Source organism: Cyanistes caeruleus, chromosome 6, assembly GCF_971803275.1.
Source record: "Cyanistes caeruleus chromosome 6, bCyaCae1.hap1.1, whole genome shotgun sequence".
In the NCBI taxonomy this organism is placed as follows: Eukaryota; Metazoa; Chordata; class Aves; order Passeriformes; family Paridae; genus Cyanistes; species Cyanistes caeruleus.
The window spans coordinates 54,697,848-54,769,936 of record NC_141706.1 but is presented as its reverse complement, the minus strand read 5'-3'; the positions used below and the strand labels follow the sequence as shown (position 1 = coordinate 54,769,936).

At 40.7% G+C, this 72,089-nt stretch overlaps 1 protein-coding gene across 2 annotated transcripts; it reads right to left on the bottom strand.

Annotated features, from left to right (window-relative positions):
- Positions 1-26,692: 26,692 nt before the first annotated feature.
- C6H14orf132 (chromosome 6 C14orf132 homolog) lies at positions 26,693-67,310 on the bottom strand. Of its 2 annotated transcripts, none has more exons than XM_086892862.1 (2): positions 67,109-67,310; positions 26,693-34,676 (listed from the first exon to the last, which is right to left on the bottom strand). In XM_086892862.1, the coding sequence occupies exons 1-2, from the start codon at positions 67,136-67,138 to the stop codon at positions 34,452-34,454; spliced, it is 255 nt and encodes an 84-aa protein (XP_086748988.1). In that variant the 5' UTR covers positions 67,139-67,310; the 3' UTR covers positions 26,693-34,451. The 2 variants fall into 2 exon arrangements, with proteins under 2 accessions (XP_086748988.1, XP_086748989.1); XM_086892863.1 differs by having other exon boundaries at positions 67,112-67,310.
- Between the last annotated feature and the right edge of the window lie 4,779 nt (positions 67,311-72,089).

The window sequence follows — 72,089 nt, the reverse complement described above, 5'->3', positions numbered from 1 at the left end:
AAAACAAATGGCCCAAATAGAACTGGGCTTTAGCTGACATAATAAAAGTTACTGATGGTCCTATACTAATTTCTTGTCATAATCAGCTTTATTATGAGGAAGACCATATCTGTCTGGCTGTTGTGTCCAATGAGCTTGTTTTAGGAAAACTTTTATATGATGGAACTACTAGTGTCTGAGCAAAACATCTCAGGAGGAATTTAGATTCCTGTATTCACTTTGTTTCTCTTTTCCTTCCCTCCACATATTTATTTATGGAACAGTTAAATCTGGGTAACACATGAAGTGTTGTGGAAGGACTGGAGATGCTTTGCTGTTCTGAAAGAAAATTTAATTTCTTCAGGCACAGAGTCCCTCCTGAGAGCCCTGAAATTACACTGAATGACTTTAACATCTTATTCTCCTCTGCTTTATGTCTTAGTTTGGGGTTTTTTTTTTGTATCCAGTTTTCTTCAAGCAGAATGTGATAAATAAAAAGGAATTGCTGTCCTGTTAACAGGAGTGTGATCATTAGTGCAGAATTAAATGGAAATATACCTACATTTCTCCATTAATTTTATCTGCTTTCATTAATGGTAGGGCAGGTCTGCTTATTATTTTTCTAATTCATGGGGTTTTATTTTTAGCATCCTTCTCTTCCTGTCTTTGAGGCCCAGGTCAGACAGATAAAATCAGATTTTTTTTTTTCCTTATTTAATAAACCTTTCCTGTAAAACAGTAAGTCTTGAGTGATTGTACCAAACAATTGGGAGAGACTGGAAACGGAGGGTGTAACAAAGCAGGCTCTGGTGTGTGCAGCACAGTCACCAGATGCAGAGATGTTCTCTTTATCCCAGCACTTGGAAAGCTGCATCTGGAATGTTGGTTTGATTATTACAAAGACATTCACAAACTTAAGAGAGCTTAATGGAAGGCCAGTGATATGGTTAGGGGAATGGAGCACAAGATGACGATGATAAATTAAAAAAGTAAACTGGACAAATGCTGAGCAATGTGATAGAGTAGGATGATCCCTAGACATGAGTTTGAAGATGATTTATTATACAATTCTATGATTGATGCAATCCAGATAAACAGGATATTTTTTATATACTCTGTTGTTCAAAATATTTACAATAAATGGTGAGGTAAAAGAAATAGGATTAAGGTTTTAATCACTTTAAGGAAACTGGGAGACACTAGCTAAAATGACCTCCAAGCTAAAAAATCAGTGGCTTTGGCTTGATGCCATGTAAAGAGAGAAGACAGAAGCTCTTAGAGAAGAGCAGCTGTGCTAAGAACCTACTTTTGGGATATTTCATGGAGGGGGGTTTGATGGGTGGAGATGAGTGAGTGTCCTGGTCTGTAGAAAAGGAGCCTTGGAAATTACAAAGAAATTAATTGAAATCTTAAAATATTTGGATAATGTATTATGTCTTCTGATGCTGAAATACAGATGTATTACCCAATCATTTGGCTGTTCACCATTTTAATTGTATGTACACCTATGTACATACACATGTAAATCCATGCACAAATATACCTCACATATATATATAAATACATCTGTGGGTGTATATAACTAGTATTTCTGGTCATACTGCTAATGATTTAATGTGATGCAGTTTTAAATATGCTTTTTTTAGGCATGTATTTTACTTTATTCTTCAGTTTGGTTTGCATTTATGCAAACTAGGCCTTGAAGAAACTGTTGTGATGAGCTAACAGGCCATATTAAATTATCATCAGACATCTTTTTAACTAGCAGAGTAACTAAATGAAGAAAGCAATATCTAGCAGTGATGACAATTTCCATAACTCTCAGCATAAATCTGGGAATGCTAACGCTCCCATTAGTCTGGTTTAATAAATCATTGATTGGATGCAGTTGAAGTTTGCATTCCAATGTCTATTTCACAAGTCTTATCTGCTGAGATGAAGCAACCACTGGAACAATCTGTTCCCTCACATTCTGGAAATGGTCCAGTTCATCTTCAAATTCCAGTGCCCAGTTATGATCTAAACAAATACCTTCATTTTCCCTAGAAAAGCCTGATCTATGCCTTGTTCATCTTATTGTCAGGATTTTCTTGTCAAATAATGGATCTTGGCAAAGTTAAGGCTTATTACACATTCTAGACATTCTGTTCCTTTCTTTTTGCCCTTGTTCTGGCAAAAGAATTGGGATATTTCTAAACACTGGAAATCCCTTCATGTCTCAGTTTCATTATGACGTCTAAAAATCAGTGAGTAAGGCTGGTCTTGGGGCAGCATCAGCAAATGTTTCACCCACGAGCTATCTGCAAGTTCAGAGGGGCACTTTTTTTATTTCTTCCTCACCAGACCTTTCTTATACTGAAAACTGTGTAGCCATTGGAAGGCATCAAATAGGAGTAAAAACCCCCAAGCCAAGCCAAAACCTAACAAAAAAACCCCTCACAACTGGATTTCCAAAATTTCAAGCCATATCCAGGTAGTAGCTTGGGTGCAAGTCAGTGAAGTCATCATGACTTGCTGCATGTTCCTTGCCTCTGAGCAGGCTGGGTTCAGGCCCAGGGGATGGCACTGGGGCACAGGCACCAGAAATCTGTGCTGGTTTTCAGCCCCTGCCCCAACAGGTGTGTGCACAGACTGCCAGACCTCCAGAGAGCACACAGACATGTTCTTAACAGGGATTTATGAGATGAAATTGAGAGTATTCCTAGCACAGAGGAGCTTGGGGGGAGAGTCCACTGCATACCAGGGTGAGACCCCCAGTATCTATAAAGTTTCACCAAATGGCTATACAAAAAGTATAAATTTGTGGTTTGGATGGAAATCTAGATGTGGGATTTCTTCAGGCTGTTTAATAGGGCTTGATGATCTGTTTGGAGATGTGTTCCCAAGGGAATGAAAAATTGGAAGACAAAAAATTCTCTTCAGCCATACAGATCTTAGAATTCTGGGAGGTGTTGTGTTCAGTGTTTGGACAAGGCACTTTTATTCAAATATATTTAAATGTTTGGGCATGATGCTCCCACAGGGAGCAATGCTGATGAGACTGGAGGATTTAGAAGACTTGGAGAGCCAGGAAAGAGAAGCTGTGACAAAGTGAAGGCAGTGCACAGAAAGTAGCCAGTGTCCACTTGTCAGAGCTTTTCTTAATCACATAAACCTTGTTCCTAACATCTGGGAAGTTAGGAAGTTAGCAGCTCAGTTAGCAGCTGCCTAACCTGGAGTCCTTTCACTGCAGTCAAGATAATGTTTAGCAACATGATCCTCAGGACAGAAACAGAATGTGTGAGAATTTTTAACCTCTAAGTTGCACATGGCTGGGTGCTGGTAAAGGACAGCTCTAGGCTCTGTGCTCCTCTCACTGGTGACTTGTGCAACCTCAGGGCAGGAGCTACTTTTGCTGCTTGTGACTATGCAAGGTTTGGATTATTGAGTGGTCTTCTCTGTGCCAGGTTTCCAGTTGATAAGAGGGTCAGCTGTGGACAGCATCAAATTATCTAAACTTCTGAGAAAAGAATGTGTGTTTCATAGCAGTAAACCAGACACATCTCCAGATGTTAATGTCTGTCTTTGGTGGTCATCCAGCCTCCTGGGATATTGGAGCTTGAAACGAGACAAACTGAATTCTTCAGGCCAGAAAGTCCCAAAGAGGTGACAAATGAGTTACAAGAAAAAACACTTTGTTTCCCGTTGAAGGTGTGATGGAGAAGCTCTGGCACTGGGTGTGCTCTGCAGGTACCTGTTGAATACAGGGCAATTGACTCCCAGGGCTCAACTTCCCAAGAAATGGGCACCAGGCAATGTGCTGAGGTTGCTGAAAAGAAAATCAGAATCCCTGTAGACTGTCATATCTTGTTCATAACTTCTTTTCTATATGCATTGAAAAATGAAAAAAATGGTTTGTAAATTTGCTGAAGATCTGGAGGTGGGAAGAGTTTTTCCCTGCTGGTGGTTGCATAGCAAGATCTTAGCTGCAGACATTGAAAACAGTTCCTGGTGTGTGAAAGCAAAAAAGGGCTGAGGACTGCTGCTCAGTGTTGAAGTCAATGAATTTTCAGCCTGTTGGCTATTCCCTGTCTGCATCTGTCATTCCTGATGAGTGCTCTTTCCTGTAGAGAGCTTGTCTGCCTTTCCCTGATTTTATTTCTCCCACTGTCCTTGTATTAAAATGGAACAGGTTTCTGTGCTGCAAGGGGAAAACAGTGATTGCAGCAAGTGAGGAATAGGCAGCAGCCATGGCCAAATGCTTCATCTTGACTTAATGTGAATATCCAAACAAAAATATTCTCAGTAAAAAGCAAGGAAAAAAGCTTCACAGCAACAAAGAGCAGAATCTAGAAGCTGTGACATTGGATGAGGTGGTAATTCTTTTATTATCTTGGTGGGCTTTGAGGGAGTGTTTTTGAAATATGCATAAAAGAAATTAATAGAGTGTACAAATAATAACAGATTATATATAAGATTTTAATTTGTATGCAGTCTCTCACCTTCTGCTCCAGGGAGCTCTGCAAACAAATTTTCATTTAACCTCTTCATTTATGTGTGAGGTGGTTAAGTATTGTCTCTGTCTCACACATGAATAAATTATGATGCTTCAGGGTCCTCTTTCCTTGCAAACTCTGGCACCCTTGGATGCCAACAGCCCAGGTGGCTGTGATTCTAAGGCTGGGAAGGGAATACAGCTTCTCTGAATTGCAGAGAAGCCAGAAAGAAGAGGGTAATTGAGGAAAGTTGAAAGAGATCCAAGAGTGATGTTGCAGCTGTATTTTGGTAGTTTTATTTAATCCTCCTAGGTTTTACTGTTTTGTTTTGTTTTGTTTTGTTTTGTTTTGTTTTGTTTTGTTTTGTTTTGTTTTGTTTTGTTTTAAAGCAGACATTTACACTTTCAGTATGGAACCTGAATTCCCCCTCTTCTCGCAGTGTTGTTTTTTCAGCAAGACTAGAAATCATGTCCCAGTTCTAGAACTTTCAGCGATTTGGCTACACTTCTCTTGTAACACCATTCTTCAGCTCCACAGCTGAAGGACGTGTGTAACAGGCATTGGTGACCAGGTCCTGCCATTGCATGAATAATTCTCCCCAGATTATTTGTCTCAGAGCCCCAGACCCCAGAACTATCTCAGCAGGGTAAGCAGAGCTGAATGTCACCACACCAAAGACTATGGTCAGGACAGAGAGGGTGGCAGCTAGCCATTTTTATAGGAGCATCTGGGTCTACCAACAGTATCCTTCCTCTTATGCTTCTGGATCTTTGAGTTGCTGAAGGCAACACCGAGCACCATCCAGCCTTTTTGCAATTCAGCTGGAGGCAAATGCACATCAGCAGCATTGCTGCTACACTGCCTGAGGTAACTGCTTACTTTGCCTGTGTCCAGAGCTGGCCTGGATCTGATCAGAGGTGAATAAGAAATGATGATGCAGACCAGTTTCTCCTTTAATAGCATGTGCTGTGAGGGTGTTTCCTCTTAGGGATAAGGCTGCAAAGTGTGGCTGTGTATTTGTGAGTTCAGATGAGGGCTGTCTGTGTCCCTATGAGGGATGTATAAACGTTTAATTTTCCTTCTTTTTGTTGTACTTGAGTTTTTCCATAGCAGAAGTGATGCTGAAAAGGAGGTGAGGACTGAGCTAGCAGTACAACAGACTTACAGTGTGACTGCTAGCCTAGGAGAAACATCAGAAATATCAGCAGCACCAGAATAAAATATAGAGCAACTGGCAAATTCAATTTCCACAATATGTTAGGTTCTTCAGTCCTTTCCATACTGGGTACTGATTCTCCATTGCAAGAACTCAAGGTAGAGAGCAAATTGATAAGGCTTTAGTGTTGTTGCTTGATTATTATTTGCAGACTCTGGCTTGGCACTTCATAGATAAAGATGATAAAGGAACAAACCACATTGCAGTTAATTTGGCTTCAACTTACCATTTACAGTAAAGAATATATCCAGCTTCTTTCTCTGCTTTTGCATGCATCTGATGGATGGATGTACTGTGCATGCATGGAACTGATGAGGCTTTTCCCTCTCATTATGGTAACACTTTTGGCAGAGGCTGACAATCCTCTTGCCTAATTTACTTTTCATCTGTTTTTTAAAGTTCATTTATTTGAGTTTTTTGGTTTTAAATTGGGGTTTCCCATTAGAAGGTCTGGCATAGTGCCATAAAATTCCCACACCTGACTGCTATTCTGCCACTCAGCACTGTGGTTTCCCAGAGGTCAGTGGACACCATTAACCCTGAAGACTTACAGATCAGTAAAATCAAACATGTTTCATGCCAACCTTTTACTCTGCCTAATTTTCTGGTGCTTCCTCATTATTGGAAAAAAATTGGAATGGAATGGGAAAAATTCTTCATAGTTTTACCATATGGTAACTTTCAGAAAGATGGGAATGACTTGAAATGGAAATGCAAAATTGGGAGTAAGCGTAAATGGGATGGAAGAGATACTGAATGTTTCTTTCTTAAAAATATTTTTTTTTATTCACAAATTTTGGTTAAATTTTCATGGAAAATCCCACTGCAGTTTGTCAACTGCTCTTAGCAGAAGAGAAGGGACCACGTGGGAAACCACATGAAGGATTCACTGATGATTCCACTGAGCTGGTGGTTTGTTGTAAGAGGTTTGTCTGCACTGTTGTATCTTGCTTGGAAAATAACTCATTTAGGGCTAAAGTCAATTGAAATTAATCACCAGATAAGGAAAGGGGGAATGATGCCATATGCCAGTAACAAACTGATCCATGCTGATGAAATTCAAAGGTTAAGCACATGTTTTTAACAGATGACCGTAGCAAATCATCACTGAAAGTGCATCTAGAATGCTCTGACAAATGGCTTAATGTTATCTGGTATATTTTCCATACTTGCTAGTACCTTTTAAAAGCTGTACATAAAAAATTGTCTCAGTATTAATGGGGAAATAAATTAAGGAAACTAAATTATAGCTATGAATTTTGCTATGAAGTTGTGCTCTGCTTTCCCTCAAGATAATCAAATAAAATCAGTGATACTCCATCTTATGGTGCACATCTCAAAATCCCCATTGGCCACAGCAGAAAGTTTTGTTGCTGGGCTTTTTGCTGTTCTTTATGGGGGTAACAATGAACTTGATTAAACTCCTAAGTTTCCATGCAAACACCTGCACCTCCAGCACAGCTGCACAGGCATTGCAACCTGAAGACTTTCAGTAGTGTATCATAAGAGTCACAAAATATATTAAAAGATTTTGTAGCTAAGAAGGATGAGGGTAAATCTGACAGCAAAATTCCCATTACTGTCTGTTGTGCTGTTATGGAAGTGTTCTGACCTCAGAGGAAATAACATTTGTTTCTAAAGCAGAAACAAACTCAGCCTGTTTTCTGTGTGCTTTACAATGCCTGAAGCCCACAGCAGTGTGAGTGATAAGCAGTGTGAGCAGCTGCAATCACCAGTCACTTCAGCAAAGAAATCTCTACTAGTCTGATAACAGATTTTTATTCTAATCTCTTGCCAAATAAGCATCAACTCTAAGTACTCAAGGGGTTTTTACTGAATGTCAGCTGAGTAAAGGAAAGATGACACCTTGGGAACTTCAGTCCTCAACAGCTGGTGACGTGATACTTCTAGAGGGACAAGAAGACTAAGAGGTAATGAAGAAGAAGGGCTGATGTGAAGATGAAGTTGGCCTTGGCAGGATTGTTTGTCAGCATTTTCCTGCACAACCCACTGGGGAAGGAAAGGGATGAAAAGGAGGATAGTAATAGAGACTCAGTCATAGCCAGAATTACTAACCAGCTTACCTGTGTCTCTTGCTGTGCTGCTTGTTGCTAAGTGCAAGAATCGAGGTGAAAAACTCACACATAAAACTTGTAATGCAAAGAGGCTGCTTCCATTTCTTTTCCTGCCAGTCTTGATTTTCTTCTCTGTACTCCACTCCTTTTCTTACCTGTTGACATCCCATGTCCTCTAGCTCTGTTCCTATCTCCTAGCCCTCATCCTATCTACTGTGACACCTCTTCTGTTGGAACTTCATCCCTCCCCTAGCTTCCACTCTTCTACCTTTTGGTTCTTCTGCTATACCTGTCCTCTCATACACTGTTTCCTCTGAAAGCATCTGTCCTATTTGACAGTTTAAATAGCTTGAAGGGGTCTGCAGCTGGAGAGAAAGAGAAGAATGTCTTCCAGCAAGAGCAAACAGAAGGAAAATTAGGAGTGTTTAATACCTGACATTTCAAAAAATGAAGCCTAATTCCAGTCACAAGGCATGTCCAGTTCCCTGCCTTCTTCTGACAGTATGTAACTACTGGCTATAAAAGCTGCAGTAATGAAGATATTCAGGAGAGTATAAAGTGGGTGAGAGCCTGGCCCTGTGCTGATTGGGATCTCACCCTCTGCACTCTGGGGCATCGCTGCTCTGGTGGCTGGAGAGGTGAGGAAAGGAGAACGTACAGCTCAGACAAGCTGAGTACTCAAACAAGCCCCCTGTACCTTTGTTCATGTGCATGCTGTCCTAAGATGTTTTAGGAGCAGGAAAATCAGCCAAGCACTGGTACAGGACTGAGTACTAATCCTGGACTTGCAGTTCCCTGGTTTGCCCCAGGCTGCAACCAGATTTTGTGTCTGAGATAAGGAAAGTGCTGAGGCCTTCAGACCCACTGGTATACTATGACTTGAGGGTATTTTCCATTAAGGTTTTGTGAGTTGGCTTTTAAGTCACTGTTGCTTTTTCAGTGAATAATGGAAGCCTATATCCTTCCCCATACCTTAATGCTATGCAGAAAATTCAACTCATGCAAGAACCATAACTTCTAATAGCAGATCAGTTTGGTGGGGAAGGCTCATGAAAGATAGATATTGAGAAAATACACAGTTCTAAATCAAGCTTATTTTTCAGAATGTCATTAGAGTGAGGGCTAACAACCTCATGAAAAGATTTTTCTGTAGCACGCTGTGAATATTAAATATTTATGGCTAATAGATGTGAAAGGTGTGTGCAGGGAAAAACACCAAGAGAGAGTATGTGTGTTGATGTGGAGGAGAAAAATAGGACTTTGTTTGTTGTTCATCTCTCAAATAATTTTAACTTGACAATACCTGCAAAGTACAAAGGAGAACTCTCTCTTATGAAGGAGAGTGCTGGGAATGGTGACAAGGGAAGAGCTGTCCACAGCTCTACCTGCCCAGTGACATGAAGCAGGTAAGTGATGACTCTGTGATGGGGTGGGAGTTGTCCTGCCTTCTCAGGACCCAAAGGGCACTGAGACTGAATGGCCTTCTACCTTATTTTGTGTGTGTCCTTTATGCCTCAATGATCCTAACACGACATTTAGTTCCCATTTAAGGAGGGAAAGAAAAATTAAAGAAAAATATTTTAGTCCTAAAAGTTTAAAATTCCAAATGGGGTTCGCCTCCTACTTATTCTGTTTGTATTTTCTCACAGAACCTGAAGAACAGGGAACTATTGGCAGTTCTGGTCACACATAAAAGTTCTGATTTCTGACAGAACTGGGGATAACTGGTGTCTACCTCTTTATGAAATATGACCTGGATTTTAGGATTCCACTTTTGGATTGCTAAGGAGAGCACTTCCATGTGAAATTTCAGTCCTGGAAAAGTGGCTTCCAGCTGTTTTGCTAACAGCAGTTCTCCTTGCTGTGTTCAGAGTGGTGTTTGCTGTCTTTTCTCCACTAAGTGGGGGATAGCGAGAGACAAAAACCTCTGTGTGATTTGTGAAGAAGCTAATGATTACTGGTGGTCTTGAAAATTTTTCTGTTTATCATAAATAAATGTCAGGCTGCATTTTCATGTGCATGTCTTACTCGTTCTGTTTTCAAGTTAAATGAAAGAGTTTTTATGTTGTAATTTTTGTTGCAAAATGGGAATGGTTAAAGGAATAGGTTCTAAATGAATTGCATGAGAAGTATTTTTATAACTCTGGTTATTCACTGTGCTTTCTGTTAAACTAAACCCTATAGAATACCTACCCACTGACTGGCTCATTATTTCTACCAGTTCAATAATAGTTTGCAAACATGCAGTCTTTATGACCAAGATTTTTCAGGCAACATTTTATCATGTGAACAAGAAGAATGTTTCTAAAATGATTTATTGTCAGATTTAAATTTGATTGCTAAAGGTTATTTTATTTCATGCCTTTCACTTGGCAGTTGGTCTGCAGGGCATAGTTACTCATATCAACAAAAATTAAATCAGAAATATTCTTTACCCATCTGGGTGCATTTTCAGTGCTTGTAGCTTCAATAGATTCTAGACCCACAGACTGTACTTGTTGCTGCATTGTGTTTTCCATCAGTTCAGCAAAATTCTTTAATAATAAAATTTCTATATTCCAAGGCTTGAATTTGTGATACCTGGTTTAACCTAAGATAATGTAGTCCAAATCTTGGCACCAGCCATGGAGAATTGCTCATACTATCTTGTTTAAATGTGCCCTCAGATTTTGGTGAGATTATTTCAGTCTTGTGACTTCCTTTACAAGCATTAATCCAAGTACATACTATGGGCAAGTATTTTTAAGCAAATATAGTATAACCATAGGGAATAGTTTGGTTATCTGGAGGGTTGCCATGTACTAAAAGGAATGTGCAGGACTTGCAAATGTCTTTCAGTTTTCTGACGTTTGACTCTGACAATGTACATCATCTGCTGTTGGTTGCAAATTGTGTCTGGAGCTTTCCTCAATGCTCTCCATATTCCTTGAGTGTATTCCATATAGTAAAACATCAGTATGTTCCTTCTGCATCTTCTATATGGCAAACCAGTGCAAAAGCAGAGAGTGAAGTATAATGAATTGATACAGAAATTTTGGCTCTCTCTATAGTGTTACCTTTTTGTTGTTGTTGTAGATTATCAGTGAAATACTTTGTGATGGGTGTGGTATTTTATTACATCCTGGGTACTTGGTAAAATATGTGATTTTTACTCATTTCAGTTGCTTTTCTATTGAAAGTGATGTCTCCTTCTGATATAACTTTTGCTCGGGCTGTGTCACTGGGGGCTGAGCATTAGGGTGCAATACCTGAGCTCTGCTCTTTGCTGTGGATGCAGCTGTATCCATTTTGCAGGTCTTGGTCACTATTTTTAAAAGAAAGTATGTGCTTTCTTTAAAAGGGTAGAGTGATGTCTTGCTGTGACTGTATCTGGGGTAGCATTCAAGGGCTTCTCTGCTTTGTTCTCACAAGGTGAGCCACTTAAACTGTGCAACAGTTTGCTTCAAAAGCAATGTTAAAAATAATCTGCCATAGCACTCCCTTGTATGCTTGTCATGGGAAGGGTAGGTACTGACATTCCCTCTAAAGATCACTTGAATAAATCTTCTCTTCCTTTCCACCCTCATAAGCAATAAGAAGAATGTGTTTCTGCTGTAAAATTTAATATAATACCAATTTGCATGTATCAAAGTGGAAGAGTGACAGAGAATTCCATTGAAATAATTTATCATGCTACAAACAAATAACAGCAAAGAAATCATTAATTTTTTAATATTTCCATCAGAAACATGGAAAAGAAATTTAAAGTTGGGAATAGTTGATATGCTAGAGCTGAGCCTGAGGACAAGGATATTCTTTCTTCATAGTTGAGCTAATTCTTCTATTTTCAATCTATCCTTTATCTTAAAATAGTAATTTTCAGAAATTTCAATATGAGATAAATGTGATGCACTATTATCTAAGGCTGTTACAACTCTCTTTGAAAGAAGTTGTTCCCTATCTGCTACTAATATTAAAATCTGATGCATTTAGTGTGGACACATGTTGCTTTTTGTCAACATGGAGTGCAAAGCAAAGGACTTTGAAACGCAAACTTCAGACTCCTTTGAGAACTGCTTGTACAGCTTGCCACACTGAGGTCAGCTCCAGTGTAGAACTAGCCAAGGCAATGATTCTCTCTCCTTTGGGATTTGACCAATATGCATTTAATCATCTGAATGGGAAAATGTAACGAATAGACAATAAATGATCTTAAAACTAAAAACTTAAAGCAAAGCTTTATTTATCACACTTCCTATAAAGCCATTTCTGCTCCACTAAATAGCACTTTGTGTGGCTCTGGTCTGTGTCGGTGTCACAGCTGCACTCAGCAGCACTATAAATCATACATTACACTTCAGATCTGGAAGTTCAGCAAAGTTCAAATGATTTTTAACTGAGGGATTTGCACCACTGGTTTGAGTTCATGAACTTTTTTGTGTTGCTTACTCATTTCTTTATTTGAAGGAAAATCTGATTAGGAACAAACTGTATTTTGCTTCCCTAGTGTCTTTGCGTTTGTTTGCCCGGTAGGCTGAGATGTGCTTTTACTTTGTGTTAAGTACAAAAGTAGTGGCTATGTATATGCCATACACGTATTTGCTACCTTCCTTTGAAGAGCCACAGCTTTTGATGGCAGGGATGAAGGCTCCTGACTGCAGGCCCCTTCATGTTTCCTGTAAGTTCAGAGCATTGCCTCAGTGTTGTGCTTGCTGAGATGCTCAGCCTTCTCTATCTCCCACCCTGACAAAATGAGAAATCCAGGGAAATGGTGCTACCAGCTTCACACCACTTTGCACCAAGCCCTGCCCAGGAGAGAAAAAAATATCTACAAAATACTGAAAAGTCTCTGTTTTTTCCTTCCATTGCCCTTTCCAAGTGTTACCTTCTTCCTGGTTTGTTTTACTGATCCATACTCCCACACTTAGGGTTTCCATCCAAGCAGAATACTTTTCCCCAGGGCTGCTGTAACAAAATAAAAATCTATTTGAAGCTTAATCTTGTTTTATTTCAGATATGGCTGATCATAAGGGCAGATTTGATATTCTGCAATCGAAACTTTCTAACTCCTCCATCATGCTGATGAAAACTGGAGATGGTTCTTGGCCAACTCCTGCACACATGAGTTTTTCAGAATCCTCCCATGCAAGCTGCTCTGCATCTGTGAGAAAGGGATGGAGCTGGTTTAACTCAAGCACTGGGGAGCAGCCAGAGCAGGGGGTGCACACAGGAGCAGGAAAAGTGGTGTGCAGCTTCAAATCAAAGATCAGTCTAGGCCTTTATTCTGTCCACAGCACTGGCTGATGGTCTGAACTTACATAATAAAATAAAAATAGTCAAGGTGTGGAAAATTCTTCCAAACTTAAGCAGTTTTAGGATTTCTTGAACTGATCTCTGTATCTCTATAACCTTAATAAATACCTCTAAATAAATCTGTCCCCATGAATGTATCTGCTAAAGGCAGCAGTGGAAAATAACTATACCCAAGTCATATAAATATTTTTTACTTCAATCTATTTCTAAGAGTTGTTTTGGGGCTGTTTTTTACTTTTTATTTATAATTCTCGTAAACAATACTTAGAGCAGACACTAAAAAAAATTTTTTTTGCTAAGTGCTTTGTGGACAAATCTAAAAAAATTCCAAATTTAAAAAAATCCAAACTTTATCCTTTATTATTTATTATGTGGACACAATTGTGGACTTTTTGTGCTGAGCATTTTGACATGGAGAGATGCCTGCCCGGGCTGGAAAGTGACCTGAAATCGTGGTTCTCAGGGTCTTAGTTTGAAATCCCTGCTCAGGTCACTTGTCCTGTACTACATTATGGTGCATTTTGGAAAGCAAAAGACCATTTTTGCACTGTGCATAGTCAGACTGGGAAGAAAAGCCTGTAGCAGAGGAGAACAGGAGAGATAAGAACCATAGCCCACACAGGGTTGCCAAGGACATTCAGAGGGACAGAGCTTCAGGACAGCTGTAATGGAAAGCATTCCTGAGTAATTAGAAGCTTCAAACATGTTTTAAATTATAAAATGCTTATGTGAAAGTGAGTAGAAAGCAAGAAGCTGCTAGAGGAGAGTCTATCTAAACATCCGTGTCTAAATTTTCCATTTCAAATGAGAACAAGAAGCCGTGTCCGTGTTTGTCTGGATCCAAGGCGGTTTTTTCTCCCCTGTAGTTTGCAGAAGAGTTACCATATAACTGGCTCTAAAGTAAGGACTTGTGATGAAGCCTCATGTTGTCGATGCCAGAGCAGACTCCTAACTAGATCATGTCCAAATGGGCCACCAAATCACCATCTGAAGCTTCTCCTTTTGCCTGAATTGCTGTAGACCAGAGAGTGTAAAGCTGTGTAAGCAGAGATGGCTCTGACACCGCACAGGCAGGTGTGTGCTCCCACTGGGTGTTGATGCTCCAGTAGAGGTTGGCCCAGGAAGGGGGGCAGTTTCCATCCCATCTCTTCAGGAAGCAATGTGACTTCTGTCTGGTCCTCTCCAATGGACAGTGGGTGGGAAAGCACATAACTCCACTGTGATCTTTCAGGTTTCTGTGACAATAATAATCAGATTTTATAAATGTTGTGCTGCTACACCAGATTGATGGATATTATAGATAAATTTCCAAAGGGTGTTTCTGGAATGATGTGGCCTGTGTCTGATATCATCCCTGCACTGTGCAGCACACATGTGACTGGAGTGTCTGGATGTATCATGGCAGCCCCTTTTAGAGAGACTGCTGGGATGAATTAGCTTCCAGTACTCTTTGTGACAGTCTTTTAGTCTTTATAAACTGTGCTAAGATTAGTTTCTGACATATAAAAATACCCAGAAGCCTGGCTATTCTCACTAAAACTGGACAAAGAGCACTGCCCAGGAATTTCTCCCAGGAAATGAGAGTAACCAGCCCACTGTCCTCCTCTTGCTTAGCAAACTACATTTAATTTTTCATACACTCTAGCCAAGAAAAATATTTCACAGGGCAGCTTCTCTATACAAGTTAGTAGAGATAGGTGTGCCTCACAAAAACCACTCTAATATGTGGCAGGTTTTCAGCCTAATACAGTGGTTCATGCTCTGATTTCTGCTTCTATTTACAAAGTTCTAAATAAGACTCAGAAGTATCATATTTTTTGTCTTTGCAGCAATTCCTGGCACATGCATTTATATGTACACAAGTATTCATACAGGTTTCTAATTAGAAAAGGCCCTTGCATGCTTTCACCAAGTGCTCCAAGTGCTCAGGTTTTTACAACTGCTTAGCTCACTGGATGCAAAGACCTTTCAAATATTTAGATGAAAATACTTCTGGTGGATTGCTGAGAGTTTTGAACACATTCTTGGTAATGCCCAGACATGATCCAAACTCTTTTTAGTATCATACATACAAACATACATACATAGTGTTAAATGCCATGGGTGTGTTTTTCTGCTATATTTACCTCACTGAATTAAGAGAGACAGGGTCCTGTCTCTTGAGAGCCACTGTCATTTCATACCTCTTTAGAATGTGCTGGCGGTGCTGGTAACATTTTGTTTAAAACCTCTCTGAATTCAAAACTACTGATGAGAATCACCACAACTCCCTGTTTCTGGGGGTTCATACTGGGATCAGTAAACAGGATAGGGTTCATTAATTACTCTGGAAAAGCAGCAGGGGAAGAAATCCAGATGGACTAGCCAGCCTTCACTACATCCAAGTGAGTATAAACAACATTCAGAGATGAGAGAGACAAATGCAATGCCGTTGTTTATGGTCAGATTAAAAGCGTGGGATAGATTCCAAGAACTGCTGAAAACACCCTTTGGCAGGAAGGGTGTTTCATTGCATGGTGAACCAAGGGATGCACATTAGTGAGAAGGGTATGTGCTTCCCCTCGCCTTGCCCAGGGCCTGAGGAACCTTGAGGTGTTTATAGCAACTACAAGGAAGTGTACAGAACTTGTTTCCCCCAAAGTGGCTCGGGATTTAAATGAGTTCTAACATTTCACCAGCTCATATTTTGATGTATTATTTTATCAGCTCATATTTTTAAGTATTCTAAATGGTTTTTATCACTAAATTGAACAGTCAAGTTTTTTTTTTTTTATCCTGATGCAGTCCAGACCTCTCTGTGCTGCCAGGAAATAGGGGTACTTGGTTAAGATGCAGCACAGGGAGCAGAGGAAGCAACTGACCCCACCCCTGCTTTCCCCAAGTTCTGGCATGGCCCCACAGCCCTTCCTCTGGGGAAGGAGATTTTTTAACAGGAGAGGGTTGTTTGTCACTCTCCCTGGCAGCATAGGGGTGTGACTTAAAGCAGGTGAGGTGATTTGTGTGAGTGTGACAGGACAGACACAGGAGTGTGACCATTTGCCAGTGATAATATGCAGTAGCAGGTTGGACACAGAAGCCAAGCAGCAGGGAGATGATGGCCTCCTCCTCACCCCCACAGAGAGGTGAGGTGAAGGTCATCCTTTGCGTGTGAAATAAAAGCACTGCAAACCCTAACTTCCTGTCCACAGTATTTGAAGTAAGCGAATAGCACTGCAAGTGACGTTCTTTTTCATAAATTCATCTAAGCATAGTTTGTAAAGGAAGAACCAAACAGCTGGAAGTTATTTTTTTCATTTTCATGATGTATTTAATGTTGTTGAGCATCAGTGGTGTCCGAAACTTGCACAAAACAGGCACAAATGTGTACTGTTGGTGACCACCCAAATGATAGTCACTGGTTATTTTAGCTCACACACCAGAAGGGATGACCATCCCTTTTCTCAGTGTAATTCAGTAAATCTGCTCTTGGTTGTGAGAGGTGGTGGTGGCTGTGTGTCTGGGCAGTGCTGCCCCACTTACCCCTCCAGTGAGCTCCAGCTGAGAATTTCCCAGCTAGAGGACACCTTTAGGATGATAGGCAGTTTTGGTACCCAGTTCCTTTACTTCCTCCTCATCCAGGTTTAGCATGGAGGGTAAGACCAGGTTATGCTGCAGTGTGTGGCCTGTTGAGAGCTATTTACTGTCCCCATATGTAATGTAGTACTTGGCTAACTGGTACTCTGGCCAAACCTCTTCTTTTGACTGGAAATTCATTAAGGAGCTCAATAATTGCCCGACAAAGCTAAATGGCTTTTATTAGCGTCAGATTTTGCGTTGGTAGCAATGAAGAAGCCTCCGTATACACTAGAATTTTGTAGCCAGATTTTATGTCTGGGATCAGAGTTTTAGGGATCCATATGTGTCTAAATCCTGTTCCTAAGAAAATATTTTCATCTCAACCTTCATAGATACTTGTTTCTACATAGAAAAGCCTAGAAACTTCTTCAAAATATGTGGACATGTAAGTGGTTTTTTGGGCAGCTCCATCCATATAATTAGGCACACTCAAAATTCCTTGGGCTGAGTACTTTCCCAGAACAGCCATTTCATCTATGCTAACAAAAGGTTCTTTTCATTTGGAGAGCCCCCCATTCAGCATGGTCAAAATTTCACTGTGTAAGCATGGAGAACTTAAGCAGAGACTTTCTGGGAAATTGGTGACAAAACAAATCAAAGCCTTTTAACAAAATTATAGAATTATTTGAAATAAGCTAAAAATAAGCATTTAAAATGAAAGTGACAGGTGTTCCCTGTTCTTTGATAGCTGTGACTTCCACCATCACCACAGTGTTCTCTTGGAGCTATTCATTACATCACTATGCCGGCTTTGAAAAACTGTTTGCCAGATCTCTTGTTTAAAATGTGATCATTTCTTCCTCCCAGGCAGAGACATGGCTTGGGAAGCAATGCACAAACAGGGGGATTCAATGTCTGGTTCAGATATGAGGAGTAAACAGGACAGCCAGCAAGGCCAGGACCTCCCAGCACCCAGACTGTTGCCTCTCTGGCAGACCAAACTTCCTCTGTCTGCTTTCAGCACAGACTTAAAGAACAATTGTCATTATTGCTCCCTTCCCTCATATTGCTACACTTTTAATTACTGCATTGCTATTGTATGATTCTCCAGTTTCCTCCCTTCTATTGAATTCTATTTTCTGTTACAAAGCTGGGACAAGACTGAGTGCTTATTTTCAGAAATCCAGCCCCAGAGGAAACAATTCTGGTTCTCCTATTTTTGGCCATCTGTCTTGCTGATAATCTGTTGTGTTACAGACAAACCTTATTTTTAGTTAATTCCGAGCTGCAGCATGTGGCTTTGTTGCCCAGCACTGTTTTGCCTGTTTCATGATAATTTACCAAGATGTTTCCGCACAGTCATGTTCCTTACAGTAAACATCTCTCTGAAGAAGCCTGTCTCCCATTTCACTTCTGTTACACTTGAGAATAAGCAAAAAGCCTCAGATTTTTCATTGAGGGTGGAAATTGCAGTCTTGCTGAGTCTCAAATGATATATTTTTTTATTTCTTTTTTTATGCCAAACATATTTAATCACAGGATCATAGAAGTGTTTGGGTTTGAAAGGGACCCTAAAGAACATTTATTTCCAACATTCCTGCCATGAGCAGGGGCATCACCTACTAGATCAGGTTGCTCAAAGCTTCATCCAATTTGGCCTTGAACTTCCAGAGACTTGGCATCCAAGCTTTTTTGAGCAACCTGTGTCAGTGCCTCACCACCCTCACAGGAAAAAATTTTTTCCTAATACCTAATCTAAACCTACACTCTTTCAGTTTAGAGCCATTACCTCTCATCCCCTATCTTCAAAGAAATCCCTTTCCTGCTTTATTGTAGGTCCTCTTTAGGGAGTGGAAGGTGCTGTAAGATGTCTCTGGAGCCTTCTCCAGGCTGAGCAACCCCCAACTCTCTTTATCTGTCTTCACAGGAGAGGAAATTAAAAGAATGAAGATGAAAAAAAACAACCCTGAACCCATAAACAAGAGATCCCAAAGCATACAGTCTTACTCTTTTCAAAATATTAGAGTATTTCTGCTGGAAGGGACCCCTAAACCTTAAAGCTTTGCTGTGGATGCTGTAGACTTAAGGAAAGGCAAATAAACAAAAAAATCCCAAATGTCTCAAAGTGGCTCTCAACATCTACAAGGATCACTATAAGATTTAAGATAGGAGTTTTGACTTGTTAAGATTTTGAGGTTTCCTTAATAGTGACTACCAAACCATAGAATGAAACCTCTCAGATAGAATGGGACCAAAATTAAAATCAAGCGTCATGTAAGAAGGTGACAAAACTCCCCTTGCAAACAGCACCCCCCATCACCCCCCAAAAAAACACTCCAAAACAAAGCAAAACACAACAAATATGGTGGCAACACAGAAGATGCACAGAATATATTTTTAAAAGAAAAATTAAAAAACAAGGAAACAGTTTGATCAGATACAATGTCCACTAAGATGCCATTTCTTTTGATGTGAAACACCAGAAAGAGGAAACCTTTTATTGTTATTTCTTGCCCTAGTGAGACAGGGCAACTCATGGAAAAGTGTGAAAGCAGTGTCAAATAGTGGTGACAGGAAAAACAACATCAGCAAATTTCTTTTAAGGCACACTGGTCTTGGGGGTGGGTTGTTTTAAAAATACAGAGAGAATGAAGGACAATAGGCATTATTTGTGAGCCAAACAGCAGTTCTCGTATCCTTATGCAGAGAATTTTCCTCCCATTGCCTTCAGGGATGCAGTTTTCCATACCAAAGGAGGAAAAGTACTAGCAGGATGTGAGAAACAGATTCACTCTTCTAATATGTCGATTCAAAAGGGGAAAGCTGAGTCACTGTTCTGCAAATAGAAACATTGACAGGTATCATAGCAAAGCAAAAAAGGAGAATTTTCAAATTCCCCCAGGGTTTTGAGCTTGCCAAAGAATGATAACTTGGGAGACTTCTTTTCCTCTCAGTCATGCACATAGAAATTTTTTGGGTGGTATGTGAGATAAAGTGTCTGACTTTGAGCTTACTGTTAATGGCCCTAATTAAGAAGGACCCTGCTGGAGCCAGCATTGTACTGGGTACAATAATTTGAAATGTGTGTGGAGAAAATGAGTAAGATTATCTTTTGGGCATCTGCTGAAAATATTGCTCATATTTCTCCAATCAGTAAATTATTATGTTATTTTGAATAATGGAAACAAAATTCTCATGCCCTTGCTTTCAATGATTCTCAGCAAACTACATAGGAAGCCACTGAAAATAACTTCTGTGTTTCTAAACTGCACAAGAGAGGAAAGCTTCAAGGCTGTGTTACAGACATTCAACAATGTATCAGAGGAATCCTTAAAAGGATTCCTAAGCCAGAGGACACTTTGATTATTTTACTTGATCTTGTATATAAATAGACCACAAATTTCCAAACAGTTCTGAACCTTTTCAGTGAGTGACATTTGTTGAGAAGGAATAGTTTTTCAAAGCAACACTGTTGAAAAAATGAATCTAGGAGAAGAAATGCACTATATTTTTGTTTCAATATCTATTTCAAGTTTGTGATTCATCTCTACATAACTAACATGACTGTATCCTCTGTGACAGGATAAAGCAAGCAGTAAGGGGGGTGTCTAGTGCCTTCTGTGAATTCCTCATGTAGTGGTGAACAGATGGGATATAAATCATGTTGTTTTCATAGCCCATAAAGAAAAAGACTCATCAGTCACTGCAACTGTGATGTGATGTAAGGATTAGTTCATAGTAGATAATGTAGCATTCCATGAGAGAGCTCTAATGCTGTCTCACAGCTAAAATATTACATTTCACACTATTCATTACAGCTGTAACAGAAGGGAAATACTTTGGTTATGATAATCTTAAGGCTGCTGGTGTCTCAAACAAGATAGGAAAAATATCACTTCAGATTTAGGTTGTGCAGTCTTAGATGGTTTTCATTAGGAATAATATTTCAATCTCATGTCTCAGCTTTACTGCTGTCCAGGGACACCCATGTACTTTTCCAGGGTTGGATCATCTAAGAGGACAGGAGAGAAAAAAGAAGAAAAGTATATAACATTATAGAATGAAAATAATTATTATCAATTGTTATGTGTTGAGGTAATTTTGTAGGTTGAGGGAAAAAAGGAACATGGATAGCCTCAGATCTGGAAAATTAAGCAATAGAGGCTTAGAGACTGTTCTTTCTTGGAAGAAGATAAGGATTTTGCCTCTGATTTCATAGCAAAGAAGGAGAATCATTCATAACTTATATCAGTACCTCATCATAGCCAAGCTAACTTAAGGAATTGGTGATACAGACACCAATGTGAAAAGTTTACATGGAATGGAATTTAGCAAATGAAAATCCAGAAGTCAGAAGAATTACTTCAGTTCTCATTAGAACAAGACTTTTTTAACAATTTCCTTTCAGAAATCTCTTTCAGTTTCTTTAAATTCCACTTATAGAAACAATGATACCATCTTCTGACAGCCTCACAGATTGCATTAAGCCAATGAAATTAAACAAAACCTATGGAACAGTGATAGAAATCAAACCAGTTGTGAAGTTGTACTGATTTTAATGAATTTCAATTATAAATCTATCAATAGATAAGACTTAGGCTTCCAAGTGGCTTAAAAAGAGTTCCATGATAAAGCTAAATTTCTAAATTCTGTCATCAGTGTTTCCATCTTAAAAAATCAAAACCAAGTGACCAAAAAGATCCCTAAGGCTTTGAGTTCTCCAAAACTTTCAAATCTCTCCTGGAAGCTGTCTAACCTGGGAAATCTCCAAGTATCTGTGGGTTCTTGAAGTTTACTTTTGGACACCACCAAGGGAAAGCTCATCTGATGATCACAAGTGGGAACCTTGTGTTCCATGACCCACAGATTTCACCTGTGAGATTCAGCACACCACTAGAACTAGTTAACTATGAAAGATTAAGATATTGTATTATCTCTCCTTCCTTGTCCCCCCAGCAATGTCCAGCATTCATTGGTCAGAGCAATTACCTGAATGTGGAGGAGAAGAGCTCAGATTCCCTTTCTGCACATGGGGAGGCAAACTCATGTCTCTGAGCTCAAGGCTGCACTCACTGAGCTGTAGATTACTCTTTGCCATACTCCCATTTTAGTGCTCAAGCACTAAATAGAGAATATTTGGACAAGAGAACAAATACAAGTGTTTTAGCAGTTAGGAAACTCAGCTGGGAGTAGACAAGTCTTAAACTGTTTCTCCAATTGCATATTTTAAGAGAGGTAAGACAAAAAGCACCAATATGCAGTTTTGCAGACATAGTTTATTAATGCAGCCACTGTGATCATTTCAAATTTCCTAAAAAATGCTGTGCAGATTTCCAGCTGACAAATAGACATCTGAAGTTATTTAAAGGTTTTCATATCTTTTCCTAGCCAGTTATTTTCTATGGTGGTAAGTGGAATGGATGCTAAATTTTAAATACGTCCCCTGAGATGAAACAAGGATGGAAAACAGAAGTAGGCAGAGAAAGTGAGATCTATTTTGCACAAAAAAATTATTGCCTTCAAATATCCCCAGCCAAGTGATTGCACTTTTCAAGTTGGTGAGGAGAGGAGAAATCTCAAAATGACACTGTAGTAACCAGTAAGATCAGCTAAGGTATGAAGAACTCTTCAGCTGACTTGGCCTCAAGTTTCAAGACCTGCTTCAGAAATTATTATCATTTTTCATTTAACCTGAGCTGTTAACCATATGGGTTGTGTCGTTAGTTGAACATTGATCCCAATGTTCAACAAATTTCCAAACAGTTCTGAACCTTTTCCTTTTCTATGCTACCAAAACTTTCAGCTGCAAAAGCTTCAAGGTGAACAAGTAATTATCAGTCTTTAGGTGCATCACTTTTTACTGTGGAGACTTGAGATATCAATTCTGGCAATTTTCAAACTTAGGTGAGCCAAACACAACAGGATAAGCTAGCATGATTCTAGGTATGCTAAATAAAGTGGGAGAAATGTGTGCAATGACATGATACTTAACCGGTTATGAAAATACAATCTTATTTTACAATTTTTGTTATCATGGAAAATCTGCAACATTAAGTGGGAGATGCATGATGAATGGGAAGTGAAGACCCTTGGAAAGAGAAGTCCATTGAAGGTGTCCAGAGGATGAATAAAATCATGCCCAAATTTCTCTTGCCATTGAAGTGTCAGTCACAGGATTGCTCCTGGACTTGTCAGAGTTGCCCTTCCAGCAGGCTACAGAAAGTACCATCTATCCTTCAAGGAGATAGTCAGAATAAAGCCTTGAGGCAAAATTTACCTTTCTGTGATCATAAACTGTCTGGAGTTTTTTAGTGGTTTTCTGTTTAGGTTTTTATTTCCTGTTTGTATTTCTTTTGCTTTGTTTTGTGTTTTAATTTTTTTTGTTTGTTTTTTTTCCCCCTTAAATTTTGTTATTGTGTTATTATTTTGTCTCTGTGAAGTGCATGGAATAGGCAATTGACACCTGCAGTGCAGCAAAAAAACTCCTGATGTTTGGATTTTTCATTTCCAGTTGTGGAATAGCCCTGTGTTCTAGTTCTGATTATCTGATGTGATAGCAACATTTTCTGTGGCTTGTATTATAGCATAGAGGAAATAGTCAAGTGGTTGACAGACACTATCCTCATTTCTATGCCAAATTTTCTCTGTTGTTGTTGTTTTGATGGGGATATTTGGTGCTGCTTTATTTTAATATAAAACATTGCTTCACCTCTTGATGTAACAGATATTCTTTTCCCGTGATCCTTTCCTGTTAAAATGGATGTGTTACAATGGATGTCTCTTACTGTGCAGGCTTGAAGGAGGCACTTCCTACTTCCCTGGAGTGAGTCAGAGGGTTTATCTGTACAGGGAAGATGTAACCAGCTTCCCAGGTGAGCTGTGTGAGGCTGCCCAGTGTGTGTCCTGGCGAGCCCTTGCACAGCCCCAGGCAGGAGCTGGCACAGAGCCCTCATTCCCAGCCCTGCCCACAAACCAGGGGAAGCACAGCAGGTCCTCGCCAGAGCAGCCCTGCTGTGGTTTCTGCCAGCACTTGTGACAATTTCCCGCGCTGATCAGATAATCAGTCAGTTTGGAAGCAGAACTTTTTAGATCCCTAAGTAATTTGCTCATGGTACATCAGGTTTCTGAGACAGCTCTTCCCCACTTAGCAAGAATTAAAGCACAGGAAGTACAGAAGCTCTGAACGAAGCAGAGTTCTGCTGTCGAGCTGTAAAGTATGGATGGTTCTCATCTAACTTAAATCAGCCTCACTGCAGAAAACATTCTTAACTGGGCACTTGGACACACATTAAAACACACCCCATGAGCTGTTTTTATCACAGAACAGATAATAGATTATAAAAAAATATATACAATTAATTTGACACAGTATGCTCTTCACATACTGATAAATTTAAAAATTGCTTCAGTGGCAAGGTTTGAAAATTCATTGAATATATACATTGAAAATTTTATCATGTGAATGTCCAAAGCTGTTTGCAGTTATGCTGTCCCATTGTACCACACTAAAAATGTTCTGATTCTTGTAATTTCAGAGGTCTCAACACACAGATAAAATCAAAGCTAAACAGAATTATTCTAAAGTAGGACAAAATACTAAGTTTTATGGTTTTTTTGTTTTGTTTTTTCACATTTAGAATGTATTTTTTTCCAAAATTGACTGAAGAACAGAAATTCTAGGTTGTGATTTGAAGAAGGAAAAATCAAAGTTTCATCTAGAATATCCTACAATCAGAAGCAAGGCAACTGGGACAACAACTTGAAGAATTAAATCTTACATATCCTTGAACTACAAAAGAAACAGCAAGGTAAGGAAAATTCTTACAAGGTTCAAAGTCTAAGTCTGATTTTAGGAAAGTCCAGTCAAGATGTATTTCAAAAGACAGGACCTACCTGAAACAAAATCAAGTCAGTAAATAGCAAGCAGAAATTATTGGGGAAGATTGCACAGAGGGTAGAAATGCATTTAGCTAAGAGGAGCTGGTGTGGTCACAAAAATTATTTCAAAAAACACAGAAGTATGAGACTTTCAAAGGAATTAATGGGTGTTTAGATTTACCAGAAGGTGAAAGAAATAAGTATTTAGTAAGTATTTTATTTCCATCAGCTGTTATTGCAGAGGACTTTGAAGTATATTTACTCAGTCTTTTCAAGTAATAAATATTGATAAAGATCAAGAGTTTGGGTATTAGCATAAGAGAAGAAATGAAAAAGTAGAGAGACTAAAACAAAAAATTAAAAGCCCCAAGTACTTGGAAGAAGAGCTGAGCTCCCAAGAAAATAAAATTCTGTTTAAAATTGCTGCAGTGAAGGCCCAGGGAATCATAAATCACTTTACCTATCCTTTAAGGAGTCACTAGGGAAATTGAAAGAGAAGTAAATCTTTTTTTCTGTACCAAACTAACATCTGTAGGCATAAAATCTCTGTAACTCAAAACAGAAATGACAAAAATATCTTCATAAAAGGAGTGTCTTTCTTGCCTTTAAAGGGCAAGGATTGTCTGAATATGTCAGGGAAATATGGGAGTCAGTTGATCTCATGTATTCAGAATCATAAGGTCTGTCTTTACAAAATGTAATACAAATTTTTTGGCTGATTTGCTTAGCTCATAATAGCACCTTTACAAGAAATAACAAAAGGCAGGCTCCTGTTTGAGTCCAAAGGACAGGACAGTCCTTTGTTAAGGACAGGAGGCATTGAAATAGATAGCACCTTGTTTATAGAAGAACTTCACCTACACCCATGTAAGATATGTGCCTGCTGCAGTTAAAGCAGTGAAGTCATTTGGCGATATTTGAATTAATCATTTTTATCCTAAAGAAAACTGCAATGTAGCATTAGGCACAGCGAATTCTGTCAGTTGAAATGCTATGGTGGACAGGCTCTCTTGGGCTAAAAGACTGATGTTCTTTGTTAGTCTGACAACAGAGCAATTTACATTAGCAGACAGCTTGTTTATATGGATAATGCTTTGCAAAAAACAGGGCTGACAATTTCAATTTGCTATATTAGTCTGAACACACATACCTAAATTTTTAAATGACTGTTGAACAGAACATTCTTTTCTGTTTCTGGAGTATACTAATTTCTTAATATTTTGCAGAATTTAGAAATTAACAGAAATGTGATCTGTATGATTCCATAGTTGCAATGGAAAAGTGAATTATAATTAGATATTGCTGTAGTGTAGCAATTGCACTTCCTTACATTTTGACAGGTAAATTCTGGAATATGTAATGCTGCTAAATTGATAAAGACTGGGACTAGATAAAACATGCCTTTTATTTTTACTTTTATTTTTTTTTTTTAAATGAATTTTTGTCAGACTTGCTCTCAGGATTGGTTCATGCATCTTCATGATGTTCCAAGTTTGCTACATTCAAAGGGAAGTCAATTTTTTTATTTCAAATTGTGCTTAAGAGGTCCCTTATCATGTCCTTTTGTCATTCTTTCAGCAGATCTAAACTCTACTTGGCTCACTGAATCCCTTGAGGAGAATCATAAGGAGAGGCCCAAAATAATCTGTATGCTGTGTTGCATTAGCACAGCTAAATGTTTTCCTTTCTTCCTATTGCCACTCTCTGCCTTGGTGTTGCTTGCTGGACATCCTGCAGCGAGGTCTGATGCCCCCTTTAATTCCCCAGGTCAGGATTCTGGGGCCACAGCCACAAAGGCACCTCAAGCTGTGTGAGCCAGGATGGCCAAGCTCAGCTGAGAACTGGCACAGAGCAGTGACACAAGGGCTCGTGGTGTAAGGGCTTCTGAGCTAATGCTTGAACAAAATTAGACTTTTCTTTTTTGGGCTCCCAGATGTGTTGAGGCACTTCTTGGACTTTGAGAGCTGGTAAATGAGTTTCTGTAGAAATAGCCACAGCGCCATATATTCATGTTATGGAATGTAATGGAATATTCACATATTCCATGCCATGTATTCAACAGAGATGGCTCCCAAGGCCACCAAACCATGCAGATTTGTAAACTGCAATAAATTACCAGTGTCAGAGTATCACTGGAGGTAATAATTAAATAACTGCAATTCCAGACTTTTAAAGTTCACCGCAAGTAAACTGAGAACAAAATGAAAAATCACACACCATTATCAATTTGAAGAACTTTATCCAAAACCACAATTTCCATCTTATATTAACAAAACTTGTCATTTTCACCATAGTAAAGGAATGAACCAGTGCTAAGTACAGACACAGTGAAAGCAGTCAGTAACTGGAAAAAAACATAACAGGAGCTTAAAAGAGTACATTTCTCTTAACTAAATTTGCTAGTTACAGTAAACTTGGAGAAAGCAGAGGGCGTTTTTAAAGTTGTTTTTTCTTTACAGATAGAGCTCCACAATCCAAGAACAATGATTACAACAGTAAAAGTTTTTCTAGAAACCAACCCATGTATTACAAAAACAATACAGAGAATTCCTGCAAACCTGATAGTGTACAAAACAGGGTAGCAGAGAGAAAGCACAAGAGAATTAAATTGTCCAGGATTATTAAGAAAAAGTAACAGTGCATACTAAAGGGCTCCTGTAAAGTTGCTTTACATGAACTGAAGAATATAATTTCCATATGACTGTGACTTTGTGTGAAGCACAGATGCTTTCAAAAGTGTCACCATTTAGCTTTTTTCTGGGGGGTAAGAAGCCCCAAATAATTAGGCAGTATTTGAGATAACTGAAAAACAAACATAATAGGCTACCTCACAAAGCTAACTACCAGATTTATTTACATACATACATACATAAGCTTCACATTTCACTGAGACTTTGTACTCCACTCCTTCTAAACTGCTGAACTTCAGAACTGGCAGAGGACTCAGAGAAAGAACAAGTATTTCTCAGCTTAGGTACTCATACTAGGAAAAAATAGTGCAACTGTTTGCTACATTATATACCCTTCCAGCACATCTATCAAAATATTCAGACTCGGTTTTATTACCTGCTCATTTAAAAAAATACAGCATTCTTCTTTCTTTCTTGCTTTTGATTAGGAAATTACAAATATCTTTACATTTAAAAGAAAACCCCAGCAAGCCACAGCTAGTTCTGCAAACTGATCCAGTGAGGCAGATGTCAGATGTCTAGAAGAAGTGTTATTAATGCAGTTGACTCCAGGTGGAGGCAAAGGTCCCTCTGGATACAGCAGCGTGCAGGCTCAGGAACTTGGATCATTCCTACGGAGGCAGCAACTGAGACGGGTCCCAGGCCTAGACCTGAAACAGTTCAACCTTATTTGTTCATTAGTGGGAGTGAACTCCTCAGGAAATGCGATATCACTGAGCTCGGGAGCTCAGGAAGCTCCCAGACCACAGGGCTACACAGCTCCCTCAGTTCTGGCAAAAGAATGCACTGTATTTTGTGTACAATGAGATTTCTAAATGTTCAGTCTGGCTATAGCAGCTTGGCTGTGCATCTGAGAACTGCAGGTGTGACTAGATTTGAAATGGCTTAGCACACCATGGCTGTTTTTCTTTACTGAATAGGCTGCTCTTTAATGGCCCTGACCCCACAGGAAATCACAGGCAGCTTTTCCGTTCTCCTTTGGGCCCGCTCCCGCTGCCTCACCTCACCCAAGAGCACTATCGCTGATTCTGAGCTGCTAAAAAAACAAAGGATTTTGGGTTGGGAAAAGCTCACTAAATGATGGCTGTAGAACAGTGCAGTGTATTTTAAGGTCTGAGTTTTTGAAAGGTAACTTTGCATTGTATGGATACAGCTACAAAACTTCGTGGCCACGTCTTGCTCTTCTGCTTAGGGGAAACACTGTGGTTTGCTAAGGCAGATGATGATTAAGATTTTTTCCCATGAAGAGATCTTGTGTTCTTTGCCCTCACTGTGGAATGTCCTTGCTGATCACTAACCTTACTCTCAGAGGTCAGCCAAGGAGCTGGCTAAAATAGGCTGAAGAACACTGCTGGCTTCCAAATGCTCACGTGCTCTGATACCAAGGAATGAAAGAATATAGCAAAGACAAGGGGAGAAATAAAATGAAGTCATAGAGACAATGTGATGGTGACAATGAGTTTAAAGAGATGGATGTGAGTTCACATCAGGGAAATATGGGGAAGAATGAAGAATGATACAGACTAAGGACTGGGCAGTGACTTGGAAGATGTTCTGTGAGTCTCTTGCTTGCTTCTGTTCTCAGCATCTTTGGAGTCTGGATAATAGTAAGATCTCCTTTGAGACCTACTGGCAAAAAACTGAAGATTAAAATGAGACAATGCTACTGTACAGATAATACTTGATTCATGAACATTCCATGCTTAAGAAAATAGGGTGTTTTTTGCTTTTGCAGGAAGACTGAGCAAAGCTTTGGGAGGTAAATTTTCTATGTATTCTACCAACACAGGAACCTTTTAGAGTGTTTTCTACAACTGAAAATAGTAGCCTGGGAAAGATAGAATGGGTGGCACAATGTTCCCAAAATTTCCCAAAGAGAAGGAAACTATTTGTGCTCACACAAAAGGGCACTTTCCTTGATACCAACAGCTCAAGTCTGCCCATGTCACTCAGGAAAAATGGCCTTCAGAGACAGGTCCTTGAGAGGATTGTGACATGTTTGTGTTATCAGGGTTTTCTTTTCCAGTTCCTGGCTGTGTTGCTGTAATTTCCAAACCAGCAAAAGTAGATCTGGCCATGTTGTTTCAGTGTAAATCCACTGGGACAGGCCAGAATGTGATAAAATTGTCATGCATTTTGTTCTGCAAAGGCAAGTATTTCCCTGGAACTGCTTATGTAGGTAATTGGACACTTTCTTTCTCCTTTGTGCCTGAAGGACCACAAACTAAAATGGGACATGACTGGTCCATAGCTGCTAGGAGTTCCCTACATGTCCAGAGAAGAGCATTTTTGAGCAGAAAAGATGAGGTAAAAGGCAAGGATAGGTTGCATGAGGAAAACACAAAAAGTCAGTGTCAGATTAAGGACAGGAGGAGACTATAAGGCTCAGGATGCCTTAACTGCTTTCCTAGACAAGGGGTAAAGGGCTAAATGCAGGTTAATTTGACCTTATGGCGACTGAACAATGTACCAGTAACGTTATAGCTAACAATATTGATCTCTGGCTCTTCTCTGTGAACGGAACAAATGTGCTTGTTTCCCTGAGGATTATCAGGCTGTGAGGTGAGGAGGGACATGCTGTACCTGGTGTTTAGCTCACACTCAGCTCTGGCTGTGTGTCCAGGAAGCCAGCGGGGCTCAGAGGGACGGAGCAGCACTTAATGAACCACTCAGCTCTGCCTGTCAGAACCCTCATGGCTGACATTATCACCAGGGACCTCACTGCCCTTTCCTTCCTGTGCACTAACCACATGAAATCCAATTCTCCAGAGCTCCCAATGTTCCAAAAGCACAGACGCCTTTTGATCTGATTCTCATCTGTAGTCTATTTACCTCAAAAGAAAATCACTTTTAAAAAGAGCAATTTTCCAGATTCTACTCTGTGATTAGCCACAGGAAACTCAGTCAAATTACCTTGAATAAATGGACAGTGCTACATGAAATTAATAACTCTCAGCAGCCTGCAGAGAAATGTGAAGAGGATATTAACAACTGGAATTGCTTGAGAATAGCAAAATAAGCTTTTAATAATAGAAAAAATACATATCCATAGACTAGAGGCTCCTGTTTTCATTCGGTCCCAGACACAAAGGTGTATTTTGTCTTTTATGTTCAAATGGCTGTACAGGTAAGACAGTAATGGCTGGATGCTTCTATTCACTCTTGATTTGGGACTGGTTATTACAGTCTGCTCAGCAGTTGGGTGGGATGCTAAGTGGCCTGAAGTCCCATCCCAATTGAGGATTTTGGAGCAGGGATCTCCTTACTTCTGAGGTATCCACGACCTCATCTGCCCACTGAAAAGGCTAACTACATTATTTGTAGCACATGAGTCTCTTTGCTACTATTGTTGCATCAGTTTCAAAATCAGATTTTCAGTTTCTCAAGTGTGTTGACAAGAAATACAGGGTGCTAATGCTGTGGGCAAGCACAGCCTCCTACTTGCAGATAAAAATATGGCAGGAATATCTGTGTGGGTTTGCCCACTCAGTTCTCCTTTCTAATGTGCCATTGCACCCATCTGAATAATTGTTCAGCCTTTAGTCTCTTTGCTATGGTGGCTGCACAGCTGCTGTGTTGAGCTGCTGGCTGCTTTGGGAAAAAAAGAAATTCCTTAGAGGGAGTTTGATTATTTGATATGTTGCCACAGATCTCTAGAGGCCTAAAAGAGAATCATTAGGGCACCCTAGGCTGTTGGCTCATCGGTAACTTTGCAGGGCAAAGGTGCTTCTTGTGTTTGTACAATGAGGTTGCACAACAGAGCTGCAGGTAAAACACCTCTAGAAGCAGAGCATTTAGAAAGTGATTTGCTTCATCTGCCACAGAATGAACTGTATTAAGGATTTTCTAACTGCTCTCTGTGCTAGACAGTTTTAATTGAAGCATTGATCAAGTGGAATCTTTTTCTCAGGCTGATACACAAAGTGCTCAGCAAAGCACAGAACCCTCTTCTTTTGAAGAAAGGCTTCAGAAAACAGCTCTGGGAAATGTGTTTGGGCTTTCTCATCAGTCCTCAGTGAGTGACATCAATTATCCAGCTGCCTGGCTCCATGGAAAGGAGATACTACAGTCCTCCAAGTCAAGCTGTGTTGACAGCTTGAGAGGCAACATAATTCAAAGGACCATGCCTGTGAAACATCCACCACTCAGCCATTGCTCCATTCCCCTCTAGCTTCTCTGAACTTGATGATGAATTAGTGCCCCTTTTCAATGGTTTGATTTAAACCTTCGCTAACCTCCTAGAAGACAAAAGTGGTTGTAGTCAACATAGCCAGAGCACAACATCCAGAAATATAGTGTGCATGTTGTCACTATCAAAGTAGATCAGAGCTTGAACCAGCTCTGGCCACTGCAATTTAGGGATCTTCAATACACTTGACAATATCCCACACAGACCCTCACATGCAGTATCCTTGTACCTGCATCCTAAAACTAACTTTTTCTCCTAACAGAGAAGCTGTACAGTTAGTGTGCAGTTTGAGGCAGCAAATGCCTGCACTTGCTGCTTACACCCAGCTTGCCATGTCACCCTGTCAAGCCAATTACTTAATTTAAAGTTTTGTCTGGCCCTTCTTGACAACACAGCCTCTAACAATGAAAATATGTATGATGATGATTTGGATGCAGGAGGTGGAACTCATTGTTTTCCAATGCTCCTGCTATTACTATTCTATTACTATTACTATTTTCACATGAAAGTAGGGCATTTTCTTTGGGAAAAGCAACACAAAAGTGTCACTTGGTTTCACTGGCAGAATAGTGGTCCTTTGCTGTTCCCACTCTAATGCTTTTCTTCATGGTTGAAGAGTTTAGTCCAGTGCTCTGGGAGAGAGATGTAAACATTGCTAATTGCACTAAGATTAATATTCTAGGAAATTTAAGCAAAGCACTCCACTGGCAAATTCATTAGGCAGCAGAATAATCCCACTGGGCAAGTACCATCGTGTCAAACTGGTTTTAGTCATGGTGGAAATGTTTTGCTCTTTATGCAAAAATGCTTGCAGGATCTGGCCTAACTAGACAGCCTGCAGGAACAGTGAAGAAAAGTCCGTGAGTAACTGCTACAATTACAAAGGCAACAGAATATCAGAAAATGGTTGGGGACAGTACATTACATTAAGCAATATTTTCATGGATCCTACATGTTTACACACCAGACCTTGTCCTGCTCAATTCTTCACTGGAAACTTCTCTGCAGCTTTCCAACAGCTTCCTTTCTGCTCAGCAAGAATAAGCAGGGGTGCAAAAACAAACATGGTGCACCATTTATGCAGCTCCCCTGCTTTTCATTGTCCTGTGGCAATGAAGGAATTAATAGTTATTTTAGGAAATTAAAATTGTAATTTTTCTACAATTCTTAAGACTACAGTTATTTTATTGGACAGAATTTGCTTTCTTTCCCTTTGATCTTTCAGAACTGGGCTTCTCAAACTTTTTCCCAGTATAGTTCTTGTCTGTCCTCAACCATCTTCACAAAATCCTGCCTTCAAATAGGAAAATAACAACATGCACAGAAGCTCATAATTGTTTTTCTCAGCCTCAAAATAACGTAATTTCTTTTCTCCCCATTGTTAGCTCTGTTTGCATCTTTCCTAGCTTTAAAGGACAGTTCATAGAGAAGGAAAAAATATAGACAGTGACTGGTTATAAGTACTGATTTGGGGCATGCTTCTTTGATTCAAATAACTGTCCACCAGCCCTGCAGGAAAATGGGTTTAAAGAGAAAAGACAAAAATCCAAACCTCTCTATAAATTCAGCAGCTCTTAGCTCAGCCTCAAGCGCAGTGGCAGGCAAGTGTCAAAAATAGTCTCTGTGCCTGCAGACAAGGCTTTCTGGAATTAGGGTAGTAGCTATATGAGACAGAAAACCTAGACAGTACATGCAGACACAGAAGAAGAGTTTGTCTGCTGCTCTCAAAGTACATACATTTTATGTATTGTTACTTAATTTTTACAGGAGTGAAGGCGGATTTCCAACAGCCTTTTCTTTTTTGTCTCAAGATTTTACAGTCTCTCAAGCAAGGCTACAGCTTGTCTTGAAAAGAAACAGCTCTGGAAAATGAAGTGCCCATGGAAAAAATGTAGTAAAAATGTTGCCTCTCAGTGGAACAAATCCAAAGGATAATCAGAGTCATTACCTAAAGCCAGCTGTAAAAGAAATCTCTCCCAAGACCCTCACCAGAACCCAGAGATATATTAATACTGAGATATAAGCACTTGCACATTTGACACTTACTACTTTTCTTGTGTTGTTGCTACCCCAGGACATACCTGACTCTTGAATTCATTCCCACAAAAGCACAGAAGTGCCCAACCTTTCTTTCAGTTTTATCTTTCTCACAGACATATTCACTACTAATTAGGCTTCACAATTTTCCCATCATTCTTTTAGTACATAAATAACTTTATGAAAGTACACAGCAGCTGTAAGAAATCTGGATTGCAGTTCAATGAGATGAAAAGTGTGGTATTGGGCTTTTGCTTCCTGGAAGGGACACATATACAAACCACAGCAATCCAGTACCTTCAGACAGAAATGGGAACTTGTGCTGCTACTCTGTTTATCATTTTGTCCTTTGAAATTCAGAGGGTCTGCAGAGCAGCAATAGCTGTGCCTTCTCCTGAACATCAGGCAGGCTCAGCATCACTTTATCAAGTACCAGCTCCAGTTACTGACCCTGGAGGGCAAGTAATAGACAGCCTGCATCTGCCTGTCATGGCTTGAGACTCATCATTTTGAACACAGCCCAGGAGTCTACAGCCATGTTGAAGACTCACACACGATGAACTCGGCCTTCATCAGAGCCGAGCCAATGCCAACCACTTGGTCCATCTAGGAAACGAAGATGTCCAGAAAACATGACCTAGAACAGTCCCATATAACATTATACCACATTAAAAAATGCACCAAAAAAACCCAAAAACTGACAAATTGCAGAAGAGCTGCTAGAAAAATCTACAGTAGAAAATAATCACTTTCTATATAAATATCTCTCTGTATTTACTATACCCAAGTTGATCTCTCTTTCATTACATTTCTATACAAAACTGGTATTGGCTCTGTTCTCAAATAAAACTCTCACCTCCAAACAATTTGCATCCAAACTTTCTGCCATCAAGACTTAGGATGATTAACTTGCATTTCATTTCCATGATTGTAGCAGCACTTAATCAACAAAGTCTCTACTTATATGTATTTATATAGATATACATGTATATATACACACATACATACACATGACAAATACTGTTGAAGATTTCCTTTCTTCCAGTGTTTGTAGTGACAGTCATCCTAGAAGGTGAAGGCATACACCACTCCCACAACCACAATATTTCCAATTGTTGCTATTATTGCAATCCATAACAATATGGCATCATTTGAAGAACGAGATGTCTCTTCTGGTGGATTCTGCATGGAAGAAGCTGCATGGACGTTGGCTGATGAGTTAAACAGGGAGTACTCTGTACTAAAGTCCTCGTTGGGTGAGTCCATAAAGGCTCCTCCCATAACAGGAAGCTGTGAAAAAGAACATGGCAAAATCAGACTGAAAGCTATTATCTGCTTTTGCATTGTCTCAAAGTCATTATGAAGACTAACCATTAGCTAACTTGCAAAATTACTGAGATTTCATATACGCGGTGCTAACCTGTCAGGAATATCACACACTATGATATTTCTCCCATTTCTATTGGAATCAATATTATTGAAGAAAACCTACATTTAATACATGCAATATACAGAAGAGCTAATGTGCAGGCTTCAAGTCAGCCTAAGTAATTATATGCATTTAGAAGAGATAGCCATATACACAAAGCATTCACATACCAGAACTTGAGTTGATAGCAACAGGATTGTTTTGTGACTACAAAGTAAAAAGTAAAAGTAAAGCAAAGTAAAGGTATCGTGTCACCACAAGACATTGCAGAAGCACAGTGAGAACCTGAAGAGAATTTGTTCTCCTCTTATGTATCACTCAGAAGCAAACTCTTGGTTTATGTAGAGATCATGTAAGAAGTTCTTACTGTAAAAGAGGTGCAGTGTACTCAGTGCACTAACTTCACTTGCAAAACTCACCACTGCAACAATCCAGGATTTATAAATCAATACAATGGAAAGCTTCAAATAGGATTTTGAAAGGCTCCATCACAATGGCAGATTTCCAAAAGTTTGCCCATACAAGACTTCTCCTGCTGTAAAGGGCAGCGTTTCTTTAGTGCTCTTAGATTTCTCAGCAGTATCAGAAAATGTTCTGGGTAAGGTAACAATTACTCGATACATTATGTGAAAGATAAAAGAAGAAGAAACTGTTTAACCTTGTCCTTTTACATGTTCTAATTGTCTTACCAACTTCATTCTACATCACAACACATATTTTTTAGGGTTCAAGAACTATTCTACCTCTACATAGTGATATAAAATTACATCCTTCCGCAAATAATCGGTTTCCTCATTCAGGCAAGAGAAGGATTCCTACTGTAGTAAAGACCATTTATTACCAAAAAAGCTTCACACAAAAGCTTTTTGCTTCCATCCTCGTCCCTTGGATGTTTAGCAATGCAGAGCTTTAAGAGTCTCCCCTGACTCACTGATTACAGGCTCCTGGTCTCTTGTAAGTATAGGACATTGTTTCAGAAAAAGCTGCAGAACATCCACTTCACATATCTATAAATGCTCAGGACACATGTTTCTGAATATCCTGAAAAAACCACCAGCAGTGTGGGTATGGTAAAGCCCCAAGTCTCTGCAGTGCTCTGCAACCAGACTCTGTGAGGATTGTAGTATGTAGGTAGACCAAACCCACAGATTTATTTGATTAAAAAAAAACAACAAACAGAGCCATATGTCTAAATCTTTCTGCCAAAATTCCATCATGGCATCAATGATCAGTTTGATTTTGAGCAATGAGTAAAACCTAGACATCAGTGCAACCTACCTACATTCCCCTTTCAGATCTGGTAGGAATCCAGGGCTTCAGGGAAAGCTGAGAAAAGTCTGGGAACATTGTCCTTAAGAAACACCTTCACTGTACCTTCACCAGCCAACTTTTCCTTCCTCACAGTGGTTTCCACACTGCTGCTGTCATCCTCAACCTTTAGGCATAATCTCCTGTTTTACACCCTATTAGTAAGTGTCTTTGGGGTTTTGGTATTATTTTTCACCTTTCTCAATAGGGCTCTCTTCTACTCTAACTTCCAGAGTTATATTGGCCTGTAACAGAGGAACAAGCCTTGCCTTCATTCAGCCATATCACAGAAGGCTGCTATACCTTCAGCCCTAAACTACACTGTCAAATACCCACTGAGCTGAAAAATCACCTCTTTTAGCACCCTGTCCTTCATTTCCTGCATCACATTTTGATTCTCTCAGTAACCTCTCCCTTTGGAACCAGACTACATCCATTCTGGCTGTGTGCAGCTGTGCTATGGAGGCTGCTGAAATGTGAGGACAAACCATCTCTGCTCTCTACACTGCCTTAATCTACAGAATACACCAAAGACTTTGAGAAGTCTGAGAATGAAGTCATGTTTCTGCTTGCCGTGTGTAACGTTTTACAGAGATATAAAAGACAGGCTCTTTTTCAAAGCTGACTGCTGAACAAATTTCATCTGTACTAGAAAATATCATGTCACATTCAAAATTAAACAGAGAATGATGAAAGACCACAGTGGATATGTCATGCTACCTAATCCACATTAAATAAAATTATCTGTGATATCAAATATGATTAGACAAAAGCAGTTTACAAGAAACCAAGCAGGAAATTGCAAAAGTAAAGTTTGATACGTTCTCCCTCCATCAAAGATTTTTGCTGGCAGTTTCAACACAGTGTGGTTTAAAAGAGAGCAAACCCTTCCATTTCAAAAGCCCAGCTTGATGGTTTGAATCCAATTCCACCAGCCTTTTTTTATGTCTTGCGATTTGATAAGGAAAGCATTTCTCAGTTTAATCAAAATTTCTTTTTATGTAGAGATTGCCATAAAAGGCAGTTCTGACTTCAAGTAGAAGTGTATTTATGCAGTGATGATGCCACATAACAGCTACAGAGACTCTAATTAAAGATCTCTGCAGCAAATGACAGGAATGCATTTACCATACTGGTAGCAAAACGCTCAAGCAGAGGTGCTTGCTTCCTTAGCAAATCATTTTAAGGTTATCAGCATTTACAATAGTCAATTCTGCAAAATCCTTCAAAACTGAACAATCATCCCAAGTACAGAAGTATACACACATGTGCATGTGCCCAGTACAGTGGGAGGTCATAAGCACTGTTCTGCTAATTGATACCTGGGTTTTGGGCCACACATTGTGTGCCCTCAATGAGTTATTTGAAATGACAAGCTTCCACCCTGTTAGCTCCCCTGCTGCTGTCACAAAGGCAGGGAGCATCCGTGTAGCAGCACAGCTACACAGCACGCTGTAAATTATGTCAAATCTGAATCTCCTTGTACTGTCTAAGGCTCAAACAAGCTGTCTGCACCATCTGAGGGGAGCACATGGTGAAACAGCTCCTCTGAATCTCTGAAAGGCTTGAGGTGACCTGGAGTAAAGCGCTGACATTCAGCACCTCGCACAGGCTCTTTCTTGTAAGACTGACTTCCAGTTTTTCTGTTTGTAGGTCAGTAGCACTTCATCACAGATCTGGAAGTAAACCTTCCTGCCAATTTCCCATTTGCAAAAATCATCTCTTGCTAAATGTGCACTCTCCCTTCTCACCGCTACAGCAGCCTCACATAAGAGCAGGAGGAACGGCCATATGGTGTCCGACAGAAAGTCCATCTCCCCTGTGTGTTAGCTCCAACAGTGGCCATAAATAGATGCTTAGCAGAGTAACAGGAGAAACATGTCTGATACTACCCCTTAATAACTCACAGCCTCTGATTGTTTTCAGCTTAGGAAGTTCATAAGCCAGACACTATTGTTATGGATTTAATAATTTGCAAAGAATTTTGCTACCATGAACTTGTCCAGGCTCTATCTGAGCTCATCTGAAGCTGAGCATCCTTCTCAATCTGGACTCTTGGTGCCACTTAACAGTCAGGGTTGTCCAGTGATTAGAGTCATGAAAATCAGCCTTGGGAGATATGCCATCTCTCCACGGGAGAGAGGGATGATTAGTACAAATGACAATCTATCTTTTTGGTAGATTAAATTCAGTGAAATTAATCTCATCCTCAGTCTTGATGTCTTCATTCTCCCAGTAAGGTACAGTATCTTCCCTCTGCAGTCTTATTTGAGATTTTACATTGAAAGCAATGAGACTTCCAGACCTGACACTAATGGGAGTTGTGAAGCACTTGTGATTAACAACAGGCTAAGGACAGAAACCTGCAATGCTCTCTGTGGCTGCTCTATTTTTCTGCCTGTGCCTCTACGAAGTAAATATATGCCAATTTACATCATCCCAAACCTTCACCCATGTGGCTGCCATTACAGTGACCTGCAGTTTGTTTTAGCCTCAGAGAGTATTTCTGGTTCAGGCAAGGCTGCCACCCTCCCCAGGAGCACTGGGCAAGGAGGGCAGGGCAAAGGGTTAACGGGGAAACATGACAGTGAGGGACATGACAGGAGCAGATGGCAAGGGGTAATGCTGTGCACACTGGAAATGAAACTCCTTTCCTAGCGATTGTGTCGGCATTCTTAAGTAGCAGTAATAGTACATCGCTTGCTAAATGGCTTCTGGGACTGGCAAAGAAAGAATTGCAATAATTAAATAGCAACAGGCAGAAAACCAAACGGCAAAATGTCAAGTGGTAATGAGAACACCCACTGCGCGGAACGCCTCCCACTGGCATGCTCTGGGGTCACGAGGAGAGCAGGCTCTTCAACAGTTCTGTGATACATTTTCTAGTTAGCAGAAGAATCCTATTTTATAACCAAAGTGATTCACAGGAATGAAAAACAGCATGTCATATAGCAGTCACTGATACTATGACAGCATCCTTAAGCAGCAGCATATAAAATCTATTCCTTAGCAATAACATTGCTCCATTTCTTTGAGAATTGGGTGTCTGACATTTTTTCATAGTCAGCTAGAGAACTGTGACACTTGGCTGCTGCTACCTTGTTGGGAAACCAGGTTTGGCATAGATATTTGAAAGCACAGATGAATCTTCTAGTGAGAAACTAAGAAACCTCAGCAGCAGCTTTAACAGCTCTGCTCTTTGCTCTAGTCTCACCAAGCATCACTCTAGGAATGGGATGCTAAGAGGCGAAATGTCACCACAGGTGCTGTTTTGTAAAATACATGTTGCTACTTCAGAATATTTAACTTTCCAGTGTTTCTTTTTTTTTTGTTAAATTTTAGATATCATACATTTACAAGATGGTATGATTTGAACACATAAAGTGAAATTATTATTTCCTTCTGCCCTGATAGCATGTGATCACTGCAGTGCATATTTATGTCTGAAAACATTCTACCTGCAGTCATAAATTAATCTAACACAGTTGCCAAAAGCAGTACCAATATATGGTTCCACAAATTCACAAATTCTTAAGCTCTTTTTAAATAACTGTTTTTTTTACTAAAGAGATATGCCACATCACCAGTATTCTCCCCACAGTAATTCTCTTGTGTCTCACAAAATGATGCATATATATATATTCTCTTTATCTAAAGCACACACTGCAAATGAAGATGTCCTATTGGCTATTATTGATTTACAGGTAATAACTGGAGAACCAAGTTCTTCTGTTCACTGTTTGCCAGAATATCACCCTACTGCACACAATGCAGACTGGGTGCACAGTGACAATCAGGACTTGTTCTATGTTCACTGCAAGTGGATTCGCTTGAACGCATTAAACCCACACACAAAATTAACCACCACCTAAGGCAATCCTCTTTAATTTAATTAAATACATCTAATTCTGAAGAGGAAGATCCATGAAAGTGTTTTATGCAGTTAGCTTCAAATTCTCATTTTAATTGATTCAGATTCCTGCTTCATCCTGAAATCAGTCTTGGGCTGACAAGCTTAGAAAAAAACAGATGCTTATTTTCAGAATATAATTGTCAAAGTGTTCACCCTATCAGTGGCAATTGAAAATTTTCACTCCAACATGGAGGCATCAGGATTTCACCTGTTATTTTAATCTTGTTAAAAACTTTCCAATTTATCAATCTCTGCTTTTCTTCCAATCCTTTACATTCCCAGGGCCTGTGTATTACTTCCTCCACTGCTTTCCAACCCATGCTAGGCTAGATAAAATGCCCTTTTAGATGATAGCATTGTTCAAAGTTGTTCCATATCAGCAGTATCTCAGATTTTGAGCCTGTTGAACCACAAACACCAAGAGCTGCCTTGATCAGCAGATGTCTAGATATTTAGGAAGGAACAACCCAGGATGCTCCAAGACGCTGCAGCAGACACTTCACCTCTGAGTTTGCTCTTGGCTGTAGAGACTGGTTTCCCTTAACTAAGATATTCCCACAAGGAACAGAGCTCAGCTAGGTCAGCTGGCCCTAAGCAACTGCTTTTATGAACACAGGTCCTGTGCAGGCTGGAGCACCTCTCTGTGGTAAGTTCCCCTGCTGAATCAGCTGCCAAAAGCAGTGTAGATAACTAACATGAAGATAAGTGAAATTTTCACTTTCTTGTTTCTGCATAGGTAGCATCCAAGATTCCCTAATGATAAACATGCTGTGATTCCACTCCTGCAATTGACATCTGCCTAGCACCTCGTTGAAACAGCTTTTTTTTTTATTTCAAAGAACCCTACTGCTCTTAAACTATTATTCTCGGCCAACTGCTGTTGGATTTTGTCTTCCAAGTGCATAAGACTGAGAACAAACAAAAGCCTTTCTTATAAAAAAGCTGACAGCAGCTGACAAGTCTCAAAAGGATACAGAGAAGTTTCCCATTCCACCACTGGTCCCAAAATACCTCCTCTCTTTCCAGCCACATCAAGGAAAAGAGCAAGTTTTGCCAGCATTCAACAGAAATTCAAATTTCTATGAAGAAGCCTCAACTCTAAGTTACACATAATTTTTATTGTGAATCTGCATACCTTAAATTGGAGGGAACAGTGAATGTAACAAAAACATTCAGAGTCAAGCAGACTGTGCTTTAAACTATCTGAAACTGCCTGTGGAACAACTATTAAAGCAGCACTAGCTGACCTTCTGTATCTAATCCAGCTGATGTTAACATCCTATTGTGGACACCACAGTGGGGGAGAAGATGACTGGCCTCCATGTATAGTTACAACTTTCATGCAGAAGAACAGGAACATCAAAGAAAAATATAAACAGAGGGACCCAGAAAGGCAAGCATTTATCAGAATGGAAAACCTCAGTGGGAGGCTATAAAACTAGCCATCGATGTTATCATCAGTAAGAGCTCTTAAAATCTGTTTACAATTTCCCAAAATGGAAAAACAGAGGACACTTCACACCATGTGCAGTCATACTGGGACACTCAGGGAGAACAGGAATTCCTTTAGAGATAAGAGCTGGAACAGTTTAATACAGAACGTGATTCTGGAAGAGCTCCAAACAACAAGCCTCTGAGTTTAAACTCTCAACTTATATGTGAAAAGAAAGAGGTACCGACTATCCCATTTACTGCTTCCAAAATTTTTGGCATTGTTGACTTTAAAAGCCAAACTACTGGATTTAACTGGACTAATTGTCTCCTGTTTTGATCCAGGCTGGCAATTTCTTTCTGATGTCAAGTTCCTCTATTACAATAACCACCCTAAATTAAGCAAGCGAGCAAGCAAGCAACCAAAAAGTAATATTGGGGAGAAAAAAACCCAACAGGACCTTGGCAGAATGTTTTGATGTCCCAAGGGACAGCTTTTCTCTAAGGACAGAAGGCTGTATCACTGACAGGAAGCAAGCACATGGCTGCACAGTATCAGTGGCAGTTTCAGTTCTTATGCAGAGAGTAAGTGGCTTTCCATGCGCCAGAGGGTAAAGAGAAAAACAACACAAGCTGATTGTAATGGCATTTTGTATCTGCTGAGGAAAAGGCATTCCCACCATAAACAGAAAAGCCACATCGTGGGGTGTAAGTGGAAACCAAAGAGCAGAACTCAAGAACGAATGTACTGGAAAATAACTGAACAAATCCTAATCCCGTATCTCAAAGTGAAAAAAGTCTGCTCAGATTCTTTCTCCATTGTAATCTTTGCATTCCTGTTCATCTCTGAGAAAATGGTGGTGCCTCATTATCAATTTGGTGATGTGCCAAGATTCTAGGTAGTAAAGAGACTGACCTTCACATTATTTTTATTTTCTTTCTGCTCCCTCTCCCTTAGCCTAACAAGATTCTTAGGCTGTGCTCTAGGAGGGTGTGGGGGGATGTGTGGAGAGATGGGAATTGACAGCCATTCACAGCAAGGCTGTGAATTTCAAAAGTAGAACTACTTTGAGATAAAAAATTGTTTAAATCATTAGACTTCAGGCATGGGCAAAAGTAACAATTTTGTAAATTGCTGTATCCTTTAGTATTTTGTAATCAGGATGCTTTTCACAAATACTAAAATAATTTTAAGGGGCAGGTGTTAGGAGCTGGAACTAGGAGGATGCAACATTTTGGACGTCATCTTATTCCTCTAGAGGAAAAAATAACTGCACAGAAATTCCTCTATGTTGCATATGCTGACCACTGCTCAAACCAAAACCCAGGAGCAATAAAAAAAATCTTGCATGTTCTTCCAATCCCTTCTACACAGCCCATGAAAAATTAATTGGCTGATATTTAACTAAGCCATACTAGCAGGCTTAGCTCTATTTCATCAGAGAAATTTCTTATTATTCCATGCAGACTCAAAAGCTTTCAAACCTTCCAAACTACAACTCTCATGTATCTTATGTTACCCAGTGATGGCTGTATTGCAAAGACAAGTTGGGATACATTTATCTATTGAGAGAAGTAATTACTAGCACTACATCTCTGCTGTACCTAATGATGTGATATAAATGCCTCATTTTCAGCACTTTGAGATAGCCACCTTGAACCTATCTTCAAATATGATAAGAGCTAGGTCACTGTAATAATGCAAACACACTGAGAAGAATATTATTTTATGATGACTTCCAGAGATTAATTCTCTCATGGAAAACACTTGCAGGCATCCAATAAAAAGCCTCAGAATGGAAATGAAAACAATTTAATAGATTCAACTTATTCCATAAAGATTATTTTCCTTAAACTTATATATTCTATCAGAGTCTCTGAAAAAAACAGCAGAGAGAGGTAACTGGTAATGATGTGTGCAATGTTATTTTGGCTATGCAGCATTTTTATCCAACATTTTTTCCTATTTATTTTTTCCTTTCCCTTTCCTTCTCATGTTGCATTGCATCTTCACAAACAAAAGAGTGAGGAGGGCTGAGGTATGCTGAGGTTTTTATATTTGAGGTACATCTCTTATGCCTTATATAAGGCTATTTTTGCAAACATTTTTGCTTGTGTACTTGGCACCTAGTTCAAGACACACAACAAGCCTGAGAGGCAACAAAAACAAGGCATTCCAGTTGAGATGGACAAAAACCAGAAAAATCTGACACAATGTTAGTCCTCTTCATGTCTGGAGCTGTTAAGGGTAGCAGCCAGCATAAAGATCAGCAAAATAGAGAGCTGCTTCCAGGAAGAAAGGAAGTCTGCCAAACGTCCCTACTGCATACACTTCATTTGATGGAACACCAACATGTGTCAGGCTGGCATCCACTGTGATCCCATCAGGCATATCAGCCTCGACATATGGCTTGAACAACCTACAGACTACATATTCCTCTCAACTCATTCTGTAAGTAGCAATTTATAACTAAAAAGGCATAGTTTGCTTAAAAATTAATCCTATTCCCTTGCATTTTTTGTCTCACGAGTGAGCCAATCACATTACACAAGAGAATAAAAATTGGAAGGTGAAATAATGTTGATGATTTCCTAATTTTTAGTATTTGAAGAGTAGTACTCACTGGGCTAAGAAAAGTTCCATCCAACATTAACTATTGACTACCATGAAGAAATAAAAGGTCAATCACATGTCAGTCTTGAGTGCTTAAGAACTCAGTGCCACCAAGCAAGTATTTCAACCATCTTTTAGGATTTACTGTTCCCACAGCAGAGCCTGAGGAAGAGAAGTAACCCCCTTGGTGTGAGGTCAGCAGGCATGACATGAACAGGATTCACAATGGCTTAAAATAAGCCTGGCTCACTTTACGTTGAAGCAAGAGGAGCATCCATACCCATACGGGACATTTCACTGTCTCTTTGAGTGGGGGCAGAAACCTTCATCAAAGTGTGAGAACAGCCAGCATCACAGCCAAATATTCCATATGTTCTCACAAACCCAGATAATCACAACCCAGGTTTTGCTCATGTACTAGGACCATCAAGGGATGATTAAGTGTGGCTGAACTAGACAGCAGCTGATGACAGCTTTATCATGCCAAACAAACACAGAACAGCCAAGCCATCTGTGTTTGTGTGCTTATGTTTAAGATTGTTCAAACAGTTCAGAGCACGTTATAGAAAAATATAATAAATTATGCATTGATTCTCTCTAGATAAGCCTGTCTATATATGTATAGGCAAAATAACACTCCTTAGGGCCTGACATACATAGGATGGGTAGAAATCAATGTTTAATTTATTATACTTCTATTTGTAATTCAATACTTGTGCTTTGAACTCTTGGGGCTGCTCAGGATAATTAAAGCAGTAGATATGTAACATTTTTCCTTGGGAAGTAATGTTTTCCTACCCAAAAGTGATTCCTGTAAAAGCTTGTTCAGTTATTCTTGTGTTATGGAAGGCTGAGCAGGGAACAAAGAAAATAAAGTAAAAATGTATTGTGTTTGCATTTTCCCCTCATTTTACTCAGTGGAATATAAATTATGGAATCACTGCTAGCCTGGAGAACAGGAACAGTTGAGAGAGAAGTGATTTGGTATTCTCCTATGCCTGATGGAAGATGCAAGTTCACACTCCTCTGGTGTCTAAGGATCTCAGGATGTTTGAAGAAATGTTTTGAAAGTACATGAACAGGAGAAAAATGCTATTGTCCCTGAACTTGACAGCTGTCCCTGAGTATGCTGCAGTTTAGGTACTGAAGAAATTCTCCCACCAGGAGAGTTCACCAGTTGAAAATCTTTCAGGTAAAAGGTGTTGAAAAGTAATCAGAAAATGAGCTGGCTCCAAGGTCAGGTGGGCTCCCTCCACATCCTGAGGGCCAAAGCAGATGCACTGACTTCTCTGCAAGCTGAAGCTCAGAGCCTTCTGAACTTCAGGTGGTCAAAGCCGCAAAACAAAACAGCTACGGAACACCTTGGTGCTTTAAGAGACAGGTTCACACTAAAGACACCTACACCCATGCAACTTTACACACTTAAATGTGTAATTTTGTGATGGTATCTTGCACCTACAGATGCAATTTTAAAATTTTAAAATAACCAAATGGGCCAAAAGCAATCTAAGATTGAGAATCATTATCAGCTACCGGAACACAGAAAGTAAGGTGAAGTATCAAGCAAGTGAACTGCACCAAAATCCAAAACTCTTGTTTTTTAAACCCTTAGAACAAGACCTACAAAAACAGCTGGAAAAAAAAAAAAAAAAAAAAAAAAAGAGAAGAAAAAAAGAGAAAAAGTCTGGCAGAAGCACAACACTCAGCCCCAGGAGATGTGCACATGCATGGCACTGCAGTTCCCAGCCCTTGGCTGGGTTCTTCAGTCCAAGCTTATATATTCAGATAATGAACTCCCTAATCTAGATTACAATACTCCTACCCATGCTGAGGTTTTATTTATGATCCCTCTGAACCCAACTTAAATAAAGTATCACCATCTCATTTTATCAAGGCAGCAAAGAGCCATTTTGAACCATAAAAAGATCAAATGATGAAGGAGGCAAAAATTGGAGCATTCACATAGATTCTCACCAAAGAGCCACTGGCTCTAAGGTGCAGCTCAGTTGACAACAGTTTGGTATCCCTGAATCATTCAGTGCAGCCTTAGAACTTAATGCAGCACTTGATAAGGGATATTTTTTAAATAAAGGTAACAGGCAAAGGAAATTTCATTGGGCATAGTCCTATAACACTCTGAAGGTTTTTGCATCCTGGGGAAAAAGAGGGCTCTCCCTCACCCAGCAGCCTGACAGGTACCCATCTGCCACAGAGGGACCTTCCCCAGCCACAGGAAATCTTCTGAATTGCAACTCAAGCCTTTTTCAAGCTGAGCATCACTCATCAAAAATCCAGCATAGAAATATTAAAAAGCAGCATGGGAGTCGTTCAGTAAAACAGTGCAAATATGTAGTACTTGCAAAAATGCAAATATTCCTCTCATCTTTAATAGTTTCTATTTTGAAATGCTGGATTGAAGATCTTAATTTCAAAAATATCTCCAAGAGACTTGTGCATCCCACACCACCAATCTATGTCCTGCATGAATAAGTCTATAACACAATGAGGCACTGAGAGCCCAGGAAGAAAATTCACAAAGCAAAATTATTAAAATGGATGCCACAAGAAACAATTCTACCCATCAGCAAAAAAAAAACCACAGAGAGGGCTTAATTCCACCTGGTTTGCCCCCTCAGAGCAACCCCTTGAAAAATAGTCTCAAGCTCACCATCCAGTCAAAAGAAGGTAAAGTTAGGGATTGAAATTGGACATGAAAAGATCCCTTGAGAAGACAGCTATTGCTCTCCATTGGCAATATGTGGGAAGGTAAGTACCTAATCTTAAGGCACTGCACACAGTGCTTATTTGAAAATCTGTTCAAAACCACAAAAATTTATCTCATTAAATGCTGGAATAGGAACTTATTTCCTACTCCTATTTAAGGGTATTTCCTTACTTAGTTTCTAAAAATTTAAAGTTTCAGCGTTGCAGTAAAATTGAAACACACATCTAAAATTAACTACACAGACCCATTTTAAATGTAACTAAATCAATAATCTAGTAGTAAAAAGAATAGCAGAGAAAAATGAAAGGATTTTTCAAAAGTAATTATAATTTCTTTAAAGCAATTCTGCATTTTGGAAGTGCCCTGCAAGTCATGAGTGTAATACGAATGATTGTACTTGAAAAACAGGCAGAGGGATAAACATCAGGTAACACAGAGGTGACCATAATATACCGATGGCCACGTTCACCCAAGATAAAATGAAATCAAGTTAGGAAGTTCAAAACATTTGAAAAAACCAGTTTTCTATGTATTTGTTGGTAGGGCTGAATTCCAGATAAGCTTTTGCACAGTTTTTCCATGGCTTGAGTAAGATCTTTGCACCACGGATGCTGCTTTGAGCATCCTCCTAGCACAATTCAGTACCTGATCAATTGTCCCTTGAAAACAAACTGGAAACCAAGCTGTGAGACATTTCCTGACTAGGAAGACTACTACATCAGTGATCCCTGAGTACCATTTACCAAGTTAAGACACTATACATTTATTGTCAAGTTTATAGAATTAACTACAGAATAAAACCAGATTTAATCTGTCCTGTTGCTCAAAGAGCATCATGGAGATACAACTGATAAAATGAAATACATCAATGCAAGATGTCCAGATTCAGGACAACCTGAAACCAGAAAGTATTCCCCTTGGAAAATACTTGAACATAATCAAGAAGGTAGTTTTATTATCCTGAAGGGAATTTCTGAACAAACTTGTTTGATCCAGCCTGTAATACAAAACACACTTATATGAAACACAATGACAAAATGCAGCAAGTCAAACCTCAAGAAATGTCCCTGTGATCTCTAAGAAGGACTGGGTCCCAGTAAATAAAAGAGCAAATGCAGCATGGTTAAACTTTAATTACATTTGGCTCCCTCAAAACAGATGCTCACAGACAGATTTCTGTTTCACCCACTAATGACTGTCATACACAATCACGTCACTGATTTCAGAGGTCTGCAGGGTTTGCACGCTTGCAGGCAAAACCGACAAGACACAGCTAAAGAATATTCACAAAATCCAACACCCTGCTTCATCCAACAGGGATATTCAGACACTGCAACAGAGGTAAGAGAACCAGACTGTGCCATGCTGTCTCAAGAAGAGGAACAATTGTCAGACTGCTGGTACCTGTGACAACCTCAGCATGTAAGAGCAGTGGTCCTCCTGTGCTTGGGAGGCCACAGCGTGCTCCTCCTGTTCACTCTCTGCTCTGGGTTCCTGGATTATCACATATTGATGAAAGGATACATGGTGGTGATATGAAAAGACTAACACAGGTAGGCAGGGGGTCAGAAGGAAGAGGTACATCACAAATATGTGCAGAGGAAGGCAAGCTCTTGGGAAGTCATATATGCCTTGGGTATTTCACAAAGTAAATCCCCTCCCAAGAAATCTGTTTTTCCTATTCCTTCAGATATGATCCCCATAAGATTTAGAGTGGGCCTTAGTCAACTCCAGCTTTCTGTTGCAAGATCTACAAAGAAAGTGATGGGAAGTGGAAGCACTGATCCCCAGTTTGAGACTGTGTCTCAAACTTGGGTCTCACCAGCTCACCACATCAAAGTGGAGTTCGAGTGTGGAGCTTGAGTCTCATGCTATGCAGAACTGCTGTCATGAACCTCATTTCATTCATTTTTATTAAAATAAGCTTGTTTTTCTTGCAGCTTAAATAGAGAAGGAAGAGGAATCAGAAACAAACATCCATCTTTGTCCCATTCCTTCGGTTCCTGGGGTGGCCACAGTGTGACTACACACCAATTCCTACATACACAAAAGGGTCTCCACTGATTTTAAACATGTTCTCTGATAAAAATATCAGATCAGATCCCACCTGTGTATCTCAGCTCTGCCCACAGCAGCATTTTTTCCCCCCACAAGGCACTGAATTACTCCAGCACTGAGATAACAAAACCAGTGCCACCATCTCCAAGGTAAAAGCAGAGCCTGGATTTTGCAGAAGAGTAAGCTTCTACCTCTCACCTTCCATCATAACCCATTTCCCTCTGTAATCCTGTTGTGCAGGCACCATCTGTTTCCCCAAAGGGAAGGTGCTTGCTCTTTGAGGAATGTAGAAAAACAGGTTTTGAGAACACCACATCACTCCTTGTCCATATAGTTATACCCCCTGTGAATCTCACCTATAGCCATTCTTTCTATTTCAAGCTTACACTTGTACCATAAGAAAAGAAAAAAAAAAAAAGAAGGAACGTTAAAAATTCATCCAATTCTCAATGATCTTATGGAGAAAAAGAAGAAATAAATTTTCTAGAAAGCATCAGAGTGCACAACTCATTACTGAGGAAAAAATCATTGGGTCACTCTGGCCTTTAGAATAAACCATTACCTTCAACAAAAAGTATAGTCCATATTGTTTCAAGAAAACCCTTATCTATTACTTGGAACCAAGCCCTGGCTGCTAATTGATTGTGGCCTATGAAGGCTCCTCATAATGAGATGGGCTTTGAGCCAGAATCTGTTCCCATGCAGAGAAACATCAGCAAAACCAGCCAGTCAAGATTTGTGTCACAAGATCTGTGATCAAACTTTTCTCCTGCTGGAAGAATAAAAGTAAAGCCAAAGGCTGATTTTGTACACTTTTTACCAAGAGGCTAAAACACAGGGCCATGCTCATTCTCTTTTTCAGAAAACACAAGTGAGCTTTGGTCAAAAGGTGCTTGGTATTCTGGAGCTGAGAAGTGCACAGCTGACCCCTGCTGATCTCTAGCTAGACAGCAGAAAAGCAAGAAAATGCAGCATTAGCATCTGCCAACTGTACTTGGGCATCCACAGACAGAACAAGACAGAAGATGAACCAATATGAGTTGACAGCCTTAAAATATTTATCTGATCCATATTATTTTCATCTTAGGGCTTCATTTAAGCCTGCAATTTAGATGATGACATGTTTCTTTCCTTTGCAGAAATGCAGACAAGATATTTTGCACATGAAAAGTTTGACATTAGCAGAGTGAATTTTATGGATATTGATGTACTCGGATTTTTCAAAAGGTTACTGTGATCATTTGTTGATTAAAAGACATGATGTCACTAAGACAAATGCTTCAGTTGCTATTAACAACATTTCCTAGTGAAAAACATCAAACATTTTTATTAAAAAGTGCTGGATAACATAAGGAAAGGTTACTTCTCATGTGAAAGAGGGAAGTCTGTGACCTCAATGATTTTGCTTTGCATTACAGTAGAAATGTAAATGTTTGATTTAAGTAACACCGATGCACTAGTCTTCACAGCTCAGAAATCAAGAGTTAAAAGGCACATGTAAGAAAGCTTTTTCCAGGTGGTAGCCTTTACATCTGCTGGCTATCTTGTTCTTTCAAGTGAAAAAGATATGAAGGAAATAAAGTTACCAGGGAGATTAAATGCAATTTTAATAAAAAATGAACTGCTATTTTATACCTTGATTTCAGATGATTATGATATCATGACACAAAATGTTGAATGGCAGATTCATGATAAATCTGCCTCTTTTTCCCATAAAGACACTGCAAGTGGAAAGAAATTAATCTAATCTACTGGAAACTGGACCCAAACCATTCCAAGCATATCTGACATAAACACAGTTCATATATAAACCGACATATAATGAACTGACATAAAATGAACTGACATAAATTCAGTTCAAGGTGATAGCTCCCTCTTTCTAGACATCCTCATTCATACCCCAAGCACAAGCTTTTTCTACCCTCTCCAAAGACATGGAGTCAGTGTAGAATGAAATTCTTGTCTTCAGGATTCCTGCATTTGTGGAAAAGATAACAAGACAACCTCATACAGCCAACTACAAACTCCTACTGAGTAACTTGAACTTGCTGCTCAAAGAATTTGGTTAAAAAGATAGAGTGAGGGGGCACAGAAAAGCTACAACCAATTATCATCTGATCATGGAAGGCCTGGAAAGGGGAAAGTACATTTTTAGTCCACCTTGATAGATACGTGTAAAGACATAATTCCAGTGACAGGGTGAAAAATCTAAACAAAGATTAACCTGAAATGGACTATGCAAATGGAGTCCTTAAAATGCAGTGATGCGTGAAAACCAGATCTGAACACATGCTTTGGAAATCCAGACCTGAAAGCAGATGCATGTGTGATGGCACAAGACTGTTTTTATCTCAATTACTACAAATGCTGCACTGAGGGAAGAGGAGGGGCATGCTGGCAGACAGCTGCAAACAGATGTGAACAAGCTGCCCTTTCCCACTCACAGTGCTGACCTGGGTGCTCAGGAGGACTGCCTGAGCAGGCAATGAAGAAGCATGGGAACTCAGACCCCTTCAGCAAAAGGAAATCTGCACAAATAAGGATATCTGCAAAGCAATGATTCCTTTCTGTCAGCTTCACTGCATTGCTGCTGAGGTGAGAGCATTAAAACTGAACAGCTAACAGGATGTACCACCACTGTAAGCAGCTTTCAGAGTTGTTCTCTAGTTATCTCTGTTATTTAAATGAATTAATCTTCATTTTTTATTGACTGTCATTTTACTTGCTTGTTCTTTTATTTGTTTGGCTTAACCCCTGACATGAAAGGCACTGAAGAAGGCCGGCCAAAATGAGATATACACAGGATGGCGTTAGGCTCTCTGTGACCCAGTTAATTGCTTAGAAAAAAAGTGCATTGCTACCTGGAATACAGCAGCTGGATGATAAACAGCCACTGACTATGGAGCATTTCTTGGGAGGATCACTGTCAGGCTGACAGCCTCAGACATAGGGATTCATGTATGGGAATATAATTATGCTTGTTTTCTTCACAGATGTGGAGAAAAATACAAAAATCCTTCATAATTGTGTCAGTGGGTTGAGTATTTAAATACCTGTAATTTGAAATGTCTTAATCTTTTTTTTACTCTGTCTAGGTATTCACAATTCCAGTTAAATATAAAGATTCCAAAGGACCTGTGAAAATAAAGAAAAATGTCTTGCTCAAAACCCAAGAATAAAGAAATGGGAGCAGAGCAAAGATGGCAATGAGACAGAAGTCCAGCTGGAAGGTTACACACATCAGCAGTCCAGCCATGGCCCAGTGTTTTACCAACTTCAAAAAAGGACAGTTTTCAGCAGGTATTGTGGGAAAAAACAATAAAATGGCTTTGCTGTATGTGTGAAACTAAATGCAAGATTGAGGACATATATGGAAAAAGGCATCCCTGAAATATGAAAAATGATTAATGGACAAGAATTAGAATTAACCAGAATTAGGTAAGATTTTGAAGGGAAATACAAAAGAATGGATGAGATGGTTGACACAAGTGTTTATTTATGATACAACTGCTCCTCATTTGAGATGAAGAAAAGGCCAAACATGAACTAACAAAACAATCTCTTGTTTCTTTGGTTAACAATTTCGTTTCCCAATCTTCATAGCACTCCCACTTTGCTCTGCATTCAGCGAAGTGCAGAGTGCACATCACTCTTTATTTCCTCAGCTTATATTTTTCCTTCCACAAGTCTGTGCAAAGCTAATTTGCCTTTTACTTACGGATTCTGAGCAGTTTGTGGGCACTGCATTCACGCTGCCTGCTCTGCTGCAGAAGCAGCTATCACCAAAACACCTCTGACACTGCCTGCAAGACATATTAGCAAGAGGATTTACATCTGCTTGTGACTCCTGTGTGGTTTTTTTCAGCTCTACTCTATGTGTCCCACATGAGATAATTTTAACAGAACGTTTTCAGCTTTGTTTTCTCTGGATTGTATTGACATCATGCAGGCAAAGCCTGCATTTATTCCCACCGATAATTTACGGCTGCTCTCAGCATTGAGCTCTCAATGCACAGAGACATGGACCTGGGAGCAAATGTGTCAGAAGCACCCCTTCTCCTGAATTCCCCTTTTGCTCTTCAGTTAAAAGCACTCTGCTCTGGCAGACAGGGCATTCATGCTGGTGGGCAGTGGCAGATGGGCAGCAGAAGAGCAGTGCCAGCCCCCACCCACTCCCCACATGCTCCTCGGAAGGCAGGGACCACCGCTCTGCCCAAGGCTCAGGAACAGGGGGCCGCCTGCTCCTGCACCCTGGTGACATGGCTCACCCTGTCCTCATGTGGCAATGAGCTCAGGTGGCATCCTGTCGCTGTGGGGCTTCCCTGGGCAGGGAGGAAGGTGTGGGCTGGCTCCCTCTGGTCAGCATCAGGCTTACATGACGTGAATGCACATATGTCCTCACTGCTGCTTTGCTTCCTGCTTTTTAACAATTGTTCCCATCAACCTGTCTCTTTGAGAATGTGTTGAATTTCTCAAAAAATAGATTTGGAGGCTACCTACTGACTTCTGTGAAATAGATTAAAAAGAAAAAAAAAAATCCAGTTGTGGAGGATTCAGGTTTTTGTTGATGGTTCCCACAATATAAATCCAGTGCATGGTATGGGCAGCACAGCCAACAGTTAAATTTGACCTACAAAAACAAATGTAGCCCAGACTTACATGAAATAAATATTCCTAATAGCAAAAACAGTATCACATTTGAAAGATGACTGGGAATTGTGCTGCTTGAAGCACTGGTTCCAGTAATTGTAGGGACCACAGAAACAAGTCTACTTTACGATTAGTTAATAAAACAGAAGAAAAAAAAAATAAGTGGAAGAAAAAATGCTAAATATGCTGACTGCTATGCTTTGGAAGCTACAATCAGGAACCTCCAGGGAAACGCAGAGCTCTCCTAATGATGAACCAGTGAGACTGACATCAGGAGGTACCACATCCAGGTATGAGATCCTACACGGAATATAAGTTACTGAATGAATAAATAAATACATCCTTAGTGGTTCTCAGAGATAAGCACCCAAATTATTGGTTACTAGCCAATGAGGCAGGCAGAAAAGGAACAGTACCATCACACAGAAACACGGCCAAGGAGGGTCACGTGGCAGCAAAGATACTCAAACTCTGCCACGTGTTGCTGTAACTCAGGAATTAGGTGCAAGGTAGCAGTAGCCCCTTAAAGCAAGGCAGCAGCAAGAGAGATGAAGCCTCCCAACAAAGGGTAAAATGTTTCATTGCAGCTCTGAAGCCAGGCCCCTGAAATCACCATCCATGTTGAGCTTTTAAGTACACACAGCCACAAGGCTTCCCACACACTTCAGAAACAGATGGATAGGTAAGTCCCAGTTAGGAACACTGACAGCAGGCCAGCCTGTTTACAAAGGCCCTCTGTGCTGGAGTGTCTCTCCAAGAGACAGCTGCTAAGGGCCATTACCAATGATCAGACCATGCAACTGATCTGGTGCACTCAGCTCTCTTGGTGCTCTCAGCTGCAAGCCAAACATACAGAGCCTGCCATGAGATGATGCTTCTGAGCGGTGCCCTCCACAACTCTGGGGAGGAGGAAAGCAGAGACAAAAGGAAATACAGAGCACAACATCCATGTCCCTAAATGCTGGGTCTTCATAGGACATTATGGACTCATCCTCTTTCTGTTTATCTGGGATTTTTCCACTTCAGCCCCCAAAACAGATCACAGATTTTAATCCTATCAACTTTCTTGACTTACTGTTTTTATTACATATCTATTGTCAGCCACTGTTTAATAAAGATTTACTGACTACATGCAACAAGTTTCATGCCCACATTTATGGGGATGCAATGACGGAAAATATGAGCTTCTGCATTTATTTCTTGGATATACAAGAGAAAATGTTTACAGATTCAATTTCTTTTCCCCTCCACATTTTCAATAGGAAAGCAATCTCTAATTGTTATTTCTTTAAATGTTTGCTCAACTACGAATTTACTTGGCCTTTCTTACAGTAAATATCATTTGCTTACATGTGAGAATTACTCATCACTGCTGAGCAGGTAATAAAATCAGGGAATAAAATAGCAGCAGAGGACAGGAATCAGCACGTTCCTGCATTTGATGGGCCACATGATACAGCTTCACTCAGAAGAGAAATGTGTGCTTTCACCAGGTAAGTATGTGGCCTTGACCTTAACTCTTCTATTAAGTTAACAGAAACAGAGTGAAATTTTCAGGTCAAGCAGTAGGTTGCAAACCACACAGAAAGTGCTGACAGAGCTATTTTACCTGTGCCTCAATATCTTTCAAGTGACTGATTTTAAAAATAAATTGCTAACAATGCAACTGCAGGAATATCATGTTTGTTTATTCTCACATCAGTGACTGAGAAGCTGTAAATAGGTGTGACAGCTGCTGCATCTCCTCTGTTGTCACCACTCTGCTGCTCCTGTGAGACAGGCAGTGAACAGGATGACTACGAGGACTGACAGGAGCATAGCATGATCCTGAGGCAAAGAGTTGTACATGAGCTCTATTACTCCTAAACGGATGTCAGGGTTTCTGTCAAAATCAGCACGCAGAAAGACGCTGCTTATTTTTGGGGAAGAGCACACCCTGTCCTGCTTGTTGGCTAAGCTTTACTGAAATGGTCCAGCATCTGAAAGTCCCAGTTTCCCAAACTTCTGTAAGATCACCTGCCAGATTCACTTTGAAGGAAAGGACACCACAGTTTAAAAAAACCAAACAACAAAACAAAAGAACATAAAAATCAGAGCTTGATAGTCATGAATCCAGTACCCAAAGACAGGGCTATAGCTTCTATAACTATATAGACTATAACTTAGTTAATGTCCAAAAGAACTTGAGGAATGCTCTCAGAATTACCTGCTGGGCCACCTGACTGCACACATGGAGGAAGAAGGATTTGCTGCTTTGCCTCTGCAACCAATGGCCAGTTTAAACTTCTACACTAAGGAGCATCAAACTGGGAATAAGTGCTCACTAAAACTCTCATCTCCTCTGTGGCCTCGTGGGACAGTCCAGCCTTCCTCTCTGTATCCTTTAATTTCAGGTGAAACTTTACACTCTTGATGATAAGTTGTGAGGTTTATAAGAATTAAAATCACCTTAGGAGTTGAACTCAGTAAGTTGTAGGTCACTGCAGGATGCAGCAGTTGGACAACAATCCTGAAATACCATGAGCAACAGACACAGCTGTATTCTCTGTCACTGCTTGCCACCCTGTGTGTGCTTGCCCAGCCTATGGTCCCTCACTGCCCTGGTCCTGTGGGACAGAGTGGAGGCACCACAGATCACCAGTGTTGGGGTGCAAGGTCCCAGACATGTCTCACACAAATGTACAGTACATGCCTGATGGCTGCTTATATTGTAGTGTCCCTAAGATCTCTAAAGTATGGAGATTCACACATGCCCTAAATGTTACATATTTCTGTAAAAAAAGGTATCATGGATGTGGTGAAGTCCAGTTGAATTACCATCATAACCTATGGGCAATACAAGGTATTGAATTTTATTTTTTAATAATTAAAAAATCTAACACTAAGAAATTATTGAATCTGTTTGCATTAACGAACTTATCTCTTTGATTAGGCAAGGCTAAATTTAGAGTGTAAAACTATGTGATTTGTTTCCTAACAGCAAAGATCAGGTAGCAAAGCAGGAGCAACTGCCATTACAGAAGAGACTCTCCTACTTGTTGTTCTCTAGAACTGAGTTTTAAGATTTTTAGTAACAGTTGGCTTTCCCATTTCCAAAGCCAACAGTTACAGAAACAATGAGCTGGCTCCTGGGAGCTGGCCAGCATTCTCTACACCAATTCAAATCAGACCATGCTGTGTCCTCAAGGAAGACAGCAGAGTTTGGCCAAACCCACCCTTGTTTCCTCTTCCCATTTCCCTTCACTTGTCACCATGACCCATGCTGGCACCTGAAGGCTTTAAGGCACAGCAAGGTGTTGTTATCATGGCAGCCCAGACTGCAGCTTACATCAGCACACTGTCTTTTGCTTTCTCCACGCCCTCCCTTCTGCCAGACATGAACTGTGCAGACCAGAGGTCAGGAGACAAATGATTTAGAGGCAGCAAAGTTTTTTTAGTCATCCAAATACCCATCTTTAAAGTGCTGTTAGGGTATTATGTACACTAAAGTGATAAGCAAGATATGTACCATGAAAACCACCCATGCTGAAAACTACAGCTGGCTGGGTAAAGGTTACCTGTGAAAGTATAAAGGACAGTTGTACGAAAAGTCAGTCAGTGCATGTCTCTTCTCACACTTGATAAGATTACAGGAGAAATGAGTTGCAAAACTACATTGGAGAACAAGGGAGAGGGCAAGCACAGCAACTCAATTTCTTCTGCTTCTGTTTCACGTCCTTGAGAAATGCCAGAGAACGCACCAGGAGAATAAAACATCTGCCACCCTGACAACAAACTTCACTGCCTTGCTCATCTGCAGAGTTTCACTGCATGCTCAATCAGATGGCTCAGAGACCAACACAGAATGAACCATTTCACAGCCTGGATCCTATCACAGAATAACCATTTGGTATGATTTTATGTTAATAACCATATATTTAATGAAAGTGACCTCTAGGTCTGTGAGGGGAAAAATATCATAGCATAGGCAAAGAGAGTAGAGTGTTTGCAAATTAATTTTCAATGTCTTTCTCATAAGTGACTGCTGGGCTCAGCATTTAGAGAAGAATTCAGAACTTTTCAGATTGAGGTTGTAAGCTACTCTGCTCTAGCTGAAGAACAACCAAAATATAAAACAGAGCAAAGGAGGTGACATTTCCATTCCTGAGATTTAGATTCTACATCAAGCACCACTCAATTTTTACTAACTTGCAGGCCAGTAACAACATACTAACAGTCTTCTGTCTTTAGTAACTCAACTGGGAAAGTTTCTGCCATGTTGCTTACAGTTTCAGTGATTGCAGCATTTTAGTTTGCTGTTCTGATGCATTTGCATCTCTTGTCCCTCCCTGAACAGGAGAATTGTTTACTCTTTCACCTCCATCTTCCAGAACCAAACTCAAATTTCTGTCGGACTTGGACTGGAGCTGGTGCAACTATAGCATCTGAAATAATTTATAAAAGGTAAGGATGGAGGATATGAGAGATGAAGAAAGAAGATATCCAAAGAGGAGAGCACACCTGAATTGGAAGGAAAACATTTTACATAGGTATACAAGAGAAAAGTTGTGAGGAAACCCCTGAGAAAAATCCATAAAAATTTATTTGGGTGCATCAGGGAGAGTAAGGTAGAAAGACAAAAGGAGTAACCCAGTATATTTCAAGTCGAGCTCACTTTTAAAGAAGAGCTATTATAATACCTCAAAATGCTTTGGCACTTAATTGCAGACTATTCAAGGCATTTAATTATATACTTCATTTAAGCAGAAGGGAAGTTCAGAGAATTACATACTTCAGGCATGCACTTAACTAGGATCTAGATATTTAAAGGTGATCAGCTACTCCAAGTCCTTGAGTTCAGCTGATATCTCAGAAATCCTTTAACACTTTAAATTTTAATACTCTTGTTTCCATATCAGACCTAGTGTTACTTTTGCTCTCTGAACATACATCTCAAAACCTCTACACATCAGTCAAAGAGACACAGCTGTCTTTTTCCCTCTGATGCAGCAGCTCTGGTATTGGTCTCTTTTATCAGTCACAGAACCCAGCATCATCCCATATTTTGCAAATGGTCTTCCAGCTGTTATGGCAGGGAAAAAATACCAAAACAAAAAAGCCACAGTGGGAGTACGGTTTTGTTTTAGTTATGCAGGCTCATTCCTAGGGTGTTCCCCCTTTCATAACATTTGAAAGGCTTAGAAACAAAATCACAAGAAACAGAACCAGGTGAGGTTAACAGCTTTTAATATGATTACTTTTTAAAACATTTCCACACTAGAGATAACCACTTTGCAAAGCAAAGAAAATGCCCCTGTATCCAGCAGCCTGCTTCATAGAGGCGCTGAGCTCTTCTGAAGTGACCATAATAGTAATGATTTCTAACCAGCTACTGCTTGGCAGGTTTGGGCTCTGGCAGCTACCAGGAGTGTGGAACTCAGCTAAGACTAAAGACTGGGTGTAAGAGCAGGTGTCATTTCAGAAGGCTGGTGCTGTGAGACAGACGTGAGCACAGTGTGGGTGTGTGAGCCCGTGGCGGAGCGGGCAGGCAGCGAGTACCGCTCACAGCATCAGCTCCGGCTGCCGCGCACCCGTGTCGTACTCACAGGGAGACATTCCCACCCTGTGCTGCCTCTGCTCCCAGTAATCCTGCCAGCACTGCAAAGCACACAGCCAGTCAGTGCTCAGTGCTCCTGGTCCTTGTGTCACAGCTGGCCGTGTTTTCAGTGCCCAGTGTAAGGACAGGCATTCCTCACCGCAGCGCCAGGGCAGATGGGACTGCGTGCGCTGACCACACAGCACCTTCAAAAAAGATGTCAAGGAGCTCACAGACTTCATTCTGACCCTTTTTTGTTCCATGTACTCGTAACTTGCATATGAAATGTCAGGATCCTGTTTTCCAAGGGCTTCCATTCCATGGAAATGGAACAATCCTGGCATGTTAACCAGCACAAGAAGCAGATCATACCACTGATTGAGCCACACAACCATCATCAGTTTACAAACGATTTTCAAGGATCTTCCTTTCATACTTCAGCATGTATCTGCTGGAAAAAAAAGTGTTTATAAAAATTACAGAGAGCCATCAGTTTTCAAAAGACACCTTTAAAAATCATCATCCCTGTGAGCAGAGGAAGGGGTTAATAGTAATTCTGTATAAGATACTACACTCATCAAACCAAGATGTCTGCTGTAACGACAGAGGACTGCAACAGACCTTACTAGCTCACGTAGAAAATGCAATTCATGACCAAAAACGCTTTCAAAGAAACTAAAGTCCAGCAGAGAGACACAGCAAACTAACAGAGCTGGTCACTGCTGAATTTACTTGGGTTGCTGCTCTAATTTTCTGCTTTCCACATCACTGCACTCCATTTGAACAGTCTAATCTTTGATCAATGATTTAATTTGATGGTGTATGGTCATCAAAGGATCACACTTCTTTACTTAATCCTATACCCTTTGAATCATTTGGAGTTTTTTGCTTCTGTCTATTATGGGAATGAGGTTAGGAAGATGGTGAAATAAGCTTCCTAATGGCCAGCATCCATTCCATTTTCAACAAAACTTAAACCAAGATCTCCACCCCCATGTTTGCAGCTCATCAACGAATTGAAAAATTAATCCTAAATTAGCCAAAACCAAGATAACACCACCATCACTGGCACCCCAATCTATAACCAGTTAAGATTTTCCAGCCTATGGATTCTAAGGACCCAACTGGGCTGTTCAGCTGCTACCCAGAAACCCCATTCTCATCAAGTCTGCCAAGAGAATTATTGCTCAGTGCACAGGGTTGGGCTCTTACTGTTCAAGAAAAAACAGGCACCTCAACAAGCAAGATGTTTGGCATGAATGTAGTGCTGCTTCAGTCTTCATTCCTCCTACCTGCCATCTCCAGCTATTCTCTGTGCACAACAGGACCCCAGCTACTGCTGCAATCGACTGTGTTGTGAAATGCTTGGTCTGTAAAACATGTGACGGTCTATTTGCTACTATATTACAAACCTCCTTTCCACACTCAACAAAGATGGAAATATGTGACATCTGCTGTTTGTGAAGCTTTTGGCATATAACTGCTGAAAATCATGCAAATTATTTCAAAAAATATTAAATGTGTCACAGAATTAGTCTCACAGTTAATGGGCACATGAAATACAAATAAATTATTTCCAGTTTCTTCTACCCCTTGCTGTGCAAAGGTGCACAAACACATGTGCCACATGAGCCCCATTCTACTTCCCCTTCCCCACCACCCACCTCCTACCCCATCCTCCTCTTCCAACATTTAAGAGCTCCTGTGAGAAATCCATCATGCTATTAATTGATGAAAGCACAATCACTCCAAAACACTTAGCCTCAGGCTTCCCTGAATTAATAATATGACCAATAGTAGGTCTCCTCTTGCTCTCCTAGGATATTTTTCTATAAATTGCAAAGCATTCTCTCTCCATCTGTGCCAGGCCTTATGATACCTCATTCTAAGCAAGTGGACAGTCCTGCCGATGTTACTGGAACAATATACACGTGTTCCAAGTGCAGTAAATGTTTAAGTGTTTTGCTGGATTGGAATCACTGCTTTTAACATCTTTTGACAGCAATTACAAGCACAATTCTGGAACAACAGCCTCCTCCAAAGTGCAGTATCAACACTTTATAAAAACAGTATGCCCAAATCTCCAATGAATTTTCAAAAGCTTTGCTGGAACAGAAATTTCTACTACACAAGACTTGGAAATGTAGTCTGCAGTGTTAATGCAGTGATAAGAAAAGTGAAGGGATTCCTCTTGTTCCCCACACTAATAAAAATCTAATGCAATTGCGCCAAGCAGCCAGCAGAAAGAAAATAATTCTCACCTCAACTGTTGGCAACATCCTGGATGAGGACACAGATTTCTGCACACAAAACAGGATTTCAGCAACATCTGGAATATGTAGCTGGTCCCTCTGGCTGTGCTATACCACAGCAAGACATCAGGATTTAAGATTGAACCAAAGCATCTAAGAACTCTTTAGTTAAACCCACATCTCCTCTTTCAGCTTCCTGATGCTTTGATTCGATTTATTATAATTCAATATATTCTGAAGGAATCAAAGAATGCCAGAGAAAATGACTTTAACCTTTGGAAGACAGCGGAGCTGGCAGAGTAATGGTCAGTGCCCTATTATGCAGACAAGTTAGCACTGAACTGGTTATATAAAAGAATGACTACAGGCTCCTAGCTAACATTATTAATGTTTAATGCTATAGATCAAAGAGGTTTTGTCTTAGGTCCTAGATTATAACCAGGGCAGCTTTTGACAAGGAGTTGTTCATGCATCTTTTAATCCCAACTCTCCATTGGTTTGGCAGAGCTTGCTTTTTGGTGATCCTGCTTTATAAAGAAAAAAAAACCAAAAAACCAAAACAGTCCTAACTATACACCAGTAATGTCAAAACTTCCAAATGGCCACCATTTAGCACTGCCAAAGAAAGACTCCCCAAGTGCAAGCATGGCTGAAAGGTCTGTCTGTCTTTGAAGCTTTTTCAGCAGCACACATATAGACACAAAGACACATGCAGCTCACATTGAGCAAGCAGCCTGGATTCTGTTTTGAGCTGGTGGGAATAACCTACCCAAACCACAAATCTAAACTCTCTCTTTTTTAATACCTTCAGATTACCTTGCTGTAAGAAAGTACACAGCTAATAAAGGCTTTGAATCCCTCTCAGCCCCTGAGATGGAGAACAGGTAAAGAAATAGTAGGAAAACAAATGCAGTATTATCCTGCACTCTGGGTCCTCTGCGCTGATACAGCAGAGTACAGCAGATCTTAATTGTGCATCCTCTAACATCTAGAAATCTCATTAGAAAGGAATTAAAGGATACTGGACCTATGTCTGGGATTTCTGGAAATGCAGCAGTTCTGAATTCCTGTTCAGGTGGGTGTCCAAGAATGCCAAGCACACCCTCTGTGCACACCCCAGCTTTGCAGCACACACATGGGCTGTCCATGTCAGCTGGAAAATGAGAGTATAAAGCTGGTGAAGGCTCTGGAGCACAAGCCTGATAAGGAGGGGCAGGGGGAGCTGGGGATGTTTAGCCTGGAGAAAAAGGAGGCTCAGGAGGACCTCATGGCTCTCCACATCCACCTGGAAGAAGGCTGTAGCCAGGTGGAGGTTGGTCTCTTCTCCCAAGCAACAAGAGACAGGGTAGATTTGAAACAGCCTCAGGTTGGGCCAGGGGAGGTTTAGACTGGGTATTAGGAAACGTTTCTTCATGCATAGTGTTGCCAAACATTGCAACAGGCTACCCAGGGAAGGGGTTGAGTCACCACCCCTGGAGGTAGTTAAAAATGTGTAGATGTGGCAGTTAAGGACATGGTTTAGTGGTGGACTTGGCAGTGCCACTTTAGTGGCTGAACTAGATCTTAAAAGTGTGTTTTCCAACCTTTAAGTGACATAATGACAATGATGTTACGATTCCACAAGTCCAAATGAAAGGATATTTTAAATCAAAGTTTGCAGATCTTGCTATTAAAATATTTTCTCATAAATAACTTGCATGACATTATTGACCCTAAATGAACTCAGTTCATCCTGTGTATTCCAGGGCTTTTCATATAGCTCTTAATAATGTATGTTTCATGTGGAAGCATGGATTGTTATTCTGACATGGTAATAGAGAACTATACAGTTTCTTCAAGATGCACCAAGGATCACCCCCTGTTTTGGGGAAGGTAACCTGAGTTACTGCCAATGCAATGAAAGGCTTCAAGTGACTTGAATGATCACTGACCAGACCTGAAATCCTAGGAATGTAATAGAGAACACAAAAGCAATGTAATTATCTTTATTTTGTAATTGTTTTTCTTTCTGTACCAAATTTGTTCGTTTGTTTCTCTAGCCCCTGAAGCATGGCATCACTTTTCATATTAAAAACAAACCCCCATCACTCCAATTGAAATGAAAGCTTATAAAAATACAACTTTTAATCATTGAACTATACACAAAGAATTAAGCTTCTTGTACTTCAAATCCTCAGAAACTATTTGCAAAGAGGTTCTGAACATGGAGAATCATCAACTATATATGACTTAGTAAAAAAGAAATCCACAGAAACAGCCATATTCCCAAGGCTTTTGCTGTTCTAAACATAAAAGAAGAAAAGACCATTTATCTGACAATTAAAATTTTATTTTTACAGTAGGGATACATAGCCAACCATAAAAACACTGCAAATTAAGGAAATCCAATCCTCACTTTCAATACGAAACAGAAAATACAGGAAACACTTCAGGAAAATTAAATTGCAAACATAAATCTTGAAAAATGTACCAGCAACGTTATGACTGCAGGTGCTGCCCAGCTCATATTAATTTGGATCATACTGAAGACCATGACATCATTTTTTTATTCTTTGTCTTCCCAATTTTTCCCCACTAAAAGCTTCTATTTTTTTTTTCTTTTTCCCTGCTCCCATTAACATTTTTTCATCAGCTGGCTGTTAAATCAATATTAATTTTAGTCTGTGAGAAGCAGGGAGGGGGGCAGTTCACCCCTGTGCATCTGACAGCGACCCCCTAACCCCTGATAAAAGCACCTAGTGCTCTTAGCCTGGATGCAGCACTCAGCACCTCCCAGAGCCAGGCTTTTATGCTGGAAGCAAAAGTCTCTACCTATGAGAAGTGGCTATTTCTGAGGTTACCTAGACTACAAGAGCACTCTGAAATCACTGAACAACATGCAGAAATGAGCCAGTCACACAGCTTCGCAGTGGCTGAACATCTTTGGCACGGCATCTTGAGAAGTACAGCATTACTTTAATTAAAATATGGATTTAAAATGGAAGCCAAATGACTAGCTGCTAACAGGCTTTAACTAGGTGTGAGCCCTGCTCATTAGCACGATGGACCTTAAACCAAAGGCAATTAGAACACCAGCAGAACAGAGGACACCCAAGCTTGCTCAATCAGCTACTGGCTGGAGGTGAACAAACTGATGCAAAAGGCTTATTTTAACAACAGATTTAATAGTTACAGTCAAAAGCTGTTCTTCATGGCAAATCTAATAAATGCAATACAGCTGAGGTGTTCAGGTAGCTGCTCAAGCTGCACTTAGGAGCAGGCCAGATTTTGACTGTCCATAACACACTGTAGAATCAGCGAGGCTGCAAGTGGTAACCAAAGTTACACACACGCTGCTCCAGTGTCATCAGAGGGGCTCTAGCACACAGGCCATTTATGCTGTCTCACAAGACATCGGGCAAAGCCAACTTGGGTCCACAATGAGCAGTGCAAAGGTGTGATAACACACAAAAGCAATTTATAGGAACATAAATAGCCTACAGTATCCTGTAAAAATAAATTCACTTGAGAGGTAACCATTGCCTGTATGCCATTAAACATCTCAGTTTAGGTATTACCTATTTTTCTACAAAATATTAATGTGTCTGATATCATCAGGTAAAATGTAATACCTGCTGGAGGTGGATGATAACAAGAGTGATGGCAGAGTTTCTTTAAAAGTAGTTATGAGCAAGAAGCACAAATCAGTAATTATCTTGTGTTCTCATTCATTTGTTATTGAAGATATCTCACTGGACCACACCACCAGAAATGCTACAGAAACGATTCAAACAAAAAAGACAAAAAGATACAGCAGTGAAAAGAAAGCTGTAGAAAAGCAACACCTAAGGGAATACCTAAAGCAGTGATACACTGGGGATAAAATGTCCCTATGGTGACAGGAATGTAAAAGGGCTGACAGTTCAGAAAGGTACAAGAGGCCTGTGACAGGGAGTAACAGAAGTAAGTGAAGCCTTTGCTGGACAGTCACCTAAGAACTGGATTAATTCCCTTCAGTAGAAAAGGATCTCAGGAAATCCTCTCCTAGAGCTCATCAAAGGTTAATTACACAAACACCCCCTGAAGAATTCCCCACCTGTGCAGTGCAGACCCAATGAGCCCTGTGCCCCCACATGGAGAGATCTGACAGCCCTGACTGCTTCCCACCTTCCTCACCACCCAAAGGGCTGTGTGGCACACAGCTCCAAGGTGTGTGAAACAGAAACTATCAATTGTCACTTCTTGTGACAAAGGAAAACAAAAATTTAACCCCAAAGGATGGGGGAGAAAAGCACGTTTCACTGTAAACTGTTGCATTACTAACCTCAGTAAGTGTAAGACACTGGGAACTCTTCTGAGAGAAGCAAAGCAACACTGCTTTGTGACTCTTCCAGCACCCAGAATTAGGTAGAAGCTATGTGAAATATGGGACAGCAATAATAAGGGAGAGTATAGAAAGAGAATGGGCAGCACTATTCCCAGCTTTGTCACACTCTGCTCTGGTTATGGATAAAACCTCCTGCTGTGCTGCACCTCTGCTTCTGTGCTGTGGGGGCATTCCACTTCAGCTCACTGCTTAGGGAACAAGAGATGGACACGGGAATTGTGCTGAGAAGGACCATAGGAAAATGGTCTGACACCTGCAAAATCTCTGAAGATCTCATATCAATAGAAATTATGCTTTTCTCCCCACTGTGGTTTTCCTTAAAAAACAATTCTTAGAAATACGTCCAAAGGGAGGAGATGCTTGGACTGCTACCTTCAGAAAGGCAGAGCCTGACACCCCCTCAGGCTTCCTCACTGGGCTTTAGGAAGAGAACAAAACAAAACAGCCACTGCATTAATGAAAGAGAACAACAGCGTAAGGATGAGATCTGGCTTCCAACAAACACCTCCAGCCGAAGTCAGCACTCAGGCAGCAACAGTGCAGAAAGGCTTTCCTGGCCCCTACTCCCCCCCTAAACAGTGGGTGATGTTTCCTGGCAAAATCACAAACTTGGATCCAAACTATTCTTGAAAAAAGCCAATTACACTTAGGTACCCACATGAATAGAAGAATCTATCCCAGAAAAGGTAATGGATGGTCAGTGAGTATGGCTTTTTCTCAAGCACAGCGCTACGTCTGTTAAAAACCCAATTCACCTGGATTTATGATGATGATTTCTGGCTTTAGGTGGCTTATAGCCAGTACTTCTCAGTATATTAAGGATGAGTATATTGAACACCAACACCCACAATCACGCCTGGAGCTAGAATCCAGAACTAAGCTCCAATTTAAAAAATTTGTTCATGCAAACAGAGGAGTATTTCTATACACGCCAAGCTGGATTCTGTATGCGTAGACAACAACTTAAAAAAAACCAAAACCACAGATGCACATGCAATCGCGGTACAGAATGGAGGAAAAGAACCGAAAAATCTCATCTCCGATTTTCACTTCCAGCCGGTCTCGGAGGATGGAGAGCTGTTGGCTCGCCTTGGCCAGCCCGAGGCCGCTGGCAGCGCCCCGGAGGCGGGCGCTGGCCCCGCCGCCGGCGCTAACAGGTGCTGCGCCCCGAGCTGCGCCGCCAACTTCTCCTCAGCAGCGCTGCCAGCTCCGGCCGCCTCATTTCTCCCTCTCCTTCCTCTTCCTCGCCCCTTCCCCAAGACGCGGGGCCGCTCGGGTTCACCCCCGCGCCGATATAACTTTGGAGTGGAGAGGAGCCGAGCGGAAAGCAGAGGAGGGGATGCGCGCCCCGCCGCCCCCGCCCCGGGCTCCCGTCCCGTCCCGTCCCGGCCCGTCCCGTACCACCTGCGCGGCCATGAAGGACAGGTCCATGGTGCTGCCGCTGGAGCTGCTGCCGGAGCTGCCGGAGGTGCTGAGGCTGCCGCTGCCGCTGCTGCTGCTGCCGGGGGCGGGCGCGGCGCGGGGGCGCGGCGCGGGCACCGCCTCCCCCAGCAGCGGCGGGCGCGGCCGCGGCAGCGGAGCCGACACCGGTACCAGTTCCAGCTCCGGCGGCTCCGGCCCGGCCCGGCCCGGCCCGGCCCGGCCCGGCGCGGCTGGCGGGCGGCTCCGGCAGGGGGCGGGGGCGGCGGCGACCCGGCCCCGCGCTGGGCTGGGCTCGGTCCGCCCCCGCGGCGGGGGGAGGCCGGGCCGGCCCCGCTCCGCCCGCCCGGGGCACCTGCGGGGCGGCCCCGCTCTCCTCCCGGCCTGCGGCCGCCCGGGACCCCCGGCGGGGCCCGCACAGAGCCCCTCGGGCCGCTCGCCCAGGCTGGGTCCCGGCGGTCGGAGCCGGAGGCGGGCGAGGGCCGGGGAGCGGAGCGATGGGTGATGGGTGCCCCGGCGGGCAGATGCGGCTCGGCTCTCGCGGCGTGTGCGGGTCCTCCGCACCACACGAGCCTCGGGAGATGCACACCTGGCCGCCGCACTAGATTGCCTGCCCACCTTGCTAATCCGTCAGCCTGGTTTTAAAATACTCGGCTCCCTCTCTCACCGCGGCTGAAAAGGACTCCCGACCGCTCAATCTTGCGCCTTTTCATGGCTGAGCTGTTGGAACTTTATTTTTCAGCTTCTTTCCTCCTTGTTCCCAGCATTTACTGTTCAGCATTACACAATAAGCATATTTTGTCCCTTTTCTCATGGTTTTCCCTGTTCCTCGCAGACACCATTACCACTTTTAGCATGAAAATTCAGTATATTCATTCACTGGTTGGTTCTAAAAAACCTTTGACACCAACACAAGAACGATAATAAAAATGTATGTCCTAATGCATTGAAAGCTTTTGTGTGTGGGTTTTTTATACCCTTTTGACATGTACATGTTAGTTTCATCTCCTAGGCTGAAGTCTTTGACCGTGTTTTTACTACTGCAGCATTTTGTGGGGGTCTGAACCATGAGAATACAAGTGTATGCCACCATCAGAAGTACCTGGAAGATCAGATTTGCACTGGGATTTAAATGTCTGGAGGAAGAAGACCGTGCTTCATCATGTGTGCTGTGAGCTCCATGCCATTTTGCCTACTGTTGCACTGCTGCAGCAGGAGGTGATGGAAATAATCTGTTTTAAATCAGTCCTTTACTTCAGTGACTATTAATGTGTCTGCCAAAAATGCTTTTATGTCAAGAGGCCCATTAAATAAACAAGTAAAATCCCAAAGAGGCGATGTAATTTTAAGATTTTTTAATTCAGTTGTGTAAATAATGGAATTGTCTCTTTGTAGAGTGTCTCCAAAGTTTTGAAAGGATATAGATGTCTTTGTCAGAAGCCATAAATTAACTTCAAAACAGTATTAATCCTTCATCATCCAGATAAATTTTAGATGTGCTGGGTAAACATGTCTTCATAGCAAATGTGGCCTGGTCAGTCACTGCATCTGCATCAACAGAGAATAACAAAACAGTTCATAAAAATAAAAACAGTTAAAGTTTAAAACCACAGTGACTTCCACACTCATTTAATTCTATAGAGCATGAGAATTGTAGAACAGAGCTGGAAAGAACCTCAGGAAATTATCTAGTCTATGCATCTGCTTAAAATATAACCAGTGACTCTCCAAACAGGGTATTTCTCTGTCCCCAATCTCTTCTTTAGAGCATCTAATGAGTAATGTACCATTCCCTACCAGGGAGTGCATGGATTTATTCCACTGGCCATTTTCTAAGGCGGTGTCAAACAGTGACATGAAGAAAAGATAATTCTATTTGGAACAACAACTTGCCTTCTGAGAACTGCTCTTTGTGGTTTTCTTTTACCAATCTTATGGTATTTTGGCCATTCCCTGAAAGTGTTCAAGGAGAATTTCTAATGGTAGCAAGATTTTCCAGTCAGGTTTCCAAATATTTTACTGTGATGTTCAAAAAGTTTAGGAAATTAGCACTAATGAGAATCCATACGTTCCTTTAGATGCCACTAAATATTACTTCCTATTCTCGATCTCAGTTAGAAATTTGGCTAAGTTATCTTGGAAGATAGTGCCAATCAAAACCAGTCTTTTTAGAAATATTTGCAGAGAAATTGCTCCTTTATCTGGTAGAACTTTTTAACCTTCTTCTCTACTTAGAGGAGTTTTATATACACTAGAACAGCATTTCTGTTTGCAAAAGCCATCCATATAATCATTATATTTTGTTCTAGAAAATTACTGTTAATCACTGCAATGTCCTCAATCTCCCAGCTATTAATTTTTCATTCATATTTCTTAAGCCTGACAAAGGGGAAAAAAATAAATCACTGTTCACTTTTCCCTTTTGATTTTCCTCTGGTTTACTGCCATGTTTGTGAAACAGCACAGTTTGTACTGTTTAAATTTGTTCTGTTATTAAGGCAAATAATTTCTGAGGAACACCAAATTATTTGTGTTTGTAGAATCATAAATCATTAGAGTTCAAATGACCTCTAAGATCATCAAATCCAAACTGACATGATTGCCATTAAATCATGTCCCCAGGTGCCACATACAGATGCCTTTTGAACAATTCCAGGAATGGGAATTTTACCAATTCCCTGGGCAAACTGTTCCAATGCTTGACCACCCTTTCAATGAAGAAATTTTTCCCTAATATTCAATCAAAACCTCCCCTGGTGCAACCCGAGGCCATTTCCTCTTGTTCTGTTAGTTGTTACTTGGGAGGGGAGACTGACCCCAGTCCATTAAAACCTCCTTTCAGGTGGTTGTAGAGCACAATACAGCCCTCCTTGAGCGTCCTTTTCTCCAGAATCAGCCCAGCTCCTTCAGCTGCTCTTCATAAGGAGCTCCAGACCCTTTACCAGCTCTGCTGCCCTTCTCCAGACTCGCTCCACTGAATGCAGGATTTGAGGTGTGGCCTCACCAGTGCTGGGTACAGGGGGGCAATCCCTGCCCTGCTCCTGCTGGCCACACTGCTGCTGGCACAGGCCAGGATGCCACTGGCCTTCCTGGCCACACCTGGGCACAGCTGGCTCATGTTCAGCTGCTGTCAAATGGCACCCCCAGGTCCTTTTCCACTGTGCAGTGTCCCAGACACCCTGCCTGTAGCCTAGCAGGTGGTTGTTCAGGACCCAAGGGCAGGACCCAGTACTTGGTCTTACTGAACCTCATGCAGTTGCCCTCAGCCCTTCAATCCTGTCTGCCCAGATCCAGCTGAAGAATTTTCCCACCCTCTGGTAGATCAATATTCTTGCTCAGCTTGGTGTCATCTGCAAACTGACTGAGGTTGCCATCAATCCCCTCATCCAGATCATTAGTAAAGATGGTTAACAGGACTGGGTCCAGCACTGAACCCTGGGGAACATCACTGGTGACCAGCCACCAGCTGGATGTAACTCCATTTGCCACCACTCCTGAAGCTTTTAATTAGGATATTACAAAATACAAAGCTTTGTTTCTTCATCTTCCCACAAAATATATGTTGGATATAAATTGCTTTATAATAGCTCTGTAAGTTCTTCTCTAAAAAAAATATTTTAGATGTGCTTCTGCCTTTCAGTAATGATGCTTAATGACAGAGCTTGAATGAGATCTGCCAGCTGTCCTGCCCACCTTGTGTCCAGCTTTCTCATCAAAATATCTAGACCACTTAAAAATATTATGTCACAATTTACTATTTCTGTGGACAAACATTGTAGCATCCAGCTAAAAATGCAGACATGATTGTATAACATTATTCTTAAAAACTGGCAAAGATGCTCTTTAATTAGCTTTAAAGCTGTTTGCTAAAAAGACCACATTTTTCAGTACAGTGGAACACAACTCAATTAGAGAATAGTTTGGTTTGTCAGTTTTCCTGGGGCATAGTAGGAAATCCTTTCTTGCACTGCATGTGCACATAAGCTCTGCCTTTGCTTCACAAAACAGACCTAACAAAACATGACAATTGAGCCTTGCTGCCAGAAAGGATTTTAAATGGGCTTGTATCTGTACAGCCCCACTTACCATATGTTGTATTTAGATACCTTAGGCAATGCAGTACCAATTTTTAGCTTTGCATCCTGATATGACATTTAAATCTTTTATCTATGCAAAGAGATACTAAGTTTCCACTTTAAGGAGAGAAGGTAATATTGGTTTCTTGCTGCCTTTTAATACATTTTTATGCTATTGCCTTTGAGTCCTATTTTAAACCTACTGTTGCCTCATTGCAGCAGGTTGCAATCACACAAGGCAATTAATTCTCTTAATGAAAAATTAGCCACAGTTACATGTGGTAGCCAGTCTTAAGATAGAGTTCATTCTCCGTGAAGGACTCTTGCTGCTCAGCATATCATAAAGGAGGCAAAGGATGCCGAATTTTTCACATGAAGTCTGGCTGGACTGAATCACCAAAAGAGAATTCACTCAGAAGAATGAATCCTTCCTTCCTTCCTTCCTTCCTTCCTTCCTTCCTTCCTTCCTTCCTTCCTTCCTTCCTTCCTTCCTTCCTTCCTTCCTTCCTTCCTTCCTTCCTTCCTTCCTTCCTTCCTTCCTTCCTTCCTTCCTTCCTTCCTTCCTTCCTTCCTTCCTTCCTTCCTTCCTTCCTTCCTTCCTTCCTTCCTTCCTTCCTTCCTTCCTTCCTTCCTTCCTTCCTTCCTTCCTTCCTTCCTTCCTTCCCTCCCTCCCTCCCTCCCTCCCTCCCCTGAACATTGATTTTGTTAACACTTGGTCTTTCAACAGAAAATGTTGACACCTGCAAATTAACACAGTCCAGCCCTTAAATTTCAAGCAGCCAATTTCACCTCCAGGAATGCAAATGCCCCACCTCGCTTCCCAAGTCCCCTGGACAGTACTGGGACAGTTACTCAGGGCTCCACTGTCAAACTGGGATTGGAGGTGG

Coding starts and splice junctions, on each gene's coding strand:
- C6H14orf132 (XM_086892862.1), bottom strand. CDS start 67,138: ATGGACCTGTCCTTCATGGCCGCGCAGGTG. Junction 34,677..67,108: donor CCTTCATGGCCGCGCAGGTG/GTACGGGACGGG, acceptor TCTTTTTCACAG/CTTCCTGTTATGGGAGGAGC.